The 72,089-nt window shown below is 39.9% G+C and overlaps 1 protein-coding gene and 1 long non-coding RNA gene across 2 annotated transcripts; both read right to left on the minus strand.

Moving 5' to 3' along the window:
- Positions 1–26,596: 26,596 nt before the first annotated feature.
- Positions 26,597–54,639, minus strand: SDHAF3 (succinate dehydrogenase complex assembly factor 3). Its single transcript, XM_040085999.1, has 2 exons — positions 54,464–54,639; positions 26,597–26,978 (listed from the first exon to the last, which is right to left on the minus strand). The coding sequence occupies exons 1-2, from the start codon at positions 54,623–54,625 to the stop codon at positions 26,775–26,777; spliced, it is 366 nt and encodes a 121-aa protein (XP_039941933.1). The 5' UTR covers positions 54,626–54,639; the 3' UTR covers positions 26,597–26,774.
- On the minus strand, positions 33,476–45,713 carry LOC120763027 (uncharacterized). The gene is made up of 4 exons (XR_005704008.1): positions 45,662–45,713; positions 39,313–39,407; positions 34,648–34,751; positions 33,476–33,983 (listed from the first exon to the last, which is right to left on the minus strand). It is a non-coding gene; the product is annotated as an uncharacterized LOC120763027 (long non-coding RNA).
- Positions 54,640–72,089: the final 17,450 nt, after the last annotated feature.

Consider the following 72,089-nt stretch of genomic DNA (forward strand, 5'->3'; position numbering starts at 1 on the left):
TTCTGGAAGCCCGGGGTTCATCCCACCACCCCGTCCAGGACTGGGACAGCCCCATCCCTGGGCATCACTGTGGGTGCTGCAGCCAAGGGGGAAGGCACCACATCAGCTGTGGGGGCCTCTCAGCCTGTGGGTCCAAGGAATTCTCTGAGGATGCAATCCTGGCCTTAGCTGGCATCTCTTCCAGACCTCGCTTTGGCTTGTCTGTGCTCTCAGGGTGATATTTCTACTGCATTTAACTTTAGGGAGATCAAATTTTTAACTGCTGTAGCAACACCTACTCTAAACCTGGTGTGAATTAAACACGAGCCAGTCAATCAGTAGGACTAATTGACTTTCCCAGCATGTCATAGAAGAAATGTACCAAAAATATTCCTTTGATAATATACCAGGTATTTTCAAACTCTAAAGGCAGAGTCCTCAAGTCCCCCAGAGAGCTACCTTTGTTGCAAAGGTGTGAGGTGGGCTGTTGGCTCACATTTACTCTTGTTTTTTCCAGGCAGATTAGCCCCTTTACAGTGTACATTTTTTGTGATCATAGATGTGGTGAATTATTTGATCATCTTGTAGGGAGAAAAATATCAGACTTTTCTTTAAGTGGGAAGGGACATTTTCCTTTTAACACACTGTAAAATATGTAAAAACAATATGTGCTTGGTTGAGGTCTATTTTTCAAAGGACTGTAAGAGTCAATTTCATGTTAAGAATTACAGGGGGGTTTATAGCTTTCATGTTGAAAATAATGCCAACTGTCTCCACCTGAAGAGCAGTCAAATTTAAAGAAAGAAAACTGGTGCAATAGGTAACTGTAGTACAAACTGAGTCTTATCAAAGCACGCACAGGAACTTTGGTTCTACTGCACATTTCGTGGGAGAATATAAATGTCCTCTGTGACCTTAAATTTGGTGATTTGAGGTCTGTCTTTTCCCCTTGGAAGTTATGCAGCTGTGAAAGCTCTAGAAAATATAGCAAGGATAGATATGTAAATATTATTCTGCACAAAACATCTTTCCCTTTGTTCTAGTGTTTGATAGCCAAAATCAGGTCCAAATGTGCCTAGGAATACTTTTTCTATAATTCAAAGTGAAATGTATCTTGTTAAATCACTTTAAAATGCAAAGTACTAGAAAATTGAATGTGCATATGTGAGAAGGGCAGTAGATGAAGTACCTTGATTGGGAAGCTTGAAAATATGAAGAATTGTAGTTTTAACTCTGATGAAACTCTGATAGTCACTGATAGTGACTGCCTCCCCAGAATCAGATGAAATCCAGAACACAAATTTATATTTGTAAAGACTGTGGACCTCATTAACAACATCCTCCCCAAGACACTACCTCAAAGTAACACTAAATATACTAAAATACTGTTTTCTTTCACCACTGACTGTGGTTTGCTTTGTAGGATGTCTGGATAGAACTGCTACCATATTTACACTGGATGACAAGGATGTGTCACTGAAATAAAATCTCCTAGCAGTAAAAGCTCACTGTAATAATAAAAACCTCAACACGCAATATCCTTATTAATAATAATAATAATAATTTTAAAAAGTACACAGATAACTTTGAGGATAATTTGGAAGATATTAAAAAATCAGTGCACTGGCATATCCAAGTGATTACATACCCATCCAGATATTTTTTATTGCATATTCCTTGATATGATAGAAGAATATAAATCAGAGTGTCCACAACTGGTATCCCACCAGGGAGAGGCTGAACCACCCTGAGTGAAGACTGAAAGAAATATGTCATGGCCAAAATCCAGTATCCTTTCTCTGGGCCCCACTTTCCCAGCCACAGGAGATGAGTACGGAAACCAAAATCACCTCACGGCTCCTTCTGCCCTTGTTTCTCTAGGCTGGGATTTTAACACCTCCTGCTTCAGTATGCTTGCATGGAGGTATATCCTGGTGACCAAAGTTTGCACTGAAGTAAAAATTTTGGTCAGAAAATGAGGGAGCAGAAATAAATTACCTGAATGGTTCTGTGTTTTTATTTCTTTAAAAAAGGAAGCATTCTACCACAATTACAGCATTCCTTCCAAAATCCATGTGTATCTGGATTATAAGGGAAGACCCAAACTTGCCCTATACCTCAGGGAGTTGTTCCCACTAGCCAAGCCTCATACAATTCCATAAATCTATGTTACAGTAACTTCACTAATTTCAAGCCACAAACAATGACAGAACAGTGATTTCTAGAGGCACTTATAGTCACAGATCTCAGTCTCTCATCTTTGGGGAGGGGCCATCAGAAGGTGCCTGTCCCATTTCAAAGACCATGCTCAGAGCAGACATAAGTGCTTTATACTGGATGCCCTATTTGGATGACAGTCAGGCAACAAGAATCCCACTCTGACATTTCCTCAACCACGTTGTACCCCCATCTTCCCTTCTTCACTCTCTAGATAGTCATAATGCAGAATGTTGTGAATGAGATCCAATTGTTTAAGTTATAAATTATGCTGTATTACTTCCTGGAAAAAAGCTTTTTTTTCCCCCATTCCTTAAAATTGCTATCAAAAGATAAGGCAAAAAATCCTTTCTTCCTCTAGGAATGAAATAACAATCCATTGAAAAGTCTCGCAAAAACTTTTCTTAAACAATTTTCTTTACAGTCCACACTCTGAGGATCTTACATTGTGTCTATATATCTATGGGGAAATCTACATGCCTGGAAAAAAAGAACATTCTGGAATAGACATTATCATTTGTAATGAATACTGTGATCACACTGGCATTATATTGGACCCTCTTTTCTGTCTCTATTTTCTCACTCTATGTCAGCTTTTAATTTTATATCACGTCCTACAAATAATTATTTAGTATCTCTTTGTTGGGGCTGTTACTTGAAAATACAAAACTAGTCATGAATTTTGCTGAAAGCTGATCTGCTTAAGCAAAGAATTTATCCCACACCATTTTCTTAACCTTTTGTGAATAAAAATAGATTAATTGCAAATCTATGCATTCTGAAGGTTTCCTAGAACTAGTTTATAGGGAGCACAGAACAGGAGCATAACAAGTTCTTCTCCCCATTCTTGAAGTTTTAGTTGTCATCAAACGTTTCATTAAAGGTCAAGCCCATGAGCAGTTTCAGCTCTGCATTTTGTTATGTGAATGATGTTCCCAGTGTGCTGAAGATGCAGCTTTCTTGCATCTGGCAGAGTACTCCTGTTTAGTCCTGTCTTGGATTATGTAACCTAAAAATGTGTATCCTATTTCATAAGTTAAAAGCTGGTTTTTGGGAGATGCTTTATCCTTCTCTTGTAACTCGAGGGGGGCGGATGTCTTCTGATAATGGCCCAGCCACTAAATCCACGTGGGGCAGTGTTTCTTATCTCTTTCACCACCCCTCCATCCTCCAGGGGGACATCTTCTGATAATGGGCCATTAGGGCCCACCAATGACATGACACATTCCATCATCCCATTGTGAGGTGCTCCACACAGTGGGGGAGGAGCCAGCTGTTCCTAGCTAGATAAAATCTGGGACTGAAGGACACAAGGGATCCAGTTTTTCCATTGGATTCCCGGAGGAAGACTGGACCCATCTCGTCACCACTGGACTTTCTACAGGACCATCTCTACTCCACAGAACTGCATCTGTAACTCCAGGAGGACTTATTTGGACTGTTTCCAACATCCTGACCAACAGGGTGCCAGGTCATGTTCCTGACTCTGTCAGGGTTTTTTCCAGGATCTTTGTTTGCTTCCTTGCTTGTTTTTTTCTACTACCACATTTGTATTTTCCTTTTTTTAAAAAAATGTTCCTAGTAAAGAACTGTTACTACTATTCCCATATTTTTGCCTGAAAGCCCCTAATTGCAAAATTATAATAATTTGGAAGGAAGAGGGTTTACATTCTCCATTCCAAGGGAGGCTCTAGCTTTTCTTGGCAGACAACTGTCTTTCAAAACCAAGACAAGTGCCTTCCTCTGCCTGCAGGGATGTAGATGTACATCTTCCCTCAAGGTGCTCCTGGCAACTGCAGGAGAAATGAGGGGTTATCAGGTCCTTCTCTTAGTGTTTGACTTTGTGTAAATATCTCAGTGGGGAATAAAGCAATACATGGAATCTAATTCCATACATGATGCCATGCCTGGAGAACCCTTCTCCTGTCCTGACTCAAAATGATGCTGTCTCTGGCCATTCTCTGGCCTCTCAGTGAGGGCACTCACTGTAGCAGTAGGTGATCAGATGTCCTTTGCTTAACCCAGGCAAGGATCTTAACCAGGAGTCACTTCTTTTCAGTCAAAGACTTTCCCAGTCTGTCTTTCTCCTGAGATTGGTCTATATAATGAAGTATAACTTATTTTATCATGTACCATGGGATGCCAGTTCTATCAGTGCTATATATTTCACCCTGAACTTTTGGATTTTTTCTCTCACTGAGCTAATTCATATAAAGGTTGAACTCATCACCTGCTGTTGTGCCATTAGTATTACAGTTTTACTTTTTTCTCTCTGTTTCTCTATTACCTTGCAAGGTAATAATTATAAAAACTCCTTTAAGTCACAATCTAGAAGGGCTTTCTTACTGAAGAGAGTTCTGTTTTCAAGGAGAGTCTTGTGCCTCACCAGAATAAAAGTTTCACTGTCCCAGACTGAGGAGAAAATGAAGTGCATGAAGATTTGCTTCAGACCTCTAAGTTTGCAATGCAAGTCCCACAGATGGTAAATCAGACCTTTCAATATAATTGTTTCTCTATTTATTTTAAATGCAGTTGAATTTGCTGCTTTGAAAAATCTTTTTAAAATAGATCTTCTGAAAAACTCAACCTGGAGCTTCGTCAGTGTCTAATGATCTGGAAAATTCCTGATTCAGAACCAATTGCTCTGTGCACACTGGTGAAGCAGATGCTTGGCAAGGCTGCTGAAAGAGAGGCAAGGTGCCAGTTCATAGCAGAGAGAAAGGCTCTCCAAGTACATGTTTGACTTCTTTGGAATAAAATACATTTTATTGTCACACTTCCCAAGATGTATACAAATGGCTCACAGACCTCCCATGTTACTCCATTATGCTGATATTCAACCTATATAAACAAATTGCATCAAAAGGTTTGCTTTTTATTTCCTATTCTTAAAAATCCTTTAAATGGATCCTGAGACATCTTGATATCAGGGACCCTATTCACAAACCATCTGAAATATTCATTTTTCCAGAGGTGCTAACTGTAGAACCTGGGGAAGAGATTTTTGTTTCAGTTATGTGTACTGATCCACCCTATTTCTTACCAGCTGGAACTCCCATTGCCCAGGCATTTTTAATTCCAACAGACCATCCTAAAAAAGTTTCCTTGGACCACATAGTCATGTGGTGCACCCAAGTGATGGGATCCAATAAACCCATCATGAGATGCAGCTTATTCTCCAAAGGAGAAAAGATCAACTGGTTAGGGATGCTGAACACCAGGGCAGACATCACTGCCATTGCCCGTTCCAAGCAGCCAGCAGACTGGGAACTGGAGCCAGTTGCTGGACTAATTTCTGGGATTGATGGGGTGGCAACGTCAATGTGATCCAAGAGAAATATAGTTATTGGAGGACCTGAAGGGAAAATGGCCACAATTTAGCCATTTGTTGTGAGGTCACCTATCACCCTGTGGGGCAGGGACATTATGGCTCAGTGGGGAGTCTCCCTCCAAATCAGCTGCAGGGATTTATAGTTGAGGCCACTGAAGAGCATGCACCTAACATCCCCCGACTCAACTGGAAGCAAGATCATCCAGTTTGGGTCAATCAGTGGCCCCTTCCAGAAGAAAAACTATGTGCACATTAGAGTCCATGGTAGCTGAAGAGTTGTCCAAGGGACACATTGTTCTATCGAATAGCCCTTGGAGCACCCCAGTTTTTGTTATAAAGAAACCAGGAAAGAACAAATAGAGGCTTCTACAAGACCTACGTAAAATCAATGAAGTCATTGAAGAGTTGGTCCCCTACAACCTGGAATGCCCTCACCAATAATGCTGCCTTGTGAGTGGAAACTAGGCATAATTGACATTAAAGATTGCTTTTTTATTATACCCTTTCATCCCCTTGATGCCCCCTGCTTTGCTTTCTCGGTTCCCTCCCTAAACCACCAAGTACCTCTGCGATGCTACCATTGGCTAGTCTTGCCTCAGGGCATGGAGAACAGTCCCACTATTTGCCAATGGTTTGTTGTCCAAATTTTGTTGCCCCTCAGGAAACAGTTTCCAAATGCAATAATTTTACACTATATGCACGGCCTACTGTCATGTAGGTCATGACAGTGTCATGATCTGTGCCGAAGACCCTACCTATTAAGACTCTGTTTTAAAAAACAGCATTGAAGCCATTGAAAATACTGGATTCGCAATCTGGGAAGACAAGATCCAGCTCACCTGTCCCTGGGACTTTGGCTCCATGCGTGAACCATTGTGTCCCAGCAGCTCACCATCAAAGAAACCTCAAGATGCTGCAAGACTTCCATCAGCTCTGCAGCTCCATTAACTGGGTGCATTCTTTGCTCAGGATTACAATGGAGGACCTCGCCCCCCTGTTCAACCTTCTCTGTGGGAGCAAGGATTTGGATTTGCCAAGAGTCATCATGCTGGAGGCTCTGGAGTCCATCATTAAAGTCCAGGAGGCCCTGTCTTCCTGGCAAGCCCACCGTTATGAACCCAGCTTTCCTGTTCACCATCCCAGGTAAGGCACCTCATTTATATGCTTTGATTTTCCAGCGGGACTCACAATTAAAGGATCCTTTGTTGATCTTTGAGTGGTTTTTCTATCGAACCAGCCCGCCAAAACAATTACCACTCCACAAGATGTCATGGCCACGCTCATCAGTAAAGGTCAAGCGCACCTCCATTCTCTTGCTGGATGTGACTTTTCATGCATTTACATGCTATTGGTAACAGGAGAAGAGCTGGAGCATTTACTCCAGGACAATGAGAACCTCCAGTTCGCTCTTGATAGTTACCCAGGTCGAATTTCAATTCCCCTACCTGCCATAAGGCAGAATGTTAAATCAACATTCAATTTGGTTCCCAAATTCACCCAAAGTTGAATGCATCTCAAAGCTCCAACAGTTTTTACTGATGGCTCAGGGTCTTCTCACAAGACAGTGATGACTTGGAAAGACCCGAGGACACAGAAGTGAGAGTCTGATGTCCAAGTGGTGGAGGGATCCCCACAAATCGCCGAATTAGCAGCCATCATCAGAGCTTTTGAAAGGTTCCAACAGCCATTTAACTTGGTATCTGTTTGGGCCTATGTTGCAAGGGTAGCTATGAGAGCTGAGCATTCATTTTTAAAAGTCTCCAATCCAAATTTATGTAAGTTGTTTTCTAAGTTAGAAAGCAACCTTTCTGTATCATGCATGTCAAGTCACACACTGGCCTTCCTGGTGCCATCACAGAGGGTAACAAGAGAGCAGACGCACTGACCATTAGCAAAGGCTACCATCTTACCTAACATCTTCGACCAAGCTAAGCTCTTGCACAACTTCTATCCTCCGTGCTCTCATGAGGATGTTCCATCTCTCACAAGAGCAAGCGAGGGCCATCGTAGCCTCAAGTCCGAATTGTCAGTCCTACCAAGTTCCTTTTGTGAATTCAGGGGTCAATCCCTGCAGTCTGCACAGCTGTCAGCTATGGCAGACCAATGTCACTCCTGTACCTTCATTCGGCAGACAAAAGTATGTACGTGTCAGTAGATGCATTTTCAGGAGCAGTGTTTGCGTCAGCCCACACAGGAGAAAATGTCAAGTTCACCAAGAGGCATTTTCTCCTTGTGTTTGCCACACTAGGGGTGCCACAGCAAATAAAGACAGATAATGTGCCAGCATATGTTTCCAAAGAACTTAAAACATTTTTCCAACAATGGGGTGTTAAGCACTCCACAGGCATACCACGCTTGCCTACGAGTCAGTCAATTGTTGAAAGGACCCATCAGAACATCAAGCAGGTCCTTCATCAGCAGCGGGGAGGACAGAGACATTACATCCTGTTGAGAGGCTCTGTAAGGCACTCTGTCATTAATTTCCTAAATTGTTCTAACTCGGAGTCTAACCCCCCTGTAATCAGGCATTTCTCAAATTCGGCCCAAGCCAAGCTCAAAGAGAAACTGCCTGTGCTGATAAGGGATCCTGAAACACATCAAATTTCTGTTCCTTTCTGATTGATTACCTGAGGAAGAGGGTATGACTGCATGTCGGCACCATCAGGCCCCAAGTGGCTCCCAGACAAAAGCATCAAACCATACTTAGGCCCAGCAAACAAACACTGCCCCAACTGACAACAACCAGATTGTTTCCAAGCAAGATGCAGGCTCACCAAAAAATCAGTGCAGTTCTGTATGGTGATGATGGCGACATCGGCCACATCCACAGCAAGCAGTACACCATCCTATCACAAGATAACAAGCAAAGAAGACCAACAAACGTGACTCCACTTCTAAATGAGGACTCTGTTTCTGTTTTCCCCTGTTCAACACCCTCCCTTTCCAACCTATTCTTACCCCAGTTTCCCCAGATTCCTCTCACACAACCCCTTCCACTCTTCTTTTTAAATAAGGAAGGGGGAAGAAGGGGGTTGGCCAGGAAGGAAGGGAGAAGAAGGTTTTTTCACAAATTTATTTACAAAATTCTTCTTTATTAGAAGCGCCTCTGTAAACCACTCATACCTTCTAGATGTATGGCATGTATCACCACTCAGTGACCCTAGTCTTCTGGATGCTCCTGAAACACCTGGCAGTGGATGCATGGATAGTAACACACCCCCATGAGAACGTTTGTGTAACTCTTACGAAGACCCTACAACAGCCAAACGTGTGCTTGTCCATGGGCAGTGCAAGCAAACCCTTAGCCACATGCCTGGTAGGGATTCCACTAAAGCCCAGTGAGTACCTTTTCACAGGCAAGAAGCCCAATCTGGTGGACATCTGAGATGAGTGGAAAAGGATCCTTCCTGATGCACCAGAGGAGCCCCAAGAATTGGAGGTATTTGGATCCTCCAAAGCAAATTATTGTATCAGAGCTTGGACATTGTCCAAGTATTGAAAATCCACTTACTTGAAAGATGTTTCTCCTACTAGGAGAATTTATCAGGCTGCAAATCGGTTCAATTATACTGCTTCCACACCATCCGTGTCCTCTCAACACCCCAGTGCTCCCCTCCCATCTTCAGGGAGGACCTTGTACACTTGGTTGGGTTGCCATCCTCACTCCAAACATCACACTAATTCAGGACTGGTGAAGAAATAAAAATTAATTGTCCCACCAAAAAAGAGATCTTGCAGAACTAGACAAAAATTGAAACAGCCAAATTGTTGATTGGCCACATAGAAAGAGGTCCTGATGTCAATCTTTCTGCCCTGGGTGGCAGCTGCTAAGGCCTTTGGTGAAATTTCGCTCATGGAATGTTGGCTTGGCAAGCAGGCCAACTTAACATCAGCAGTACTAAGGGACCTCCTGAACAACAAGGAGACTACCAAGCGTGCCACGCTGCAGAACAGGGTAGCCATTGACTTTCTGCTTCTGATCCGTGGACACGGCTGAGAAGAATTTGAAGGGCTGTGCTGCTTCAGCTTATCATTGCACAGTGAGAGCATCCACACCTGCATCCAGAAGATCCAAGAAATCGTACATGAACTCAAATCAAAAAAGAACCCTGAGTGGTTTGAAGATCTTGTTTGGACACTGGGGTGTGAAAAGGTGGGTGGCATCCTTGAATAGTATGGCTTGGATTTTTATAATAATTTTTATTGGTCTACTCACCATTGCACTTTTCAGGTGCTTTGAGCATGTCTTTAGGCAAGTGCTCTTTTTAAATAAAGAAGGGAAAGTTGTGGTGGCCTGAGCCATCAACTGATGGTGTTGCCCTCCCTTGGAGGATTTGCAGTCTTTAGGCTGTTTAATCTGGGATAGCTCACCCGGGGAAGTCTCTGAGAGACTGCTCTCCTGTTTGAGGCGACTAAAGTGGTTCACACCCATGGGGCTTTGCAGCTCTTTGTTAATTTGTTATCCCCTATTGGTTGTTGCCCCTGTTCCTGGTTTTTAACCCCAGTTGATTGGTCCCTTTTTGATCCTCTCCCCAACTGGCTCCTTTCTCAATCCTTCACCCCATTGGCCAAGTTGTGAAATCCCACCCCCTGACTTCCCTATATAATCCCTGCTCTCCTGAGCTCCCCGAGTTCTTCTGTCCCTGGATCCCAGAGAATAAAGAAGGATTCTGGAAGATGGAAGGACTCCATCTCACCTTATTTCTCCTGTGTTGCCCAAAGTGTCAACCGTCAAGGCTGTGCTGCTCAGCAGCACTCACAAAAGAGCACTGAAGTCACTGTAGGCAGGGAGCGTGCCTGTGCCCACAGGATGCCTTTCTAAAGGCGCTTCTAGCGAGAAGGTCGCAGCACCTCACCGTCATGCCAGTCTGCAACAGTTCTGCTCTGTTTAACCACAAATGGAAGTACTCTGACTTGAACTACTTTTCATCATCTTTATCCCCATTTATGCATGGTATTAATTCTATTAACTGTTCCATATGAAAAGAAGCAAAAAAACGATTGTTTTGTTGGAGCAATGCATACCAATGAATCATCTGCTGTTAGAATAAATGTCAGGGCATCAGAGTTGGGACAATTGCTTCCAGCAAGAACCAAATCTACACATTAGTACCACAGTCCCACTCAAGGACTGCAGCCAAAGATGGGTTGCAAATCATTCCTATTCAGAAGTATATACATGTTTTACATGAAGCAGGTATTTTAATCACACTTAATTAGGTGAGTTTTTATCTGAATGAGATCTTGCAGTTAGAAAATGGCATTAGCAAGTGATTAATATCCATTATTGATGGATATCTTATTGGATAGAAGCTTATGATATCAGATCCTGATATACAGCCGTGCTATGTCCATGTCTGCAAATCTGGGCTGAAGTCACTTAAAAGTTACCTTTCTATTTAAGACTAAGATAAAGCTGTTTCTCATGATGGCATAACCAACCATTTCCCATGGAAAACTTGAGTGGAACATGTTGAGTGCAAAAACACCAACAAAATGTTTTGTAACTAATACCACAATGTTTCAAATATTTCTTTATTAAAGTCTTTTTTCATGTTGTCTTTAAGTTGTTTCTGCTATCTGACCGTAGAAAACAAAATACACTTGTGAAGTTTCAAAATGCATTAGATTAAAAGGGTGTGTTCCATTTTTGGTAGTGACATTTGTTTAGAAAATGGATAAAGAAATTTTTTTAATATCACTTCATTTGGAGGATATAGCTGTTGTCATTGTGCTGGAAAACAGAATTAATCTCAGGTTCCTCAAAGCAGAACTGCCCAGCAATAATTGCCTTATAAACTGACTTGACTTTGAGCAAGTAGACAAACGTAGCTAGAACGTTCCCCCTGGAGGATGGAGGGGTGGTGAAAGAGATAAGAAACACTGCCCCACCTGGATTTAGTGGCTGGGCCATTATCAGAAGGCATCCGCCCCCCTCCCCCCTGGAGTTAGAGGAGAGAAGGATAAAACATCTCCTAAAAAACAGCTTTCAACAGATGGAATAGAATACACATTTTTAGGTTACATAATCTAAGACAAAACCCAAAAAGGAATGAAAAATATTAGCAAAATTTGAGTTAGGTTGTCTAGATATTGCTAAAGTAGTTGATATTTAAGACTGTAGGCAAGTGATGCATCTCTCTACATCACAGCAAGGCAGTTCTCAACCTCTGCATTCTGGTGTTGAATGCCTGGTTTGCACACCAGTTTTCCCAGGTTCCTTACATGCCTGCAACTGCTACAAGTAATTTTCTAACTGGCATAAGTTTTTAATTCTTACACCAGTTACAGATCTCCTGAAATAGCTGTTCTGTAAAACTCTTTTGTGAAGTCATTTATCAATGGCAGATGAGGTCCCTCAATCAGACTTTGCTATGAGCAAGTTCCACTGTGTACGTTTATCTTTCAGCTTTATTTCATGCTACTGATTTTAGAGTAACCGTACCCCTTTTCTCCAGACCCTGGTGCACCACAGTATCTCTTCACCTCGCTGCCTGTGCATCGGCCGGAATGCTCAGTAGACTTCCCCCTTTCACCCACCTACATCCACAGCTGTAAAACACAGTGTGGCAAGCCTGCAGCCTTGGTGTGTCAGGTCAAGAAGAGGAGAAACACACCAGCAGTGTCACAAGCACTCTGACGACACCATGTGTGAGTCACTCTGGTCCTGCTTTCTGCCAGACCACCAGGAGAGAGACACATGCCTGGAACCTGAGTTGCACACCGCTCTCAGGACCTCTATGGTCACTAGCCATGACAATAAAGACAATGTAAAATACTCCCCTTGCAGAGGAAGTGCTTGGGCATTCCCACATATACCCAAGCTATATTAGTCCATGGAACTCTGTGTTTTGTGGGACCGCCACCATGAGCTGGCTGAGCCACAGAAGCGGTGATGTGGTGACCTTGGAGATGGAGCTTTTTCTGTCTGTCCAAGGCTCCCTCTAAGATCTGGGTGCTCACGCTGGCACTCCCAGCAGCTTCTCTGGCACACTTTCAGTCCCAGAACACGGCTGTCCAACAGCACTTCTCTGTGCAAGCTAATCTTCAAGGCTGAGTTTACACAGGGTAATTTAATGATGAAAGAATAGAGGGAGAATGACAGAACAGGTGTTTCAGGGGTTTTTTTCCAAATTTTTTGTGGGATTTACAACTGGTTTAGAGAGGACATATGCTGATGGATACTGAAGAGCTATAGTAACCACAAATGTGACACCTACTTAACTAATAGGTTTCCAGAATTTGAGACATAGGTTGAAATTGATGGTGTTATGACAGCCAGTATCCTTCAGAGCTGCTCTTGAATTTATCATGAGTCAACACAGTGGCTTCAGTGGTGAAAAACTGGACTATTTATAAGAAACTGATTAACAAAACATGTACACTCATCTGTCTGAGCAATTCATGTGAAATTTGGAAAGTAATCAATAATTCCACATTTTTATACATCCCAGTATCCTACTGACACCAGGTTCCCCATGGAGCAAGTCAGTCCACCCAAGCTGACAGATATGGCTAGACAGTGGCCTAGAGCAGCAGCGAGGACACTTCCCAAAAGAGATGAAATTGCAATGAATCACTGTGATGAATAGCCTGGGGAAACAGCTCATCCTGTGTAGGACCATTTAAAAAATGTTTTTCTTTTCTGTCAATGAAATATTGTCCCATCAGAAAGCACTGATGAATGAGTTATGCTGGACCCAAATCCATAGCAAGATGAATCTGCCTGTTCCCAGGGAATGCAATGTGAGGTTTAGAGAGCCCATCCATGAAACAGAGCACTTTGGCAGCACCTTGGTGCAGACAAGGGTGCAAACCAGCAGTTTCTGGCTGGCATGGCTTTAGAAGAGCTGAGCCAGCAGCTGCCTGTGCAGTGTGCTCCAAGAGCCATCAGGTGCTCGTATATGAAAAAAACAAGGGGAGCTTGGGGCTGTAAAGTAAAGCAAAGGGCTGTAAACATGTTTCTAAGTGAGCCAATCATTACAAAATCAGGATCATGTTTTTCATGATCATAACAAGGTTTCACAAGGGAAATTAGGTCAGGTCTGTGTTCCTCATCTTAAAGAGATTTTACCAGGGTCCTATTCAGAACACATGTGCCATTGTCATACATTTCATGAGTAAAGCAGACTTGAAAAATGAGATTGAAATAGGGCAAACACCAAGCTTTTAAAGACTAGGGAATGTTTCATAAAGATCATGTGCCATTAAACTTACAGTGAGAAAACCAGGATGAAATATAACCCACTCATTCCTGCACCTATGGAGAATCTCCTCTAGCTAATTTGAGCCAGACTGGATACTGTAAATCAATAATAGTTTGAGGCAGTCATTCTCTTGTCTCTGAGAAACTCAGGTTTCAAAACAAATCAGAAGAAATTGCTAAGAAATGGGAAAGGATGGGCTCTGTATCTGTCCCAGGACAAAAATACAAGTTCTTGCCACTAACACCTGCTCCCCATCTAACTCCATGATTAACAGTCAGACACTACTGACTTTGGGTACAATTTCACAGCACAAAGTCCTCTTCTGTTTCTTTTGTAGCTTAACAAAATGTTAGCAGATCAGTAATGTTAACTGCATTTCCCAGCAGATTTCTAATATTCATCCACTTCTCAGGACAGCCCACAGTTGGGTTTTTATGGGTGTCCTGGCCAGGATCCCTCAGCTAAGACATAAATAGTGTTTTCCATGTCTGGAAAGACTGACATTTGGAGATCTTAGCATCTTTCTCACTGGAGCTTTGGCAGAGGAGAAGGAGGTGAGACACATGCCCACTCATCAAGGACCTATCCCAGCACCTTCTGTCCTTCCCATCCTAACAGCACAGTATTATCCACAGCAGCATCCCTAAAATTCACTGGTTGGGGCAGAAAATATCCAGCCCGTCTTTTCTAGTGAAGAAACAGAATTTTTAGATTAATTTTAAAATTACAATTTTCTTTCTTTTCAGAGACCAGAAAGACTCAGGTTTACAGTGATAGTTCATTGTGCCTCCATAATGACCTCATAAGAAATTCATTTTTTAGTTCAGCTGCTAGCAAAGGCATTTGGATGTCAATTTGAACTCTGAAAGGGTTAGGATTACTAGGGATATATAAAATGTATATGCAGGTGAGCTGCTTCTGCAGCGGTACCTACAAGAAGCTGGTATCAAACATTACAAATATTTTCCAATTTTGGTGCTAAAAAGAGCCTTCCTCATATGTTTTACCAAAAGGGGACAGCGAAGTATCTTCCCTAACAAGACAGGCTTAGGACCCCAAGCATCCTGTACCAAAGGAGTTCACCTGGACCAGTGAGCAAGGCTCAGTGCTCCAGCCCAGCTTCTGGGGAAGCTGTGACAGCAACAAGGAGCTGTGAAAATGAGTGTTGGCAAGGGCAGAGGCATTTGCAACATCCGTGTGATTAATGCAAGCCGTACTTGAAAAAACACGTAGCAAACCTTGACCTGCATTAATCACATTAAGAAGGGGAATTATTTTGCCTGTCACTGTGATTAGGCTGTGTCAGAAGGAAACTTTTTCCATATTGGCAGTTACTAATATTTACTGAAATGCTTTAAGGCATTATTTAACTAAACTTCATTTCACTGTGACTAAGGCCTTCCCTCCTGCTCCTTTCACCCAATTGCCTTCATCATGCTGATAAGGGGGCTTTTGTCCCCATTTGTTGCAGGGCTTGGGTTTTTTTTACTAATTATGGAATTTTTAGTGACTTTTTTGATTAAATTGAATATTGAGCCTTTCTAGTTTCTGAATTGTTTACTTTGCTGTAGGAACAGGAAGTAACAATAGTGTGCAAGGAGTTTTTCACAGTGTCTGTGTTTCTCCTGCCTACTTGGGAGGACCACAGAGCTCTCCAGGATATAAGAATTCTCTTTCACTCAGACAGACCAAAACAAAAAACAAAACAAAACAAAACAAACAAACAAACAAAAAACCCACAACACAAACCCCAAAACACAGATAAGATCTGGTTCCACTCAGAAATGAGAAAGATTTTTCTGGAAAAAGAAAAGTGGTTTTGTTTTTTTGGTTTGTTTTGGTTTGTTTTGGGGGTTTTTTTGTGGTTTTTTTTTGTTTGGTTGGTTAGTTTGGGGGTTTTTTGGTTTGTTTTTGTTGTTGTTGTTGTTATTTTAAAAACAAACAAACAAACAAAAACCACAAAACACATTAGATAGTCTTTAGACAAGCCAGTAAAGATTAACATTTGCAGCATCAGCAGGAGTTTGCATCTGGGTCTGCTGCATTTCCATGTTCAGCCCACTCCCCCCCTCTCTCTGAGTCACCACAATTAAAGCAAAAGATTCTGTCTCAAGGGATTCTATCTCAAGGGATGTCCTTCCATAGGGATCTTCATCTTCAGCCAATTTACATTTTGTGATGGAAAAATGTTTCATGCATCATATCCTTCAGTTAATTGTAGTATTTCCAGGAAATTTTTTTTTTTAAAAAAAATCTAAAACTACTCTGGGTAGTGGAGACTTTGCATCCAAAGATTCTCTTAAATGTCTTTTTTTAAATTTCAGCACTGATCCATTAACTTATCAGGGATAATGGAGAGCATGTTGCTTCTTGTGTAACAATGCTAATGTATTGCATTTATCAGATTTGGTAATTTTCTGTTTACAGGAAGCCAACATTTACCAGTCATTAGTCTTTATCCTTTTCATCCTTTGCAGCAAGGAGTGATCTGTATTTTCTCCGGTGGAGCCACTGAGATTTGTAAGCCATACAGCCTTGAATCTGGTATTATTCACAATGGGAGCACTCTCTGAAATTAACTTATTGCAGAGAAATGTAAATCAATTATGTTTACAGCTCTCAACAAACAGAATTAAAATGTTCCACCAGTCTGCTTCAAATTCCTAATCATTTTTGTGATTAACCCCGTGTCTGGGATTTGCAAGAGAGTAGGAGATGAATTGTTTTCTCTTCATTATCTGACACAGTTCCGTTATTCCTGAGGTGTCCTAAAAAAACAAGCAGCCAAGCAAATTCCCCTTAAATAATTATACACCTAGAAACAGATAACACCCACTGACATTCCTCAGGACCACTGTGTAGCATCTGTGCAAGTCAGAAGGTCATGCTCTTGAGATGGAAAATGAAGCAAATTTATTCCCAGGCCAAGAACAAGCACACAACCAGCCTGGCAAGCCCAGCCTGCTCATGAACTGTGAGGAAGGCAGGAGAATTGGGTGCATGATATACAGAAATGCACTTTTTGAAAATGATGAGCAACATCCAAAAATGTAAAACTCAAAGTGCCACTCACCTCCCCACTACAACATTTTAATACTGTTCTCTGCAGTAGCCATGTCCCATTGATTCCATTTCATTTGGACCAGTACAATAACAAGGTTTTGATGATCCCTGGGATCTGTCTGCTTTTGCAATCACATTAAAAGCTAATCCCTAAGTGCGTGTTTGATTTTCTCCTGGCTCTGAAGGGTTTTGGGGCAGGAGAGTTCTGCCTTGCAACACCCTAAAGATCCTGCTCCCTGCTGGATCCATCGGGGCTGGCTCCCCATCCAGGCTCCCCACCCCGCTCCTGGGGAGAGCAGGGATGTCCTTGGGGATGCATTGTTGCTCTCTACAACTACTTGAAAAGAAGCTGTAATGAGGTGGAAGTCAATCTGTTTTCTCAAGTAATAAGCAACAGGATGAGAGAAAATGGCATCAGGTTCCATCAAGAAAGGTTTAGATGGGATATTATGAAAAATTTCTTCATGGAAAGTGCTAAGCACTGGAACAGCCTGACCAGTGAAGTGGTGGAGTCACCATCCCTGCGGATATTTAAAAGATGTATTACTCACAGACATGGTCTTTAAGGTCTTTTCCAATCTAAACTATTCTATGATTCTATGATTCCATTTCTGAAGGACATGTGTCTTTCAGATATGCCCAAAAAAATATCAGGGCTGGAGCATTTTACTTTTTTTTTGCAGTAAGACATCACCATTTTTAACATTATAATCACTTTGTTTTCCCAGCACACATGTGAAGCAGAGGCTGCTCCATCAGACAGAGGGGAGACTCTGGCGGTCTGAGCACAAGACAGCTCCCTAGGTAACCTTAGAACTGCATCAATTCGGGAGAATCCAGTGTGCTCATACTGCCCAGGAGCCCAGACAACCTTTCTGAGATGCAATGGCTGGGTCAGCTCTGCACGAGACATCAGCTTGAGCTGCCAGGCAGACTGTGCTCACTCCTCTTCATGAGGAATTTGGGCAGCTGGGAGGGAAAGGAGCAGCCTCCACCCAGAGAAGAGAGGAGCCTCCACAGCTGCAGGATCCCAGCTCCTTCTGTGCTCCAGATGTGCAGGGTCCCATGGGACAGGCACTGCAAGCCCCTGCACCAAAGCACCAAAGCATGCAGCAGGAGCACTCCTCTTACAAAGAGCTTGCTGTGCTCAGCAGGCTTCATCCATCTCTGAATTTCAACAGCCCAGATCCTTCACATCCTTATGTAAATCTCTGCTCAGTCTAGACTGACAAAATACATACCTTATGCAAAAGCCTGCACTGATTTCTACAAATCCAGCATTTAGTGGCTTGACACACTGATGAAATATCACATTTTTTATTCCAACCTTATAATCAGAAAGTCAGAATTACAGTAAATGGGAACTTTTCTGTCCTCTGTTTTAAAAGGTCTAATTATTTTATTATTCAGTGTATGTACACGCAGATAAGTAATAATTATTCTGAGTATTATCCTGCATAATAGAGACAGTTAATGCTCAGAGATAATAGCACAGAGACAGCTCATTATACCAATTTGTACAAAAATAAAGTAATTATTTTCTTCTTCTGAACAAACTTGTTCTGATGTGATAAGAGCAAGTTTCAATCACTTCTTTATTTGCTAAAAGATTAAACACTATGCAGCCAGTAAGGTGATTATTATTTTAATGATGGATCATCATGTGCAATGAGGAATTAGCCATCCAAAGGATTTGAAGACAAATTCTTATAAGGCTATATTAAAATAAGGACGCTCCAGAAATTATTGCATGTCTGTTTCTAAATAGCCTTCTTAATGGAAATATCACTTAGGACTTCGTCCTGCTAACAGCTGAGAAAACTCAGATGAGCATGGAGAGGTGCAAATGGTGATGTTTCCCAGTCTGCAAGTTTGAGATGCAGAAAACCAGTTCAGCCATTCAGTGTTTGTTTTCACCACGGCTAAACTTACACTCTGAAGCAGGACAACAGCAACAGAAAGTGGCTTTCATGCAAAAAGACAGCTTTGCTCCCTGATGACCTGGTGGCCTGGAATACTGTGCTCTCTGGTGGATCTAGCAGCCTGCTGTCCTCAAAGTCGGTGTGCCAGTCCTGTGACCATGTATGTGTTTTATTTTTCCAGCCCTTTTTCCTTCATTACCACTGGCCTGTAAACCTGCTGAAAATTGGTTTCAAAATAACTATACACATCTTAGGATGAGTTTTAGCTTTCATATTATCCAGACTCTGTACTGCATTGGTACATGACTCTGAACTTCATATAAAGTGTTAGCAAGTTCTCCTCACAGTTTAGTCAGACAAAACCAATCCTTTTCCAGCCTGAGAACCAAGGACACCCATTGCAGCTTGTTCCTTCCTATGCTGCCAAACAGTCTCTACAGAAGATTTTCCTTCAGGTGATGGACTAGCAAGGGAAGACCATATCCACAGTCATTTAGGAGGAGGTAAAGTCCCAGATTCCATATCCCTGCTGTTGAAAGATGCATATTACAGATAAAATGGGTGTAGGTCTTACTGTTAAAAGTGTTATTCTCTTAGCATCTGACCATGAACTGTGGAGCTGGAGCAGTGAGTCTGGATAGGGAGCACTGAATCCTCCAAAGAATCTGCAACCAGTGGTTGCTCTTAAGTTCACTGTGGTCCTAATTCCTTTTCTAACTTCTTCCTAGTTTCTTTTCTGCAGGAAGAGTTTGTCTTGACACACAAAGACTTTTTTCTCCTTATCCCTGTCATCTTTGTTTTTCTTTGCGATACTGCTGAGAGGTCATTCCAATTGTAATCTCATGTCACAGAGGTTTTGTCCGTGATATTGTCATGTTCCTTTTCTCTGTGGTTTTGTTTTTTTTTGTTTGGGTTTTTTTTGTTTTGTTGGGTTTTTTTTGTTTGTTTGTTTTTTTTTTTTGTTGTTGTGTTGTTTTTGGGGTTTTTTTTTTTTTTTTTGTTTTTTTTTGTTTTGGTTTTGGTTTTGGTTTTGGTTTTTTTGCCTAAGATCAAGGAGAGAGGAAAAACAGAACAAGACATTGCTGAATAAACTCTAGTCTCCATAGCAACAATCAAAAATGTTTCCCTTCCTCAGTTTTACAATTCCAGTGCTATAGTCTCACCCGAGTCTTGGGAGCGTGGCAAGAGGTAAAATATTTTCTAACTTACCTGTTCATTGCAGTTTTGAAAACAGACTACTGGGGTGGGTAGCATGGGCCAAATTAGACCCAAAAGCTTTCCTGAGATCTGGGGTGTGAGGCTTGGAAAGGGCAGGTAGGAAGTACTGGATTTACCTCTGTAGGCCTTGTATGCAGTAAAGCACACTGCTGTAACACAAACTGCCTATGACAAAGAAAGCAATGGAGAAGGGAAAATGTTAACGCTAAGCAGTGCTGGTCTTCCTCTGATTATTCCACCACTGTGGGACCAGGATGGCAACCCTGTACTAAATCCCTAGAAAATAGGGGGCTGAATTGCTGTATTTGCCCCAAATCAAAGTAATTGTCCCAGGTTACGGCCATGAACCTGCCACAGCTATGCAGAGTGCACGAGGCACGCAGGCAATGCTGCACTCCAGAGCGCAGGGGAGCTGACAGACATCCATGACCACTCTCTTCTGCAGTGGACAAACTGAATTTTCTGGGAAAAATGGGAAATTTGAGCCTGAGGAACACTGGACTCCACAGTCTGAGTCAGTGTCTGGCACCAAGACCTTGGTGGTGGCTGTGGAGTTCTGTGTGACGGACCAGCACTCGGCAGTGGCTCTCCAGAGAAAAGTACCTTAAAGTAACAAGAGATGCTTGGAAGATTTATGTGTTAGTAAAGCCAGTTCTTCCTAAATCCTTTCTTCCCTGGCTGCCAGTCTCCTGGGCAGGGGCTGCCAGTGAGCAGCAGGCAGGGGCTGCAGATGTGCAGCTGTGTGTGTCCGCCACGCTCCTGTCCATACCACAGCAACGTGTCTGTCACACATCATTAGGCATCCGAGTCGTTTGTGGGGAAGGTGTTGATTCGCCCTCTCTGAGTCTGAGCTAAGTTCCCCCACATGAAATCAGCAACCAACAGCATGACTGGTGCTCTGCTGACCAGCCTCTCTGGTGACCTGTGAGAGGTCCTAAGGGATTGGCATGAAACCATGCCAGGGGAGATTTAGGTTGGATATCAGGAAAAGGTTCATCACCCAGAGGGTGGTTGGGCACTTGAACAGGCTGCCCAGGGAAGTGTCACAGCACCAAGCCTGGCAGAGTTCAAGAAGCATTTGGACAACGCTCTTGGGCACATGGTGTGATTTTTGGGGCTGTCCTGTATGGGGCCAGGAGCTGGACTTTGACGATCCTAAGGGAGTCACTTGCAAGTGAGGTTATTCTGTGATTCTGTGATTAGACGGACAAAAGCAGGCTGAAATACAGATGCATCTAACCAAACCTTACTGCACATAAAAATGCCCTTAATTTCTTTTCCAAGCTGATCTTTCAATTGACAATGTTGATTGGGAATAGCCGAACTGGACAGGAATGGTGTCATTTAACTCAGAAGAAAAAAACAAAGCAGAATAGTTCCATTTCATCTTTTGTGAAGAAAAGCCACAAATGAGTTTTCCTTTTTACTGTACCTGAGAGTACATTCTGGGAGCATTGTACAATACCATCTTAAGCTGATAGTTAGGACAGGTTCATTTTCCCACTACCCAGTACTATGTACTCACATTATAAATTGAATAGATGGAGTTCTCAAAACAGTTTTAACTGAGTATTGGATTAACTAGAGATTTTTTTTCAGCTTTGAAAAGTTCTTTTAATTTACTGGATTATAATAAAAAATTACTTTCACTTATAACAGCATGATATTTTTAATATATACTCAAGTAGTCTGCTCTGGCAGACTTTCTGTGCTACAGATTCTGTCCATTATACCACCACAGTAAAGCTAAGTGAAATCCCGCCTTTGATACAACCCCAACAGGGAATTTCCATCTTCGATTCCTCTGCACGTTTTATTGGTTTTGCAATTCATTTCACAGGATAAACACATATCAGTGTTTCAGATTCTGTACTTGTGTTTTCTCCAGAAATAGGAACCTTTGGGGGAAAAATTGGTGAACATGTTCACTTGCTTAACACAAATTTAAATTCAACCCTCAAGGAACGTAACTAGTGTGAACCAGAAGGCTCAAGTGTTAGAAGTTTTGTTCCAAGTGGTGGTGTTTCATCAAACTACTTATTAAGGGTTTTACAGTGGTAATAAGCACTGATGTTCCTAAGCATTTATAACAAGTTGACAAAAATTCAGTAACTAAAGATCATTTTATTAAATAAAGGATTCTTTCTTGTTTATACTTCAAGTATTAGCTTTGAAGTGATTACAGAGCAGATTAAACACTGAACTCCCCAGACACACATATCAGTTGTGCAGGATCGTGTATCCTATAAATGAGCTTGTTGAAACACCTGATATTTCCTCATAACACACTGCTACAAGCAGCAGAACCATTCAGTTTTTATGCACAGAATTTATGCACTGACTTACAGCTCTCAACTTCCATGAACAAAGAATACTTTGTATATACATATGTAAAGGCTGCATCTAAATAAAATTTGGTTCTGTGATCTACATGTACCCTACCTGGTAGACAGAGCACTGGAAAAGCTGGAAGGACTCAGGATTGTCAAGGCTGTTACCAGAGCAGAGCTGTGGCCACTGAAACTGCTGAAAATGTTCCTACCAAAGCCAGTGGTTTTGCAGCAGATGCATAACCTCCATGAACAGATCATTTACAAGTGCAAATGTTATCACTTCTAACACCGTTTAATTTGCATCCATCTTTGCAGCCAGCTTCCCGATGTGGCTCAATGGGGAATACCCCTCCCTATGCCATTGTCTTAGATTGTAAAACGTAACCAAAAGCATGTATTCTATTACCATCTTCATAAACTGTTAAAATAGGTAGGGCAGTGTTGTTTATCTTTTCCATGACTCATCCCTGATAGCTCCCTCTGGGGGGCTAGTTCTGCTGAGGGGACATCAAGGTCTCCCAGCATGACTCATAAAATTACATCATCCCATTGTGAGATGCCCCTCCCAAGGGGAGGAACCAGGCATTCCTACCTGGATATAATCTGAGGCTTGGAACACCATGGGAGCACTACCCCTAGATTCCCAGAGAACAAGAGCTCGATACCCACTACTGGACCTTGAGAAAGACCAGATTGTTCTAAAGGATCACCGTTTGACAAGACCACATCCATCACTCCAACAGGACTGTAGCCACCATTTAATTGGACTGTTACCATCACACTTACTGACAGGTCATATTCAGTAAGTTTAAGCCAGTGTTTCTGTACTATTGCCTTTATTTTAATTTTTCTATTAAATTGTGTTCATTGTCCTTCAAACCTTGGAATGTCGTGCTGGTTTGTTTCCAAACTAGTACAACAATTGCTCACTGTGAGGTGGGCACGCCAAGCCTGGTCCAGCACCAGGACACGGAGCAGTAGGAGGTGGTTCAGGCAGTCCTGTTTATCAAACGAGCCCAGCAACTCCTGTGCCGCTGCATCTATACCCTCCTGCATCTACACCATCCAACAGGAAGGATTTACCTTGAAACTCTTTCCAAGAGGTCAGAAAATCAACAGTTAAGCAGGATAGCACATAGAGACTTACTTTGCCCTAGCACGTAAGCTGTTTTTCACAGTGATTCAGCTTTCACGCTACACCAAGGGTAATAGATTCTCCGTGGTCCCACTTGGGTAAATCAATCTGCTGGAAGATTCAGCCTTCCCTCTGCTATTACTTTAGCCATAGAACACAGAAAATAAAATAGATTATGACAGGCAGGGAAAGCCACATTTCATTAATTGTCCAATATTTTTTATCTAGAAGCCAATGAAAACTTGGCCACTGAATCATCCGTGCATTGTTAGTACACCACAAGTATGTATTCAAGAAGAAGAAATAGCATGTCCACTAATAATTCAAAAATATTAAAGTCCAGATAGCTAGAGAATAAAACTTCTTCATAAATCTTACCTTCAAGATGTTACATTATTAATTTATCTTTAAGGAATAAATATGTTCTAATAGGTCTTGCCAGGCAGCCAGTTAAAAAAAACCCCCAAACATAAACCCACATCATAGGCAAAATAAAACACTAAAAGGATGTTTTATTTGTTCTTTTTAAGATGTATAACTTCGCGTATGAAAACTGGTAGTTTTTAATGAGAGAGATTTCTGAAAATTCTTTACTTGTTGATAAGATTTCAGCTTGCGCCTCTTCCAGCTACTTCAAACTTCAGCTCCCTCCCAACTCCTACCGGCTGCCAGGCAATCACCGAAAGTGTTACTCCAGATAAGGCTCAGCCAAGTCAACCAGTGAATTGTATCACTCTTTTTTAGCTCTAGAAGAGATCAACAAAATATAACGGATCTTTCTTAACAGTTAAGCTGGGTGGAGAAAAGTCTTTTGAGGACAGTAGCTTTTCAGTGGTGAGTTCTAGAACAGCAATCCACCCAACAGAGAGAATACAATTCAAAACTTTGTACTCTTTTCTAAAGTGATCAGAGCTATTTTTCATTATAAGGTGAGCAGAATCTTTTTTTCAACTCTTGCCATTTGAAATAGCACAGTGCTTGAAGTTTTGAAGTATTTTTGACAGATGCTTTCTTCTGTTCATTGTCCTTCAACCCAAATGTAAAGTTACCCACCAAAGTGTCCTGTACCTTAAAAAACCCCCAAAATTAAAGAAACAGCATGTGCGTCACTCTTGCTGTGGCCAAGATAAGAAGCCCATTGTTTTTGTCAACTGTCATTAACCACACTTGTAAATCAAAGAATTTTATTAATGCGTGGCAGTGTTGGCATCACAAAGCTTCTGTGGGGCCCCACCACTCGCATAAGCTCAGACCAGAGCACGCCTTACTATCAGCACTGCCTGTCTTAAAGCCAGCAAGCTTGAAAGACGCTTCATTCCATGGAATTTTGGCTTTTTTGAGAGTTGTTTTAAACAAGAAACAAATATTGCACCAAATACAAACTACTGTTGCGAATGAAAGAAAAAAATTGTTGGATTTACTAGAAAAGGGGTTCTGGATGTAAAGATGTTTACTCTCACCTCCAACTCTCTTTAGGTTTCATTAAAAATCTAGGCGCATACGTGAGTAGACATATGCAAAGCAAGTATTTTAACTAGTTTCACTGAACTAATAAGTTTCATTAAATGTGTTGATAAAAGTAACGGTGCTTTAAATCGCAGTATTTGAAATAAATTTGAAGCAACTTGGATACTGACTGGAAAGCAGGCACGGGTCTACTAAATCAAAGACTGGGATAAAACTCTGTTGTCAACACCCCAAAATTACTTTTGGTATGAAACCCAAATAGATTTAGTGATGGAATTACTGATTACTCTACATCTGATAGAAGTGCAACAGAATAAATGTTTATACCCTAAACTCTGGAGTTGGATTATATTTTTACAGACTTTAAACTGTAGAAATGACAAGACTTTAGTAATGTGTGAGTGGCAGTATCAGACAGTTTTCAAGCTTCCTGTATGCACATGCCATTTGCTTCCCACTTTGATGCTCGGGCATCCTAGGTATGGAGCAGACCAGGAAGGAGCTGCCATTCTCTCTAACCATGCCCCTGAAGCACCAAGAATCGGGACCTGTGAACAGCCCTGCGGCCTGGATGTCATCTGTGCCCTTCCATCCCATTTGCATTGGATGCTTGAGGCTACAGCATGCTCCTACGGCACACACAACAAAGGGGGTGGGGCCAGAGGAAGGTGCAGTGAAGCAACCACATATTGTTCCTCAACAGCAATCCTGCAAGTGAACTCCTAATAGAAATGAGCAACCTGCAGCCTACAATCCCATCTTAGGATCCAGGAGCACAGCTTTGGCAAACAACATGTTGTTACAAATTGAGACAGATGGAAATGTGCTTCCTTGTCAAAGCTGTTATTCCCAAGAGCAGAGAAATTTTGTTGTCTTGAACATGCTGTGGACAGAGAAAGGTCCAGAAACAGGCCAAAACTAATAACATAAAACTAGGTTTGGAAGATGAAATTAAAGCTATCTTTTGCACAAAAAAGGGCGTGTTTTTCTTAAGAGAACACCCCCCCCTTTTTTTTTTTTTTTGTTCCAACAGTATATGTTGCAACAAGCACACATTGTCTTATTGAAGACTTAACCTATTAGAAATTAATTACTAATGCTCATCATACAGTAGTATCAACAGGATAATTTCTTTGATCGAGTCCTTTACAAATTCTGGTCTGTACAAAATACTGCACAATATGGGATCCCAACTTTTTAAAGAACATTTGAATTCAAACTACAGCACAACCCACTCATGAAAGTTTTTTAAAAATTTTAGATACTAACAATAATCTGAATTTAGCTTTGAAAAAACCACAGAATTTTCTCCAGAAGAGTCAAGGGTTACTTTAATCATGAGCTAGATCTTTTATTTTAAAGTCCATTTCACAAAAAAGCACAAGAAGAAAACCAACTTCCAATTTCACCAGCAGTATGCTTTTCCAATACTGCTCATTTCTTTCCATGAAAACAAACCCACTCTAGTGCCATTCCTTTGCCTACTGAATCCTCACCAGAAAATAAATGCTAATAGCATCTTTTCCATTATGGAAGAGGATGATAGACTAAGAGAATGATGTTTTGCCCTATAGATGCCAAGATTACAAAACAAGAAAACCCAAAACTAACAACTCCATATTTTAAAAATGTCAATTTACTTTTCCCAAATTCTTTCAGTCTTCAACATCCATTAGGAGGAAGGAAAAAAAAGGAGAAAAAATAATGCAATTAACATAAAAATGTTGTGATTATTCCATTCTTCCATTTATTCTTGCACAGAAAGCCAAACACATCCATTTCACACAAGCCATAGATCAGCAGCATCCATTATCTCACAGAAACCACATTCAAGTAAAACTGGAAAAAGCAGTTATAAAATACTTCCATGCGCATTATGGTTTTTGGGTTTTTTTTAATCTTTTAGGGTTTGTATTCTGAGTCTTTAGAAATGGTGATTTTTTTATTAGGTTTGGTAGCCTCATCCATCAGTTCCTTCAGCTGCCCAATCTGTTCATCACGGAAATCATTAAGTTTTTCTTCTGTGAGCTGGATTCCATATACAGCCTTTTCTCTCAAGTTTTGTTTGTCTTCATTAATTTGTTGTTGGATCACTGCTGCATAGCTCTAATGAGAAAGAAATAGAAAAGTCACAAAACTGATAAAAAGCAAGATTCAGGTGAACTTTTTTTAATAGCATTTTATTGTAATAACATACTCTTACACAAGCTCCTACAACAGTCTATTAATTGACATCAAATTTACACTTTTTTTAAGAAAGAAAAGTTATTAAAGTATTTCTAGTATCTACAATTTTATGTGGCTAGTTTAAAATGCATGTACAGATAAATGCCCTATCATATGCTATTACTTAAAACAAAACAAAATTTACAGATATATGTATTAAAATAATCTTTCCTGTATAGCAGGATATCAATAGGATGCACTTTGTAAACTGATACATCCAGAAAAGCATTATTCCCAATTTTCAACTAAAAGAAAACTCGGCATTGCATACTGAATTGTTAATCCAATAACCAGCAAAGTAACTAAAACCACTACTTCAGCTGTATGTCTAATAATTCCAGAGAAGTGGGCAAGAAGAAAGAAAGATATTAATGAGCCTGTGATAAATTTCAAAATGACGCAATTTACTAACATAAATACATTGCATTGTTAATGGACTAAGTCAAGCCTCACTGAAGTCGGCAGGATCTTACCAGCCCTGTTGCAAAGCTTGATTCATGGCTATTTAAAGAAAACAGATAGCTAAAACAAACAAAAGTGAATTTTTTATTTGTACGGGCTCTGAATCAAACTGATTCTTCAAGGTTCTTCCCAACATCACCTCTCCTGCTTTTAAATTAAGCAGGCATCCAGAAACAGTGACACCACAGTTAATTCCCGTGGTAAACCTACACCTGAGTGGTATTACCTCATGGTAGAGCTGGTGTAGGGTTTAAAATAGGTTTTTTCCCAACAATTGAACAACCACATGGTAATGATAAGATAAAAAATTGTAATGGGTTAATGTAATTTCTTCAACTTTACAATTTACAGAATTTCTTATCAAGGCAGATGGAGAAATGTGATCTCTGAAACTACCCAGCAGACCAATAACATACTGACAGTTACACATCAACCATCCCACCTCATTCTATTTTATTCTATCTTCTCATTTCTGCACAGAACAATCTAGTCAGTACTGACTCTGAACTAGGGGAAAAAAAAACAAAACCAAAACAACAAAAACTAACAAACCCACATACAAAAAAAAAAATCACAAAACCAGAACAACCAAAAAACCCACACAAACAAACCCCACACCACTTTCATTATACCAAACAACGCTGACAGCATATAATTCAGAAACAATAATGAAAGTAAGCAATGCAAAACTCTTCACATCTTATCAAGAGCTCTAACTGAACATACAAATCCCAAGAACCCCTCCATGCAGTGTTCTACCAGTGCAGGTTCCACAGCAGGAGAAAAGTCCTCCCTGCTGCTAACAACAACCACCTGGGAGCAGCCTGCAGCTAATGCTGAGGCTGGTACCTAGATACAACTCAAGGCCATTTAAAAGCCGTTACAATTTTACAAACTGTTGACTGTTTTCAAAAAATATCAAATTAGTTACTGACAAATAGTGTGCAATGTTTTTTTAAATCTAACATCACAGCATCTTATCTCCCAGCACATCAGCATTATAGAATCCAAATCTCAGAAGTGGTGGTCCTCAACAAAGCTGCAACGCCCACTCTCACAGTGCCCCCAGACACACGGTCATGGTCATCCCCTATTCCTTACACCAGGCGTCCTGCTTCACAGCACTCCAGTGGGCTCCCATCACTGCTGCCTCTTTTCCCCCACTCGTTTTCTAGCCGAACAAACGTTTTGTACGTGCCAGAAACTCTCAATGGTCACAGTTTCACACTGATCTGCAATGTGAACAGAAAATCAAGAGTGGACAGTGGAAACATGCTGGGCTCTGGTTGGCTCCTGACAGAAAATGGAGCTTTCTCACCTCATTTTACCAAAGTCAGTGATGCATCAAAGAAAATACAATTCAGCCTTTATAGAAGTGCTGAAAATAAGATTAACTATAGGGCATATCTCATTTTTTCTGCCTATGTTACCAGCTGAGGAACAAGCAAACCCTGGGATATTTAACTGATTAACACATTACTGTTCTCTCAGAAATTAACACTATCATTATGTGATCAGTGATTTGTGGAAAGGTACTACATGATTTGAGGGTACATAGTAATTTAAGATTCAGCTTCTATATAGAAAATGCACCATTTTCCTAATAGCACACAAACTTAATGTGCTGAACTCGAAAAAGGTTTAAAACACAAAAAATAAAAGGGGGAGAAGCTAACATTTGTTCTTTCGATAATATAACTTTCATTATAAAACACAATGATCACAGTTCCTCTCAGGTGATAGGCAGCAGTATGTTCATGTATGGTCTAGTTTTCATTAAAACTTACTAAATACAGAATTTAATGATTTTCCAGTGTCATCTTCCTTACCAGCAGAACTGAAATAAATTCTCGCTTAGCTTCCTCAAACAAGGAAAATTACTTCATTTCTGCCATTCATTTTATGTTATATTTCACTGCATCTTCCAAATATAACAAAACTCCCTTGTTGTCAATCATGACACAAATCCTTTGCAGATTTTTCAAAGGCATCCTATTTCAGTTATGGATCACACTGTGCTCACAAGAACAGAGACAGGAGATACAAAATGGAACACAAATAATCCTGCACCCTCACAGAGCCAGACTCAACTTAGATAAGGATGGCAGAGGGACACAGGAGGGACTCTCCTCCTTGGCGGTTTTTCTAGGTTGGTTGGTTGCTTCTTTGGAAGTAGCCCTTAATGTAATGATCCTCTGCCTGCACCAGCTGTAAACTTTCTGGGCTTTTACATGAAAAGAGAAAGCAAAACCCAAACCACCAGCGGAATGGCAAAAGCCTTTCCCCCTAATATATGACTACCACCAGAAACACAGAAGATTGGAATCAAGTTCAAGTTACGACCACCTTTCCTGACCACTTACCTACCATCAGGAGATGGCTGATTGATTCTGTATTAAATCCCAGCCTGCTGTCCCATCCATATCACAGACACCCTCCTCACCTTAAAGGAGGCCCAAGGTAACAGTCCAAGGTGCAGACTGGCCATGTCACTGCATTGCCATCAGTGTGTGCAGCCACAGAGACACCCCGAAACCCTTCGTATCGCCACTGTGGAGGCAGATCCCTCACCTCAAAGGTCTGATGCACTCCTCACAGGTGATGGTTCTGCCTCAGATCACTGGCATCTACAGCACGCATGCTGAACCAAAGCATCAGGCTCTCTTAAAAGTCCTGTATGAGTAAATGTTCAAACCTCTAAATGATTTATACAAAAACCAAAAGGTGAGTGTTTGCTATAATCAATAACCTTAGGAGTTTTTTTGTTTAAATTCACTAAGTGAAGCAAATACAGAGTTCTCCTCTGCTCTCTGACTCATAGGCTTTCACAAAATGCACAAATTCATTAAAAGGGCAAAGGGACTGGTGACATTTGAGGTTTAAAATACCACAAATTACAGAAAGAGCATCAGCCTTCTTGCTTTCCAGGTTGATAAAGGATTAAATAGAAAAATAAAAGCAAAAATCACACAACTAAAAACCCCACACCCTGACTGTCAGATATACAGACTCCTAGCAGGCCTAGTCCACACTGACACACGTTTATCTCATATGCTAATACAAAGTACTGATAGACATTTATGATTTAATCATAAAATTAAATTGCTCATTTTCACTGGAAAGAACAATAATCATAATTTTTATTTTCTCTGGCATCCTCCTAAACATGTACAATGCTGCTCTTTAGACAACAACTCTAAAAATCTCAGTAAGTTATGTCTGTTCACAGTGACTACCTATACAATTCACTTTCTAGTCAGATTTTCTCTTTAAAAAAGGTCTAAAATTTTTATCTCCTTTAAGCAGTTGAAGTGTAAAGCTGAAGTATTCATCCATTCCAAAAAGACTACCTCCACTTGCAACCAAATCAATGACAGCACTGATAAAAAACATTACTGTGGTCAGATCAGAAAATGCTATTCTGAAATGTGTTAAACAGGGCACAGTCTGGCAGTATAAAAATGTCACTGGTTTATTTTAAATTCATTTTTTTCAGGGTGACATAAAAAAAAAAAATTAGCATGACCTGAACAGGCCATTGTCATCGCTCCCTGGAAGTTAATTTCAAATTGCAGCATTTCTGCTGCTACACAGAGGAAAATCAAACACATGCTGCTAAGGGTGACAGCATGAAGACACAGCTGTGAACGAACAGCACAGCAAGGAGCACCCTGCTCTTATTATTGTGTAGAGATACGTTAAATTATTTCATATTCATTCAGACAGAATTCTGCAAATTGTTTATTATATTTTTTTACTGCAAAACTGTTTTGATGTTAAACTGAGAATCAGAAAAAGATGCAGCATTGCAGAAGTGATTTTTAAATGGGTGCTACACCCCATGAAATTCCAGAGTATCTTCATACATTTTACCTGAAGCTGTAAGTATAGTTAGAAATGCAGTAATAAACCCAGGAAAATTATACCACATTTAAGGTCAGCTTAATACACCACTACAGCGAGCATTTTCATGCACTCACATACACATTAACCCATAACAATCTGTATTTCATCAGGTAAGGCCATTAAAAATATCCCAAAATATTTTAAAAATTGCGTAAAATACAATTACTGCCTAATTAATTAACTGATGTGAATAAACACCTATGTAAAGTCCCACATCCTTTAACAGCAGCTATGTATTATCAATTTCAAATTTTAAATTTCAAAACACTTTTGGTTTTGTAAAGGTCACACCATTAACACGTTAAAAAAAAAGAAAAAATCAATATACTACAAGGAGTTCTGAGTAAGCCTTCCCCCTGTTTTTGAAAATATCTATCAAATTATATTTGAATGATACCAAGTAATGACATATGGCAGCATTAGAAGAGTTTCTTATGTGAATAATTAAAATAGTAATTTCTAGGAAAAGGGCAACAGAATGAAGAATCGAGACTTTCACTCTGAGGTACCCAGCACAGCAGAGGACCTCTAGGGAATAAAGATGTCCAGCTCCTACTGAGAGTCTTGACAGAAGGCGAAAAAGCAACTTTCTCTTGTGGCATTTGAATCACCTCAGCATCCACGACGTGTAACAACACACCAGCATATATAAGAAAGAAACAACAACAAGCTATTGTAATTCATGAGAAGCTCTAAAACAAGTTGTGTGAAGTGCAGCGTGGATAAGCTATTTTGTGTTTCAGTCCATTATCAGATGGACAGATTTGCAGAGATCATTTCAAGCCAAGCCATGCACTTGCAATGGGACTGCCCACACCTAAATATCACGTGCCTAAGAGAAGCTAGAGATGTAGCTTGTCTTTGTGCTGGGCATTGGAGAAAGAAACTTCTGTCTTAAACATGATGTGATGACTGGATACATTGTCCTCCAGAGATGTGGGTCTCATCACTGAGAAAGCTACTACATGTCTGTGTCTCTGGCTGTAGATGACTATCTAATCAACTTCCTTGCTTATGGTAAAGGAAAATGTTTCTTAGTTATTTTGTTTTGCGCTTTTGTAATTGCAAAAGGCAACAAAAATACCATTTCTCCTTGAACGACTCTACAATCTCTCCCCTGGAATTTGTTTTATCTTTTCCTTATGCTGCTGACATCAGACTTGGCAACATCCTAAAGTGAAACACATGAGAGAAAAAAAAAAAAAAATCTGTACTTCCTCTTTATCTTTAGAACTAACTTTGAATTATGCACAATTTCATTTCTGGGGATGAAAGACCATGTCACCATTTCCACTTACAATGCACAGAGGTAAAACACATCTCTCCAGGACAGCATCTCTGTATCATAAAAGGAACAAGAAAACATCAAAGTTTACTAAAAGTGAATCTGTAAGAAAAAGCCACGAGAACTTTAACAATACCAGGTTTTCCCAGGATATACAAGAAGGATGCCAGTACCTGACTGTCAACGAATTTCAGGGAACTGATCACATAACACCATGATGCACATACTGTAACTATATAGAATTGTTACCAAAAGAGGTTTGGGGTTTTCTTTTTCGGTTGCTTGCTTGTTTGCAGTTTGGGAGCAAAGAATGAAAAATTGTTCAGCTAAAATGGAGCCAGGGAATATAATTATGCAATACTTAGTAATCAGCATGAAGAATTATTATTTGATCAGGAAGGTATAAAATGGACTGCTTTTTCTGAACACAGTTAACTAATATTGTTAAACTGGAAGAAATGACATTTATTTAAAGGAATGTGAAAAAAGCTCAAGGAGTAACTCAGCTTTGTTTGTAGCTTAAATAAAATGTTATTTTTATGTCCTTTTTAATGTAAGATTTAAGATATAATTTGAGGTGAAAGTGGGAAGTTTATGGCCTGGCCATCAAGGTAAACATATATAAATGCTTTTGCAGCCAAAATGGAACACAGCACCATTAGAGTACATCAGAGTAACTACTATTTGTGGAAAAACAAGCTGTGATTATTTATTTCTTTCTGGGTGCAGAATATTTATGCCACTATTATACACTGGGGCCAAAATACAGGCCACTAAAAGCTTTTTGCATTACCTGGTAACAACCATAGTCTTTAAGATTCTCTCCACTTAGGTCAATAAGCTTCATCTCAGGCCTTGCATAGGAAGCCTGATCTTATTCTAGTGAATAAGGAAGTTAAAAAATTTGGAACATACTTGAACATTTAAGAAAAAATAAAATGGCCAATTAAGTTCTGGAAAGAGAGATCAATCTGAAATGTGGGTGCAGCACAAGAAATAAAGCAGGAGGAAGTGATGGGAGGCAGAACGAAAAGAAACGGTCACACAATTGGGTTCCAATGGCTAAACAAGATTTTGCCATGGTTCTTTATCCTTGGACAAGTTGTATTATTCAAAGTCTGAGTTTCACTGAAAAAAACAGTTGTTTTATGAGAGACTTAAAAAAATACTCTTCTCTGATGTACATATCCATATTTAAAAGCCTTTTAAATTGGTATTGGAGACAAAAATACCTGGAAGAGAAATATATTAAAACCTCCATTAGAAAACTTATTAAACTTAACAATTAAGAACAAAACATGGACAATTATTCAGTCTGGACCTTCATCTGTAAAAATCAGGATAAAAATACACTATTGCTAACACCAAACTATCATACTTCTGACAAATAACAATAAATAAGCTACAGACCAGAAAAAATAATTTTCAGGAACATTATTTCACATTTTCATACAAATCTTAACGTAAACTCAGCAATCTGAAAGATGGTTATTTCTTGACTCAGTTTCTGCTTTACTACTGACATTTTATGTCATACATGGCAGCTCTCTGCCTAATAAAAAACAATGTTTTATCTGGCAAATATTGCGTTAAAATTTCACACAATACCCAAGGATTTATCGCATGCTGTTAATTTAAAACAAGGCAAGGCAGAAGACTGGAAGTCATAGTATCAGTTTGGTTTTAGGAATTTCACTTCTGAAGCATCAGTTACACTGTAATATTTCTATTTAAACATTAAGCTAGGAAATCTTGGCAAAGTGTTTCACTGCAGATAATTCCCAGACAAGTATCAACACAAAGTACAGGCATTTTACCTAAAAAAACCACTAAAGACTGTTTTAGCAACATAAGCACACAACTATAATTAAAGCTCACAATGCAAACATCACTTACAGACTTCTGTATCAGTTCTTTAAACAGAGGACAGGCTTCTTAAATCTGCAGTTATTTCTTTCAGAAGTATTACTTCTAGATTTTCAAGGAAGATGATTTCACATCTAGATATTCACAAAACGAAAATAAAGCCTGTTTCCAAGACAACCACATCAGTTGCCAGACCGCTAGGTAGTAAGAACATGCAAAAGATTATATATCCCAGATGATAACGTGTCAAAGACTTCCATGCATGTTCTTCTACACAATTTATATCTAACAATACATTCAAAGTGTATGTATATATACAAAAGAGATTCGGTATTCTTATTTTTCCCATTGCACGCATTTCTACGTGCTTGTTAGAAACAAAACCTTAAACTAGTAACAGCAAGGAAGAAAACCTCAAGTATAAATGAAAAATTAATCCACTAATAGGCATCTTGTATTGATTTCCATGACACCACAAATAACCTTTCTGCTGAGGGTGCCCTGAATTTCTACTTTAATGGACCTGTAGAAGAAATACGTGCTTGAATGAATTAAGTCAAAAATCATGGGCTATATTCAATAAACATACAAGAAGGTCATTAGTGTAGAAGTCAGATTCAGCCCTTGGGACAAACAGACAGAAACTTCCCCAGTTTTAAATGAACATAGTCAATGTTACCTGTTCCAACACAATACATGGGATACTAATTTAGCAAAGCAAATTTGGCATCAGAAAACACTGAATCAGAGGCTGATTTCTTTGGTCAATATTACCATGGTCCATCCAGTAAGAGGGGACAGAGACAAGCCCTACCTCAGCACTTGTAGTGGCATTTAAAACAGACGAACTTCTTCAACAAAAAACAAACATTTTGAGGTGTGCTCTTCACAGAGCACTGCTTAAGAAACTGGCCATCAATAAAAGAAAGCCTACACACAGGCAGACTCGTGATTTAAAAAAAATAAAAAATACCACCAATGGGAAACACAGGTGAATTCTTAAAAGGGTTTTACTTATCTAAGTATGACATTTAGTCTGGTACTTCTGAAGGTCCTACTCTGTAAAAATAAATCAGTGTATATGGCTACAATCATTTGGTTGCAATTCAGTCCTTCTTACTTTTAAATAGCAGCAACAGGACATCTGTATGAAAAAAAATGCAAATTGATGTAACTGACATTTTCCTTATGACAACAAACGACACACTGGTTTATACTTTTGTACATTCACTCTGTGGAAAGAAAGCTTGTTACTGCAATTAACATCTACTTCACAATACTTAACAAAAGGCAAAAAAGGTTAAAAAGTCTTCCATATCCTCCAAGCAATAGAATACATCATGGCATTTCCTCCATCTTTAGTTTTATTGCTCTCAAAATTACAACATAAAGTTCCTTAACATCTGTAGCCAGAGAGTTCTCTGGTGTAACTGCAGACAAAGATGCTCAGAGAAAACTAAAAGTTCCCATTCTGAACCTGGGCTTATTCTTTCAGCAGCTTCTTAATGTAAAAAACTCTCAAACCTACAAATCTATGTATCTTACCAAGGGTTTTTAACTTGCAGATTTTTATATAATTTCTGGACTACTTCAGAACTAGCCACAGAAGTTAACTGCAAAAAACAAGTGTGTCATTAGTACGGTCAAGAACTGCTAAAAGGGAGCACGAATCTTTATTGACTACATGAGAGCCCTCCAGGCTGAGAAACCAAAAAACTCCTGTAACTATCTGCAAGTCACTATCCATTTATCCAACAGCTCTGACATTTAAAAGGATTTTTATAGTGTCTGCCACAATACAGCAAGTGACAGCCATGCTATCACAGAAGACTAGAGGGATTACACAGAAAATGAAAAGGAAAATTCAGTCATCTGCTAAACAAGTTTCAAAATTCAATAAAGTACTGTAGAGACAATAAATCTGAAAGCACTTCTGAAAAAAATCCATCAAATATGCTGTACTGTTCTTGGGGAGATCAAATACATATCAAACTCAAGCCTCAACATGTTCTCCTGTAATCTATATACCACAAATACCTTAAAAGCAACTAACCCATACCTTGTTCTGTTTTTGGTTTTTTGGGTTTTTTTTCCTTCTTTTTTCCTGCTATTGCCAGAGGTTTTCCAGCTATTAAAGGAGGTCTGCTGTCAATTAGCAAATGACAGGGAAAACAGGACAGGGGAAAAATAAAGGCATGGAAATCAAATATGTCAAAGAGCTTAGAGCTGTATGTACTTCACTTTTAAGTGAACGCTCAGTTAACAAAGCTCAAAGATTTCACCACAAAAATCCAGACTGCCTACATATTCCTAAAAATTCTCACCCACCTAGAACCCTTCCTTTTTCTCTGTGCAAAAACAGGGTGTCTGGTCCCAAACAAACAGGTATGTGTTGAACTGGAACAGAAGTTGATTTACTTCAATACTTTAAAAAGCATGTGAAAATACCAGAGCTATGAAAATATCAGGGCAACCTTTCAGAAATGGGGATGTGCCACATTAAAATTGGTCAGGTGAGCTCAGCTCTATGCTCTGGCACCATTGCCGGTGCTTCCACAGCCAAGTGCCACGGTCTTCACTCAAAGAAAGCAGCAACACTGGATTAATGCCTGTGGCAAAGATAGCATGAATGAAAAGTGTCACATACTAGTTCTACTTGAACATCCTAAACTCCCATGCTAAACTATCTCTGCTCTAAGTGGTACCATTTAATCACTTTGGTATGGTGCACCCATATCTGCTCAGCTGCTCTCTGCACACCAACACTCCTATCATTAGCATCAATGTCAAACCACTGCACTGTTTGCTTACACTGAATTAAGAATCAAGTTCTTTTTCTACTGTATATGATCAGGAAGAGTTTTAAACAGACTATATAGTAAGTTTAGAAAAATCTCTGCCTGCCATCCACTGATGATACAATAAATATGGTTCCTACCAGTCAGAGAATACTAAAGATATTCAAGTTTCATTCCTGTTTCAAGACTTTTCAATGCTAAGGAATTATCTCAGCTTATAGTTGCATGGCTTTAAAATTACTCTGGACTTACTTAAAACAATACAATTCAATTTGAGCAATAAAAACTTGAATTATTTTTGAGTTGTTTATACATCTTAATGGATTTTGCTTACTAGCCAATACAAATATAGAAAAGAAAGTCTTGTGTATATCTGCCCACAAGCAGAGCAGAACCTCATGGATCACAATGAGTGGTAATTCACGGGGTCTTTGTGAGCAGGGGTTTATTTCAGTCTTAAAGGTGGGGATGAATATTAGCATGACTTGCTGTCCTGCAGAATGTTTCATGTGACTTTGAAAAAAAGTAATTTGTGAAGGCACCAGTTGAGAGGGGAGCCTAGACCAGTCCCACTACATCTGTGTAGCAATGTAGGGGAAAGCCCTCCCTCCCACTTCTGTCATGAGATGCAGCAGGTGAGCACAGCACACATTTGCTGCAAGTCACAGCTCTGAGCACTGGCCAGGCACAAAAAGACATCAGACTGCAAGGGTTCCTCTGCCATCCCAGCACGTGCATCACTTCTGTCAGAGAAGACAGGGCTAAACTGGAATAAACACTCCTTCCAAAACCCACTTGTGGGCTGCTTGTTAAATGTCCCTATGGGCTAGACATTGAATGCTCCCCACGGACCTCTGACCCACAGGCACCTGCACTACAGTAAAGTCAGCCTGAAGTCCACCTGCTGCTGCAGTGAAGGACTAGCCTTGACAAGTGACTGCTGCCCTTGAAAACTGGAACAAAACGTAACATTTCTGTGTTAAAGCATAAGATTTTAACAAGAATTTTTAATGTCTCAGTAGTTGAAAACATTGAAAAAAGACTATATAGCATGGGGGAAAAGTGATGGGATTGTTTGTATTCTACTACATTTACGAGAAAAATAAAGCAGATTTCTTCATCTTCACTGAACTCTTTGCTATATTCACTACAGCAGTGAATTTATAAACAACAGCTTTGCAAAACATCTTCCTTTACAGAGCCCAGCTTGGTAATGCTTTATTTCATCAGGTAGGTGGAGAATTTCCCCAGGAAAGTTCTGCTACAGCTGCTGTCAAAATTATCATACCTCTCTGAAATGTCTTTCAGAATCTATCTTCCCTCAACAACGCTCCTACAACCTACCTAACCACAAATGAAAATAAAAAAGTTCCATTACTCAGGAAAAAGGAAACCTTTGGAAGGTAACTTGGTAAGTACTCAGTGATAGGTGCATCACTGTACCAAAAGCTTTAATCAACAAATGGGATATGCTGAATAGTAGAAGGGATCATGAGAATTTCATCTCACACAACAGAATTGAACATCTGAAGGTGAGAAGAAAAAAGACAAAGAAAAATAAAACAAATTCAAATAGCTCATTCACACTGCAATTAAATCCACTGCACACTGCTGCATGCTTTCTGCTAGACTACTAAATAAATTCAAACTGTTAGATATCAATCTAATGGCATGAAGGACTGGAACAAAGTCTTTTAGATACCACGGCATTGATTTTCAAAAGAAAAATATGCACAAACTCATACACTTTATTAATTCTTATACTTGTTACTATGCATTAAAAGTGTGTTATTTGTGCAAATAAGTATGCAAACAATCCATCAAAAACAATATAATAAAATTAATAATGATGTAGGCAGCATTCACATCAGTATAATACAGGTTTCCAAGCTCTTACCACTGAAAGCTGTTCCACCACAGTTACATTCCACACTGTCTAGCACATTAATCCTCATTTCAACAGCATACGGAATTTATATGGCTGACTTGTGTCTGTAGAAAAACAGACAAACTGAACTAAAGCATACTAAACATATTGTTGAAGCATAAACACACTGCCAACATCACACCCACAGAGTTACATTTCTATCTAAACTTAACTAATTATTAGGCAAAACCCAACACAGTATGATTTAAAATTTTTCAGGTTATATTACTCTTGGCATGAAACCCAGTGATTAAAATTGCCACAAAGGACACCAATGTGTGTCAGTGATCACACCTTCAGAGTGCTGAGTCAGCACATGCACTTCAGTACCATTCAGCTGTGACTATGACTTAGGTTACAACCAACTTTTAGAATTGTAGTTTGTTTGGTTTGAACATAAGAAACTTTGGGAACCTTCTCAGCTAACATTTGAAAATTATACCTTAAGTCAAATATTTTCTACACATCCTCTACAAGCAAAACCCAGAAGGGTTTATGTAAAGGACTGCATGAGGCCACAAACACCTGATCTAAAATGGCCCTTCTAGTTAAGGTTTTTCAGACTACCTCTGCTTTATTACTCCATTCATCAAAAACCCAAGATTAGTCCAAGTTATATTTTAATGCTTACCTCCAAGTTAAAAATATTTAAAATACAAATCTCAAGTTATTGTTAAGATCTGATGTTATGTTTTGAGGATTATCAGATTTCAAATGTTTCAGTACTGAAGATATCATACTATATCAAGCAGTTCTCTTCTTCCCTCAAGGCAACTATTTCAAAATAACTAAATCAACTACAAAGTTCACTAAGACAGACAAGTTCACATACTTAAAAGATCAGTAATATAACATTGACATTATTCAATAATCAGCTGATTTATTCAAACTCTTTTAGCATACAAACTTTTACTTTATAGACAAGCTAGTTTTCATCCTATTCTTTCATAAAACTTTATTAGCAGCTTTTTTCAGAAAAGAAACAGACTGCATTTATAATTTTCCTCACTATACCAAAGTCACTGAAGCTTTACTTGTACAATATGCAAGTGAAAAGAAGAACAAAATCTCCTTTCCACTGACAACACAATACACACTATGCAATAGCACTCAAAAAAAAAAAAAAAATCTGATCAAAATTAACCAAGTACATCTTAACAACTGTCAAAATTACAAAGTACATCTAAACAGTTCACCAAATTAGGCTCAGTGACAATAAAGCATTAATTAGAAATGCACAAACTGGCATTACCCAAAGGTTTATTTTCTGCCCACTTGCCCTTGAAGTATTGTGTAAGATGATAGCAGCTCTAGTTTTTCAAGGGAACTCGGGAGTTCCTCTATACCCATCATTACCCAAACAAGTTAACAGGTCTTCTTCATGCAGCTTTTCCTTTACCCATACAACACCCTCTCAGAGGCACCACACAAAACAATATTCCCAAACTCATTCTCATCTCTGGCCCATGAGTGTAAACCTGGCCCATGACATTTCAGAAGGAGGCCAGTAAAAGGGAAAAATGTGTTACTTGTCTTATCAACACAAAGCACAACTATGAACAGCAGATGGACTACATGCTCCAGAAGCCTCTGAATTTGCAGTGAATGCTCTCTTCGAATTGAATCAGAAATGATTTTTTTTTTTTTAATGCTAGTATTCAAATAATATTTTGTAGATCTAGGATGCAGAATAATGAAACACATGTCTGGCAATCCTTCCTGGTTAAAAAGACAGCAAAGGTGGGTTTTTTCACTTTCTTTTCCTTCCAGGAATATACTTTCCACCTTCCCAGAGCTGAACATTCACAAATGCGACTGTGCAGATACAGTGCCCAGCTTTGACAAGCCATTTCATTAAGGCCTAGAGAGTCTCTTCTTGTTTCACCAGACCAGCAGCAGAACAGCACTAGAGAGCTCAGAGCTTTTTTCTTAGACAGCTCAATCTCCACAGGGATTTCAGATATGACAACTCTTGATTTGGAGAAAGGCAGATAAATCCAACAGTTGTTGAGAATCTGCTAATGTGTGACAGAGAGAATTCAGAACAAAAGCAGCACTTGCACTTGACAGCAGAGGAGTCAGAGCCTTGTCTGCAGTAACAACTTATAGCAGCACCGGGGAATGCTTTGAGAAGGTACTAGAACTCTACCATCCACCCTGGGAGCTGGCACAGGTTTTGATCAAGGACAACCATCTTTATGCGAAACAACTCCCAGGTTCAGCCAGTGAACTGGCACAGATCAGCAACTGCTCCCAGCAGGCAGTTTGGATGAGGCCACTCTGCTCTGGAGCGTAAGAGTTTAACAGCAAGGAAATGGGCTGTTCCACTGCCAGCTGCAAAGCAGCCCAAGCACATCAGTTCAGCAGTACAGACCCACCTTTAGCTCGACAGTGCTGTGGCCAAACAGTCCCCAGCACACTCTGCAAAAGGTGTATTCCTGTTCCCAAGCCAAAAGCTTATTTCATACGCTGCTTGCTTTTGTCTTAGTATCTCCTCTGTGGTGTGTAGTTTTTGTATTGGGATAACTTTTTCCAAAATCCCATCACTGTGAAGGCTCCAAAGACTGCATGTCATTTGGAATGTTGTCAAGCAGAATTCATACAAAGGTTTGCTTGCATGCAAACAGGAAATGTTTAAGTTCTCCAACTGCAAAATTCCAACTCTTTTCTCTTAACTAAACACTCTGATACATGAATAGCTTTACCTTCACACTTCAGTAAAAGAGCTGAAAGGAACTTCAAATTCACCCTGAGCTACTGTCCACTGAGGAGACTGTCTAGCACACTTGCAGTTTCAGAAGAACCCACTGGAATCACCCTGTGATTTCAATATACTTTGCTTCAAGTCAAAACCACTAAACAGTCAATGAAGTAGATGGTGCTAAACCCCTGAAATACACCATGCATGTATACTGCACAGCTATGGATACACAAATACAGAAAATAAACAATCCCAAAAGGTTGGAAATAGTTAACATCTAGAAAATTAAGTCTGTGAAACACTTGAGTTAGTTAACACAAGGTAAGTGATACTAATCAATGCTCCAGAAAATATCCTTAGGAGAAGGTGATTTGTTGTAATGTCAGATGAAGCCAGAAACACTTTTTCCTGAAAGTGATGGAAATACAGCGAAATGTAGAATTTACCATTTCCAAGGGAGAGCTGATGAAACACAAACTAGAAGTTAAAGGAGAACTTTCCCAGGAAACATGTGGGAATGCAATAAAAATAGTACTGATGGTCTTTTTCAGTTTTCACAGTTAATTCTCCAGAGCTCAAATGGCATCCCCAGATCTTCACAGTTTTCCCAACAGCCACCTGCATTATTTTTAAAGTGAGGAGGCCTAATACATGTATATATATCTGTATATAAAAAATAACAGATCTTCTCTCACCAGGAAAATAAAACTAAACTGTTTAGACTTAAACAACACACATGTGTGGTCTTGTGTGAAAAATCAAAAACCTGATAGCATAGCAAGAGTAGTTCCATTAGTGGCAGTCAGATGGAAGGGGAGGAGGCTGGAAAGGTGACATCCATCATCTCAATCCAGGGTCTGGTGGTCCAACCATATTTACCAATTATCAAAATAGTCTTCAGCTGCAGATGTCTAGAGAGGCCTTGCCCATATCCAAAACACCAGCTGTTAAAAAGATAGCTGTTGAAGTTTAGATATAGCAGTATATCATTATTCATGCCCCAGGACACATAATCACAGGACAATGTCTTTTCAAAATTTAGAAATGACAGCCAGAATATTCTTACCGGGATTTCCTTGTCTATTTTCACTGCACAGCTTCTTAGCTCCTTCTTACACTTAAAACTGGGCCATCTGTTTTTCCATATGCTGAAAGGTGTTACAAGGACTTGGCCTATTACAAACCATTGAGACTTCAGCTTCCAAGTCTTTTTCATTACATCTTTTCAGCGATTCCAACACAGACCTAAAGGATTTCTGGGTCATCCTCTATTCAACTAAAATACTTTGAAGAACAAAGGCATCTTACCCCACATACTACCATTTTTGCAGCCCTGGGGTTTAATGCATCAGCAGAAAACAAACCTTTAAACAGCTCCATTGTAAAATATAAATATTTAATTGTTTATAGCATAGGTTGTTCTTATTGAGGAAAACAAAGTCAATCCTGGGAAAACTGCCAGCAGTGCTTCCAAAAACAAGGGTCTACCACAACTATCTTCTTCTATTTGGTTAAGTCTGAGAAACTAGTCTGCTGCTGAGGAGTGGCACCTGCTGGCAGACAAGCACTCGACAAAAATCAGATTCACCAGTAAAAAAATAGTAATTTTTTTTTAAAGACAAATCAGAGTTCACATTATTCACAAAGCAACCCTCACTTCCTTCTTGATTGATAGGATGATGATGTTTTTCTCAACAGTGTAACTCCTTTCAGTTACACTGATGGTACTGAATTGCCCATGAAACAGAACAACATTGCTAGTGCTACCAATGAGATTTCTTCTCACTTCTCAATCAGCAGCTGAACTGAAGAACAAAAGATATGTTTGCTATTTAATTAAAACCCTTCACATCATGGATCTCTTAAATAAATTCTTACAATGACTCACTGTAGTGGATGTCAAAGAGCTCACCAGGGTACTTCACTGTGAACAATAAACTGAATTTAAAAGGCCCAGAAAACAACTCAATATCATGACTTGCTGAACACCTTAAAATTAATTCTAAGCATAAAATCAAGTTTAAACTACTGCAAATAAAGTACATAGACAGAACTAGTAACTGAACATGAACCAAAATATCCCTAATTTTAGAGCAGCCTGCTTGTACCACAGCCAAAAGCTGACCTACCCCTTCCACAAGGTTTTATCATTGGAACTGTGGCAAACTGTAACTTCTTGGCTTAAAATATCATAGCGGACAACTGAACACATGCCATATTCATTTTGGAAGGGGAAGAAAAAAGAGAAAGAGATCCAGTTTAAATGCTTCACTGGCATGCAGGAATAAAGCAGGAATAAATAATATTTTATACTATAATTTCATTTTTAAAGAAAACTTCCTAAACAGTACTATGCAATAGCAATGTATTTTGTAACAGCATCTAAAATGTGACACTACTAACAATAAAGCTTTTCATTTGGTGAAAAAAAAATTGCATTTGGGTTATTACTGTACACTTCCAAAAATACAGTTGCTTTAAAACTCAATAGATCCATTATGAAAAAAATAAAATAAATAAAACTTTTTAAAAGGGTTTCGTATGTGGATACATACTGAGGCTCCATCTGCTCTGAGCATACTCTCCTAGGCACTACCACGGCTGATCCGAATTTTATAATCACAGAAAATGCCAAGTTGGCAAGGACCCACAAGGCAAGGATCAGTCCAACTCCTGGCCCTGCCCAGCACCATCCACAAGAGTCACACCCTGTGCCCAAGCGTTTACCAATGCAAATCCAAACCAGAAAGCACATTATGATAATATAATCAGGTGGAAACCTCAGTAAAGTTTTCTAATGGAAAAGCCTTCTCAAGATCTGCATCAGTAAGTTAACAATTCTCAATATTTATTTCAATAAATAATTTAACAATAATTCAGTCTGTCGGAATTCTCATTTGTATCAGAAAATTCAGCAGCCTCTTCTCTAGCATAGGAACAAGGCTTCTCTAGCTAAGTATTTGCTGCCATCATGTGTACACTTTAAAAACTGCCATCTTATGAACAACACTTTTCCTTCACCAGGTCAAAAATCAGCCAGCGGAGTACACATAAGGGCATTACAGACTTCAGTCAGAAGGTGATGAAGTTTCAAGGATTGTTGATGTAATATGAATTCTTACCTCAATACAGATGGCCTATCATAATCCAAATTCTACTACAAAACCCCATGCTTTCACTATGCAATCATAAGAAGCAAGAAACTGATTGTAAGTAAATGGTATTTGATGGCCCACAAAAAATAACTATTTGTATGGTTATTTCATGCAAGTATCAACACTTCCAACACCACCCAACACCTTCAGCCATGACTTCTGCAAAGAAACAATGGTGATGAAGACTTAAATGCTTCCACTACATTTCTTCTAGTTTGGGAAAAAAAAAAAAAAAAAAAAAAAAGTTATAGTGACTTAATGTTCATTTTCTCTAAATTACAGAATAGAATAGTTCAGCAAGAAGGAAAAAAATACTGTAAGGTTACATAAAACAAATTTTTCAAGTTTACACCATTCAGTAATTCCCACAGAGAAAGGGAAGATGCAGCTACATTGTGTCTGTTGTTAACCAGCCTTAAAATATGGGTGCAAGGTCGATTTAGAAGGTATTTTAAAGATTTACCTAGTTACTGCAGTGAGGAAAAAAGTGCAACAGGCTCTCTTTCATCTTAGACTGCTCTGTCTCTTACTAATATCCCTGAAAGAATAAAAAACAACACAATAACAGGACTCAACCCCTCCACATATCAATAAGCCTAAAATCCAACAGTCAGTAACTCTGCTTCTAGCAGGACTTCTAACTTGTTCATTAGAAATACGTCATTACTGTACATTACTTCTGGAAATGACCTTTAAAAGCTAGAAGCTCAAGCATTTTATCAGTTACTATGATTAAATATGTTATCTAAATTATATCCTTCAAAAATACACTTTGAAATTAGCAGCTTTGAGACAAAGAAACAAAATATATTTCAGCAGAAATTTTCTGCTCAATGGATTCCCAGAAGTGAGCTGCACAAAAAGCAGGAGGATATCACTAAGAAGACGTATGATTGTAAGTACAGTCAACTTCAGCCTCAAAACAGCCAAAGCTCTCAGCATTACAAAAGACAGCTAAAGCAACATGAATAGTAAGAAAGACGTCACTAAATACAAGATTATGAGATCAAAAGCTGAGGTTCAACTTCTTGCAAAAAACAATATTCGATTAAATTACTTTAATATCAGTGAACCCCCTTTGTCTTCAATGGGTACACATCAGTATGTCCTAAGTATAGCACTATATATAAAAAATCTGGGGCTTTAAAATCCTCCAATATGCGTAACTCTATTTGTGCAACCTCACATTACACTGAAAGAAGAAAAAAAAAACAGTTTCTAAACAATTATTCTGATATGCTCTGGATACCATTTTAACTTGCAGAAAATATCAATTTTCTGTCTACACAGGACAGAAAGGCACATCTATACAGTACATGCAATTACAGCACTCATTATTGCAGTAATTACAAAATATGGTACTTGACAGCACTTGTAGAAAGTTGGCAGTGTTTAGAGCGTTGATATTGGAAACGCACTGACAAGTCATAAAACCTACCATGTTTACAAAACACTACATGCTGACAATGTGCACACAAGTACCAAACAAATGCTAGAAGGTGTCAATAAAACACAAACAAGCAGAAATCCTTTTAACTTTGTAACTGCAATTCATATTCAGGTTTTTTTGTTTGACCCACTAGATTGTCTTAAAATGTAACAAAGTTCAGACCTCGATACCTCGTGTTGCAGAGCAGAATGAGTTAAATGACATGAACAATTTGCTTGAATTGCCGAAGATTGTACAGCGAGAGCTGTGAGGAAAAGCTGTGAGAAAGAACTGCAGAAACTGAGAAGGACACATAAAGAAGGATCTGCAGAAACTGTGTCCCTCTCCGAAAGAACAGAACAACCTGCTGTGGTAAGTTAATTGAGCAAAAGAAAAAAGATACATTATAGCTTGCTATGTACTAAATCACGAGTAGGCTGGACAACTGGAAATTATTATGCAGAAGCTAAAACGATATCAATATCTGTGCCTTTTGTCAATAAATGTCCTTGCAGCATCACACTGCTTGGTCTGTCTTTTAGTTGTGGTTAACCCTCATCTGAAAACCTAATCTGGTAAGGTTTTCTAAATTCTACTGCAAAATACTTTAAACGCTAAAAATAGGGCTGTAACACTGGGACAAAAGAATCAGAATACCCATCTGTCCTGTTTCCTTTGTTTACATATAAGAGAAAGCACAAAATCTAAAAACACTCATACTCACACAAATACAATTTGAAGAAAACCTTTTCAGACATCCATCTGCTTTCAGTAACCTGTGTGAAGTTGAACTTTTTGAAATGGCTGTCAAGGAATACTGAAAAAGAATCAGCCTAATTCATGGCAAGTAAGATAAACAAATTCAAAGAGTATTTGGATATCTGAATGTACAAAATAACAGACTGCTGGTCATTGCAGCTCTAACTTAAAAAAATCTGGAGGTCCTGAGAATTATGTGCTATTACATATATAATTTAGACATAATAAAGGCTTTTGATTCCTTAAGTTTCACACACTTTAACAAGTATAATGGCATGTTAGGAACATGGCTATGCACATGCTGTCTCATATGGCTTGGAGAGAATTTTATGCCACCACTAGATGGAAACCTGAATTACCTTTTAAACTGACAATTTTGTAAATGCTCATTACTGGTTCTGCTTCTACTGTGTCTGGCTGTTTTCTTATTTAGAGACCGATTCTCACGCTGGCTGTCACTAACCTGTACTCATTAGGAAGGCACAGGTCTCTGCTCAAGGAGCAGACATTCATAGAACTTCTACAACATCTTCAACCCTGAGAGCATTAACCCTGAGAAACATGCCCTGCCAGTGCTAGTCAATGTAAAGGAATAAACTGTTAACGCTCATTAGAGATGCATCCCACTTCTACAGCCATTTAAACTTCTCAATCTAAGTTACAAATAATAAAATTGCTATACTTTGCTGAGAAATTTCAGTTCAGAGATTCAATGCATGCCACATTTTAAATATCCAAGACATACTACAAAACCATCTGAAATTTATAAACCTATCTGCACGTCATGTATTTTATACTTCCAATGTACCTGAGAAGACCGGCACACACAAGTGACTGGATGTCACCCCTATGACTTGAGTAGGATTTCCTACTGGGTCAAAACAGTTGTAAATAAAAACTTCAACTACCAGATAAGCAGTCATCAAAACAGCCATCTGACTAGCTACATGCAATCATAGATATGACAGCATACAGGTAATTGGCATGGTAACATGACAGAAGCATTGAGAATACTGATGACACCATTTATAAAATTAAAAATTTAGACAGTAAGGGCCTAAAACCAGTATGTATACGGGAAAAAATGCCAACAAACAAACAACAACAACCACAAAAAAAAAAAAAAAAAAAAAAAAAAAAAAAAAAAAATCAAGAAATCACTGGCCTCAGCAGTGGCCAGGTGCTGCATAATTCTGCTTCCCAGGTGAGAAGTAATAAAATCCTCTTCCTGCAATGGGTGTGCACCGTGCACAACGGCATGTGGGTATCCATCAGGCCACCCCAAGTCTCACCACTTCAGAAAGCTCCCAGACTGCCTGGATTCTCTATGGAGGAGAAGCAGACACCAGCTCCTGCTTCTACACCCAAATCTGAAAGAGCACTGAAAGGATGGAAGCGATGGCATAATATGAAAATGATGTTATTTGCATGAAACTTCACAACAGGGATTTACACCAAAAGGTCAACCGTTGCAATTGCACACAAATACTAATTCAGGACAGTCACCAAATCATGGGTGCACTCAGGCAAAATTTCAACAGAGGCAGACTTCAAATCCTACAACCAAAGAGGCCACCAGGAATGTCAGACCAGAGCAGCAGCCTGATTTCCTGCAGCCATTCATGTTCAAATCCCACATGCTCTTCCATTTATAAGCCACAATTCACTGGCTCTCAGAAAACTGCAAAATACCTTCCCTACCTTCTGAGAAATATAAAAGAAAATAGAGGAAATTGACTCCAATTTAGTTCTTACAAATTAATAACTAGTGAACACCCTAAGTGGGGGATAAAAACATAGGACTCAGAAGAATTTACTCTTAATAAGAAGGTTTTCACCCAGATAGCCAAAAAATCACTAAAAGCAAATTCCAATGTATCCAGAAATGTTAAAATGAAATACTACTCTAAAATCCTATTTCACAACTTTAATAAAAGTAATAAAATGGCAGAAAAACTTAAAGACATATTTTACTTTTAAAAAAAAAGTATTTCTTTGTCAGGCAAAGAAAACATCTCTTATATAATGTGCTTCACTGAAACTGAAAGCAGAATTCAGAATGCCAGCAGTTGTTTTATACTACCTACATTATTTGCTGAAAGACAGCACAAAGGGCAACCCACACATCCCATTCCCATTTCAGTCTGACTCCAGTACTGGCCACAATTTCCTTTTCCACCCTCTTTGACTATTTGCTCTTCAAATTCTCCATTCAACATTTCAACACATTTTTGAGTGCCAGTAGTTTAAAAATAAATCAAGAAGGGAAGGGAAGATCATACTCACCCAGAAAATTTAGAAGGAAAAAGTTCTGTAAGTGTATCCACTCGTGAGCAGAAAAAGACATATCAGAACAACTATATTCTCTGAGATATGACATCATCCCATAATCATCCCAGCAAAGTAAATACTGCAAGTGACACAGGCCACTGAAAATAAATTTGATGAATGACAATTATTTGTATTGCATCAAATACACTGATTCAAAATTTTAGTCATTCCTGAGAGGCTACAAGACATTTCATTCGAAAGCTTGTAAAAAGGTTTTCAGGGTCTAGAGTGGCCAAAGAATTTCAAAGGCAATTTATTCAATCTATTAGATTGAAAAAATGTTGTGCAATTCTGTGAAATGATTCTGCTTGTCTTAGAGACAGTCTAGGCCCTCTCATCTACAGAGTCAAGCTTTTTAAAGAAGTCAAGTACAAGACGGTAATTTTCAAAATTAATGCTTAAATGTGAAAGAAACTGTTACTGAAATTATTTAGTTGAATATTGTACCTGTTGCAATCTGAAACGAAGTAATCAATACTATCTTAATATTACTTATCTTATGTAAGCATTCTCATCAGCTACCATGATTTAGAAGACTGCTGAACTAATTGACTTATCATACCTGTCAACATTAATTCAATAGCATTCCAAGGTAATAATCAGGATCAATCTAATTATATCAGCAGTCTCCTGTAAACGAGTACCAATTATTTTAATTAAAATATTAAATATTTAGAAAATAGATAGGATCATGTATTAATAATTTATATGCTTAATTTGAATCTACCTGAACAAGTGTAATTCCTGGACAACGAAGCTTCTTTTCTTTGTATCCCCCTTTAATATTTTCCAGCAAGTTTCCAGACACAAACTAGCAATCCAATACCAATGATAGGAAAACCACAATATTTATATTCTTCTACTTTTTATATAAACACATATGGACTTGCAATCTATTATTGCTTGGACCCACTTAAAATCTCTTCCAAGAATATTCAATGGATAGTTTCTCTATTTTATAAATGCATATAGGTCAGCTTAGGTTTTCTACAAAACTTCATTAACCATCTACGTGGTTGGCGCTAACATTAAACCCCTCAATTCCTGTGCATTCTAAACAAGATGAGATCCCTTCTCATCTCCTTCACAGGAAAACAACATGAACCACCCACATACTACAGCAATATCATTTCAGAGTTTTATACCTCTTTTTTTTTTTTTTTTTTTCCCTCTTTATTTTTTAAGCTGATCTTAGAAATCTCCCTACAGGTTTTCCATGTTTCACAAGAAATAAAAGAAAATTGTTCCATTTGTGAGACACAATCACAGAATCATTCAGACTGGAAAAGACCTCTAAATTCACGAAGTCCAACCTTTGATCAAACACAACTTGTCAACTAGAACATGGCACTAAGTGCCACATCCAATCATCTCTTGAACACTTCCAGCCATAGTGATTCCATCACCTCCCTGGGCAGTCTGTTCTTAACAACCATTTTTGTGAAGAAATTCCTTCTGGTGTCCAACCTGAAGTTCCCCACGGCACAACGTGAGGCTATGTTCTCTCACCCTGTCACTCGCTGCCTGAGACAAGAGGCCAACTCCCACCTGACTACAACCTCGAATTACCAGTTACCTTGAATCAACATAATTTAAATAGCAAGGGGGACAGGGAATCATTTGAGGCAACTACAAGGTGATTGAAACGCCAGGCCTGTTTTCTAAACATTTAGCTAATATGAACCCAATTGGAGGACAAGAAAGCACACCACATGCTATGAACTAGTACATTCAAGCACATCCAGAAAGTCTGACTAGCCAAAGAGAGCCTGAAGAGTTTTAGCAACAGTCAAGTTCTTTCTTGTTAAAATAAGACATCCTTGGAAATTTTCATTCAAAAAGCATTTTGCATGACTTATTAAGATTACACTTCATGTTGAAATCCTCATTCAAAGTCAAGAAAGATCACTGCAATCATCATATCCATAATCTTTACTCGCTGATGAATATACATCAAGATATATTACTTTAACATAAAATTAAGAATACTAATTTTCTGCAACATGAGACATCATGCCACTCTGTACCAGATGTCCTGCCCTGCATGCAACAGAACGCATGAGGAAAGAACCTTTCCAGATGAAAGCTGAATACTGACAATACTAAAAGTGCATACAGCAAAGTATATGCCTAGCCACAAGAACAAGCAAATTGGGAAGAAAAATGTTGGAAATGCAACATGCCAAAATACTGTTATCAGAGCTATAAGTGCACCTTTAAAAAAAAAACAAAAAAAAAAAAACAAAAAAAAAACCAAGAAATTTAATGTTGAAGTGATTTCTTTAGGTGGATTTTTTGTTTGGTTTGTTTTTTGTTTTGTTTAATAAAATTAGAGGCAAGAAGTACAGTTATAGTTCATGTACATGAAGCAGCAGCATTATCTCAGCTTCCCTCACAGCTAACTATGTGACTCTTAAGTGAGAACTGGGCACTTCACATCTATGCTGGTGAGTCCTACAAGAACTGTCCTGGAGCTTCCAGCCTATTTCTGGTCAAGAGTGTCCTGCTGCCCAGGAAGGGTGCAAAGAATAAAACACCAGAGAAACAAGCAGTGCACAACACAATTGCTCAACACCTGCTGACTGATGCCCTGCCCACGCTTGAGCAGTGATCAACCCCTCATGGCCAACTTCCCTCAGTTTATATAATGAACATACTACAGGTGGTATGATAGGGAATATCCACTTGGCCAGTTTGGGTCGGCTGTTCTGGCCATTCTCCCTCCCAGCTTCATGTGCATCTCCTCACTGGCAGAGCATGGGCATCTGATAAATACTTGATTTAGAGTAAGCACACTTAGGAGCAGCTAAAACAGTGCATTACCAACATTATTCTCATACCAAATCCAAAACCTGGCACTGAACAAGCTACTACAAAGAAAATTAACTATATCTTAGCCAAAGCCAGGACAGAGGACTGACTCCAACATGAATTAATTAACATGTAATTAGAGCCCAGAGTAACCTAATCCCAGTTTGTCCACTTTCCTCAATTACCTAGTTCAAGTCTTCATGGGGCTGGGAACCACAGCATAACATAAGATGCAAAGCAATACTCACAGGCCAAAATTATGAAAGCCTGATTTAAATTCCACACTTGAAATAGATTATTATTTGGATGAGAAAAAGACCCCAGAACAAACTAAAAATTAAAGATGAGAAGAGACACGTTAACTACATGCTAATATCTCCCCGCATCTTGTTAGAAGACAGACATATTTGCAAAGTTCTTTATACTCACACACTCAAAACAGTTATTACATTAGTTTCCTTTCTTTGAACATATCATAACTAATAGCACTAAATGTCAGGTTTCAAAATTCAACTTCTGTTACTTGTAGTCTAATTTTTGTAACCATTTTCCCTATAATCTACATTTAAAACATTTCAAAACTGAGAAATATTTTCACTATTTGCTTACTTCACTTAAAAATGGCTAAAGATATCTCAATGTAAACATTTCAATGTAAACATTTCCTTCCTTTCCTAAAACTATTTTAAGGAAGATTTTAGCACTGAAAATAGTAACCTGTAACTTGTCTCTTTAGCTCATGTTAAAATTGAAAGCAGTGATGCGGAAACACTTCAGCAGTATCAAGTAAACGGCAATTGAGAATTACAATAGCATCAGGCATTTGAGAGGTAGATACAAATTTCTCTGATTTGAGGATCTAGCAGTTGGCAAGAGGCAATTAAAATACACTTATGCCTTTCCTCTGTACAGAATACCAGGCAGTCCTCTCCCTGCTTATTTCTGATGCCCCAGCCCGAATTACTTTAAGCTACGAGATTTCAGCTACCGCAGGTAGAAGGGATGGGGCAGTTCTCCCCCACTACTCTTCCACTGATAAACTGGGAGGCAGTGGATGCTATTTTTGCTAACCACCTTCCACCGCAAAGCAGAACAGAATTTCCTTCCACAGAAAGGAAAATAGTTTTGAGATGCAAAAGTACTACCAAGCCGGTGGTTCAAGGAGCATGAAAATTAATGGGAAGCTTGTGTACACATCTGTCTCTTGCAGCTGTGTTCATGCTTTAACCGAAGCTTCTCCTCTGTTTAGTGTCTATACATTTGCCTGCCATGTGGACTTCTTGGGGAGCTATTAATACGCTGATATCTGCTGGGGTCGAAGCATGTGGAGAAAGCACCTTATGGCTCTCCCTCCTCTGCTGCTAGGCACAAAGTTCAGCGGAAGGGGTGTTAAGCAGAGAAGCAATGTTCGAGTAAGACTTGTCACTAGAAAAATGTTACTCAAAAATGTTCACAAGAAAGCTATTTACATCTGCGTACTTAGCTACTTACAATTGTAAAATAAGTTATGTATGTAGTTATAAATATTTATATTGACTTATATAATGCATTATTATCGATCATACAGATAATTCTGCGCGTATTTTTATTTATATATTTATACGTATCTAATTATATAACTGATGTCACACTGTTACATATACCTGTGTGTGCATAAGTACGATCACACACATTTGAAGCGAGGCAACGAGAGCCATAAAAGATAACCTGTGTCTAGGGAGTTACAATGCATTTCGCAGCTCTGTAAGGAGCTCGCCCTTCATGGGAGCATGCCCGAGGAGAGAGAATCAGCTGGGCCGGAAAAGACCTCTGAGATCACCGAGTCCAGCCTCTGAACAGCTGCTACCGCTCGGAACCCCTGACCTTGCCGGGGCCTGGCCCCTTGCAGGGACGCTCCCGGCCGCGTCCCTGCCCCGCGGGGCGGCGGGCACTTGCCTCCCATTCCCGCAGGAAGCGCTGGGCCTCGGCGGGCTCGGCCGCTTTGTGCCTCCGGAACTCCTCCTTGACGTAGCGGTCGCCCAGGTCGCGCAGGGCGGGCGGCAGCGAGCGGTGCAGCCGCAGGAGGCGGCGGTAGAGCCGGCGCGCTCCGCCCGCCATGGCGGCCGTGGGGGCGGCCCGAGGGGCCGGGCCGCGCCTGCCCCGCGCTCCCGGTGCGCCGGCGCTGCCCCACAGCGCGCAGCCCGCGCCTGGAGGCGGCGTCTGCGGCCGGGCCGAGCGACGCGGGTGCAGATAGCGCTTGCAAAAGTGCGTGGAGGGTGTTGTTTCGCAAAGACGGGTGCGGGGCAGAGATCACGATAGATAGATAGATAGATAGATACATAAAACCGTTCGTATTTGGCTCCAGGTGCACCACCAAAAGAACGAAATGTGTACTTCATACCAGAGTAGAATGTGGCACAAATTATTATGCCACTAAGCCCAAGCTTCGTACGTTTAAATTTGATTTATATGCAGTTTCACTATGAGACGAGAGGAGTCACAGCGCCAAACTTTACTGCCTCCGTGGGGCTGCTTGGGACTTTGTGCCAGCGCGTTGTCACTACCGAGCTCCTGCTTCCTCCTGCCTCCCACTTACAGCTCAAACTCCAACTCCCGAGCTCTCCATAAAGCTTTTTCAGCAGCTCAACATCGCGTCCAACTCGCCCATGTGGAAAAAAACCTCCAAATGTCAACAGTCTTAGATAGGGAAAAAGCCGAGTCAGGCAGTGGCAGCAGTGGCAAACGTCCTTCCTCAGTAGGGGTGAGTGTTAAGCTCCTTCCAGCCAGTGAAATTACTCATGATTCAGAACAAAAAAGAAACATTTCCATAGGGCCGGGGAGCAGTAAGCTTTACTAAAATACTAGGAATTCCATAAAGATGTACTGGCTCATCAAAAGCTCAAGTCATTATATGAGAGCAACAGAATAAAGAGCAAAATACAGGCTATTTTACTGACTACTATTTCTTTGTGTTTATTTATTGCCCTAAGCACTTCATCGATGGAAAAAGGAAGTGCCCAGTAACACAAAGTTGCTGAAATAAAAGCAAATGCTTATAGGTTCACTGTTCTCAATGACAGTCTTCTGTCCTTTTCATGCCAGTGATGCTGTCGGAGCGAGCAGTCGGGCCCTGGCAGGTGTGGCCTGATCCTCAAATTGATTGGTCTTGCTATATTTTCAAACTATATTTTCTGCAGACATTTCTCTGAGGAAGGATCTCTGCACCTAGTGCATTTTGTCTACTGTATGTCCTTCAAGATGTTCACAGTTTAAAAATCAGAAGGCTGATCTACTATATCACTTATTTGCAGTGATGCAATTCCTCTGAATCATCTCAGGGTGCATTCATTTAGAGAATTTATTTAAATATTTTATTCTATCTTGACTACGGTACTCATGCTGCACATTGAGAGCTTACTCCTGGCTACATCCATCCTGTGTGGTTTTTGGGAGTCCTCTTCCTTCCATGGCCTGCTTAAGCCCTCTGCTGGGCACTCACTTTGCCACTCAGATACTCACCAGGCTCAAATACCAACTCAGGCAGATCTATGACCTTCAACAACATTTCTTACATCTTGTCTTTCTGTCCACAGAGACCAAAATCCATTTTTGCCCATCCTGTGGGTTCCAGGTGGCTCCTGCCCAGGAGGATTCCTGCAGCATCTCTGCACCTCCAGGCTGCTTCAGCTGCAGCTCTTGAGCCTCATCCTTGCGCCTTCCCCAGGTGCTGCTAGTGGAGTGAGGATTTACCAGTGAATTCCCCACGGAGCAGAAGATAGAGCTGTAAGCTCATCAAGCTGCTGCTAACAGTCTAAGTTGTCAGTCTTTGTCTATTAAAAATTTTTATATGCCTAAGCCTTTGAAGCTCTCTGCACTATCAGGCAAAGTAGAGAGGCAGCAGAGGAGTTGAGTGCCATATTCTTTGTGTGTGGGCACAAAAGGACTCACCATCAGAACTCATTAAGATACGATATTAGAGGTATTTTTTCCATATAATAACTTCTCAGTCATCAGTATTCAAAATATCTGTGCCACACTTTGAATCCAGGCACAATTTCAGTTAACACATGAGTGCAACTCCTTTGCTTGCCTCTTGTTGGTGCCTGCCTCTGCTTCCAGGCAGCACTGCTTCTGTGCAGGGCACTGGGGCTTCTGTCCTGCTGCTCCTGGTGTTCCACAGCCTGCGAGCACTTCTTAGCTTGCATCAAAGAGAGGCACCTCAGAAGAGTGGTTCATCCCACTCCTTTTTGGGCAGGTGGGGGCAGTTAATCACTACTTCCTTTCAAGTGTTGATAGGAGGAGTACTGTGGTGCATGTGATTTAGACAACCCATAATGGATTATTCTGTATCTGACTGGGCTTTAGAGCACTGGCTCAGTGTTTGTTTTGCTAGAATTGGTGCGGATCCTACAAAGATAGCAGAGTGTCTTTGTGCCATACTCCATCCTAATGCCTTTGGATCTGGGGAGGCAGTATCAGCTCTACAACAGGTCAGCACAAAGGCAGGCAGAATGGCTTAGCCAATATATTAAATCTCTATTTGGATAGCTAGTAATGGTGTGAGTAGCATCTCAGCTTTTTCCCAAGAATATACAAGAAATCTGTGGTAAAGCATGGGTGAGGAATGGTTTCTTGGCCATTCTTCTGAGCTTTTGACCCTGTGAATCTGCAAGAGTGGCCATGTTGTTTGCTACAGTCCAAATTCCAAATGCAGAAAGACTGGAGGAACATTTCTATGTTTATTTTTTCCTCTTATCAGTAATATGTTGACTAAAGAAGATGAAGCTGAAGTATTTATTGAGCTGGTATAATTGCTGTAATTTTTTAAATTATCAAGAGCATCCTGAGAGAAGTTCTTTTTGTGAATCAAAATAAATGATTAAATATAGAATGCAATGATGTGCTATTTCTTTCCAGAACTGTTGGTAGTCCTGATGAAGCTAAATTGTATTGTCATATTTAAAATATACCCCACAGAATAAACTGCAATATTTTTTCTAAACTGTGGATAAATGTTAAAGTACAGTCTAATTTCCCGCTATTTAAAAAAAAGTTAGCCTTGTCGCATGCTTCCTTTTTTTTTTTTTTTTGCATTGTGCACATCACAATAAAATTGCATCTCTCACTTCAGAATTATGATATTTTTAATAAACTCTCTAAATATTTGAATAGATTCAAGACAGTTTCTTTTTGCATGCTATTCCAGATCAGGCAGATTGAAAAACCAAGCCAAAGATCTGTTATGACAGCACAAGTTGCCCACTAAACATTCTGTGGCATCTTCCAATATGCCTCATAAACTAAAAAGGCATGGAATTATCCCTGCTCTGTAGGAAACAGAAACAGAAAATTAATACTTTCATAAATGACCTGAAAAACCATGGGTACTTTGAGATTTTGAGGATGCTTCTGCCTCTGTCGAAGTGGAGTAGAGTTTTGTCTTTGAATCAACAGAAGCAAAATCAGTCCTAGCATGGGACTGTCTGCTTCAAAACCCACCCAAAAGTTGGACATACAAACTACTATATGTGTATGCTGCTAAAAATGGACCAGCTCTGCCTGTGGTGGGGAAATGCAGCTGATGAAATACCAGTCATGTTTGCTGTTGGCTGCAGAGGCAGCTGCCTGTCCTTGTCTGGTGCAGCATTCTTCACGCAGCCTGTGCTTCGTACGCTCCAGGCTGGTCAGCAGAGCATGGTAGTGAGAGCAGGACAGATGATTTTCCTCCAAAAGCTCTATTTCAGTGAGGAAAAAAGATGCCATAATAAATGTAATTTGGTGCAACTCATCAGGATGGCTTCAAATACTCACACATGCATCTGATAGTAGGATGAAAACAAACAGAACATATTTCTGATGAAATAAATACAGCACATGACAATTTTGGAAGGGAGAGGCAGTCAGCTGGTGTTGGACTACAGTCAATTACATGTTTGGCACACTGGTAGCTTTTGGACATTAAAAGGAAGTTCTGCTTTGGTTCAGCTTATGCTTGAGTTACTCATTCATTGCAGGATTTCTTGTAGTTTCATCTGAAACACATGATCTGTATCATCCAAAACAAATTTTTGCCAGTTCCTGAGGAAGCTCTGCTTACCTCCTGCAGACATGAAGGATGCCAAGTGTGTTAGAATATTCAAAGAATTTAGCTACCAAACTCTATCAAGTTTCTGCTTGAATATGTGTGAGCAGAGCTTTGCAGCAAGCCAAGTGTAGGCAGCCTCGTCCCAGAGGAGTGCCAGGCTTGCACGTGGACCCTCCTGCTCACCATCTCCCCACCTTTGTCTCCTCTACCTAGTCCAGCGCTGGATTTCAAAGCACACATGCAGCAGCATGTCTCAGGGAAGCGTTGTGAAAGAAAAAGAGAAGATTGTGATTAACCTTGTGAGGGTTTTCTTTAATCTCGTTTCAGAAACATCTAGTATTCAGTGGAAATTTTCTAAAAGAGTTCTACTCAGTGAACCGATCCAAAATTAAAATTTTGGGTAGAATGATTAAAGAGCATCAAAACTCCATGTAATGGCAGGCAAGATGGTTTTAGGGGGGGAATCCTACACCTTCTTTTATAGATGGTGCCAACTCAGACTGTGAACTGGAAATCTTTTTCATCCTTAAGCTATTATTGTTTTCAACATTCAAAGAAAGCACCCAAAAGATTCCCTATATTACAAAAGATTTCTTCTATTTTTGAAAATTCAAACAGAATTTGAAAATGTCAGTTATTTGGAATTGCTGTGTTTCTTCTCCTCTTGTGAACAGTCTTTTTAATGAATAAAATACTAGTTCACATGGTTAATCTCCCACATGTGCTGTTCTGTTTAACTGTAAGAGATGCATTATTCTGCTGTAATTCACAGAGTAAGTGAATTAAGAGCAGAATGTTGATGCTGAAATAAATACAATTTGAAAGCACACATTTTGTTATTTGGGGTATAAAATGAGGTATGCACCATTCATAGGTAGGACTTTGTTTTCCTGTTCTACTTAGTAAGTGTAAAACTTAAGGCCGTGCAAAGTAAAACTTAAGGCCATGCAAAGATGCTTCTACAAATCCATTAAAATTGCTTCCAGAATAACACAAAAAGAGCACAGAAATTTTTTATGTTGATGCTTTTAACAGAGGGGGAGAACCTAACAAGTGAGTAGGTGCTCAAATTTAAAAAATAGTATTTTGAAAAGCTGCAGGAAAGACTACATATATGTGACTCCAAAAGCATAGCCCAGCCTCAGAGCATCAGGAGGGGAGCTAAAGCAAGCCCCTTCTGAGCAGTGGCATCCATGAGTCCAGGGAGCTCCAGATGATATGCCCTGAAGCCAAACTCAGGGAATAAAGCTAGCTAGGCCACATCACTTCCAGACTTTTAGCCCAGCTTCACATTAACCCAAGAGGAATTTAAAGTGCAACCTAAACATGTTTAAATGAAGTTAGAAGAAAGCTTGTTGTACCGTCTCCTGTTTACGTTAAATATGTTTTATATGAAAAGCATAGCTTACAAATGCAAGCTATGAGGTTTCTCTGGCAGCATTGCAGCTCTAAGTAAACACACCATAGTATTATTGTGTTTGCTTTCTCCCCTAATTAAGTTTTTAAAGTTTCCTCTGTGTGGCTGCTTCAGTTTTGGCATTAGTACTGAGCCAAATGGGACTGGGAAGAAGACTGTGCTTTCTCTTTCTCCCTCCCTCCACCAAGTAATCACAAATCAATTGGAAATCCCTTCTTGCTTTTTTTACAATATATAGATAGCAGACTACATGCCACAAATAAAGCATGAGCCCTGTGGCTCTTACTGGTCTGGGAGTCCATACCTTCCCACTGGGAGAGAAACAAAGCCATTGCCTGCACTGACCATGGGAGGTGCAGCTGCAAGTGTCCAGGCAATGCTGCACACTTCAGAGCAGAAGGCAGGGCAAACCCACAAAATTTGAAGCCAAGCATAAATTCTGACAGCCTTTGAGAGTATTTGGATTTCTCCTTTTACCGTGCTCAGTGGTTACAGGTTTTCAGGTTCAAGGCTCTGCTATAATATTGTTATTGTTTCACAAATCCAGATCATTGTCTGCTGTTTAAAATGAAGCATGCATAATCCAACATCGTTCATTATTTTGGCATAAACAATATGCTATCAGCAAAGCACATGTTCCATCTCAGCTCTCTAGCAGTTTGAAAGCCCTCTGAATGCATCCAGTCTGTCCAGGACAATTTAACATGCAGGCCAAGTTCTGGAATACTTAACTGGCCTCACGGTAAAACACTTGGCATCACCTTTGATGTGCAGCCTTGGATAGGCATGTCTTGTCTCTATCCAGTTTCTGATGTTGTAATCAATCAGGAAAACAAATCCAACATGAAACTGTGTAGCTCTGAAACTGTTTGTGCTCTTTTGTTGTGTTCCCTGCCCTGAAACTCAGCACCACACTGCGGACTGGGGGTGTATCTGGATGGCTACTCATCCAAGCTTTATTACTGGATCTGGTAATATTTGTAATTACATTTCTTGACAGTCAGGATTTTCCTATGTGGTTTCTTGATATAACATCTTGTGTTAATGGTTGGTATTCAGGACAGAACTATAGGATACCACATGAAAAAAAGCTTTTAAATAAATACTCAAGGTTCCTTAAATCCTTTTTATCCAACATCACTATCACTGTTAATCAGTTCCTCCCTCCACCCCCTCCCCAAGCCACCTGAAGGCAGGATCAGTGGTGATCAAAAGACATGTAGCATTTCTTAGTATTGAAATTATCACATCTGTGAGATACGGTTTTTAATAATGAGTTTATTGCTGTTGCTTTGTGAATTATGGCTTTACTTCTCCTAAACCAAAACAAAAGTTACTTGCAAGGTGCCACAGGAATAATTTTTAGACTGAAAAACTAGTTAGTGATCACAAACTGTTTGCTGCTTTGTGGAAGTGGCATTTGGTTTTTTACTACTTTGAGATTGGTTTTTAAACTGAGATGTTGAAAGATAATTTGTATGCTATGGGGCAGTAACAGCTCCAGATGCTATAGAAAGCACAAACCAAGATGTAGGGAAAAAAATTCAACTGTTTCAGTCTAATGTGTTAGACAGTAGGATGGTCACAACCTCTTGAAAGGAAAAAAGTTGGAGACTTTTCACTGATGGGATATAGCAATTACTAAGTGTCCTGGCACTGTTTATTCTCCAATTTTATTTTCCCACCATATATAAGTTTTAGATTTTTTATATTCATTTATAGAGTATAAAGATAATGTACATTTTAAAAATCCTTGACAATGAGTCTTGAAAGCAAACTGTTTAATGATTCAGTGATATACTCCTGGAGCTTATGGTGGGAACAACATTCTGTAGGACAGATGATTGTTCTGTGAGCTCTAAAATTCTAATTATTGCTGTGTCATCTTGAAAAATTGGAGAAACCCAACCAGGTCTAGGGTACAGTGTCTATGTCAAATATCAGGCTGTGATATCAAAAGATGTACTTGAGGGGATCAGCACTTCAGAAGTTCTTCAAAAGGACAAGAATTGTAACCCCTTCTGCTGTTCAGCTTCATATATCAAAACTGTACTCTTCACAGCTTCCAGAGGGCTTTGCTGGGACTCATTTACTGTCTTCCTGCACTCTGCTTTCAAAGTTATGCCCTGGGAGCAAAACTTCTCATTTTAAGCCTTGGATTTCAAAGTGCTCTGAAACCCACAGGCATCTCCAACATGTTTTGAAAATTGTTACACCTCACCAGAGCCAGAGGCATCATTATCCATGCAGGTCTGAAGTCAGTTGGTCTAACAGGTCTTCAGAAAATACCCCTTCTTTTCAACCTTCCCAGGAAAACTGCATTTTATGTGCTTGGAAATCCACTAGGACATGATGATTGTCTTGAAAACTTAGTCGTGACAATAACTGGAACATTTCAGAGAGTAAATTTGGAGTAATTCCTCTCTCCCTGTGGAACTGCCTAGCAATTTTTGATTCTCGAATTTGAGGGTATGAAACCCATGAACTATGTGTATATTGCAGACTGATCCAAATCTTAATTCTTCAGCTAACCAGACTATTGAAATTTGGTAAACAGCCAGCTGAGAAGTATTTAACACTACTGATGGTTTAGAAAAAGTAAATCAAAATCAAATATTACTTTTCTGATACTAGAACATGAATAATTTCTCTTGCTGTCAGTAAATATTTTCAATTCCTTCTCAAGTATCATCTCTTTGATACATGTGCTGCTGTACAAGCAAAGGTATAGATATGCCCCACAAGTAGTATGTGCTATATGTGCTTATACCTGTTTTTATATGAATGTATATACATTATATATATAGTATGTAGATACACTTACACCCATATGCCCCTCCAAACTCACACACGTATGTCTGTGGACACGAATACACACACATGCACATGCACACACACAGGGGCACACAAAACTGCTTTGTTACTGTAACATTTTGAAATAACATACAAAACCCATTTTTCCTGGCTTACTTTGTAATCAGATTTTTAAGGCTTTTAATATGGTCCCCTTTTTTTTTTTTTTTTTCCTTTCTGGTAACTTTTCCCAGTACTTCCCACAATATAAACTGTGTCCTGTGCCCGTGTACTTGACACTCAGCGATTGCTTTGCACACTCGCCTATCAAAATGTGCCTCCAGGTACACTGAGATTGTCTGACAGTACCATATCACCATTCAACATATGGGAAGCCTGAGAAACTGAGTCATCATGCCAACCTAGCCTTCAGCAGGACAGTGTCAGAGATGGTACAATAACTTAAGGCTTTCCTGTGTCTCAATTCAGCGCCTCGGTCAATAGCTGATATTGTCTCTGAGGTTTAGACAACTCTGTGTTATTCCACACTGTATCAGTGTATCAGGTTTTATTTAAAACTTTTTGGACAATACATCATTGTCATCATCATCAGATATACTGCCCATACAAATCAATTTAAAGTCTATGAGAATTTTAGTAAATGCTTTCTATATATCCTGTAGAGGCTCTCTCAACAACAGGATTTGCAGCTATTGAGATCTGAAGCCTTAACCCTAAAATGAACTGAAAGGTGTTCCCACAGCAAAGGTTGAAATGCCCTAGCAGCAAAAGACTTGAAAGATACTGATTGTCTCTAGCTGACATTCAGTAACAGAAATATATCTTAAGGCAAGATTAAAGCATTCATTAAAGAGTGAAAATAAAACATCATTACAAAAAAATGAGGTTTCCCTCATACTCTTTAGTAGTTGCAAAACATTCTTCTGGTTCTTTAATTGCTGCTTGCAAAGGCTCTGTACTGAGTCATTTCATTTCTGAAAGTAACAACACTGTCCTAGCCTTCCTATTGGCATTTACTCCTATGCCACCCACATTGAGCTCCAAATCTGGATCCAAGGATTGCTGAGCTGTGAAGACTGTATTTGTGTAATTCTGCCAGCAACCACCCATATAACCTCAGAAGAATCAAAGAGAACTAAAGATATGCTGAAACATTCAAAAGTCATATGAACACCAACTACCAGGAGATGCTCACAAGCTTAAGGATATTTTACATACATCCTGTTCCATTTTCTGGTTGGTCTTTTCAGGGTGGAGAAGGATGGGAAGTGGTCAAAGACAACTCTTTGTATTTGGTCATTTGGCAAAGTGGAAGTTTTTTATTCTCTCCATCTCATCTCCACATGGTGGTAAGCCAAATCTCAGCATTGTGCCACACTGCAGGAACAGAGAAAGGCAGTTGAGTGTCGCCACGGGACGGAAAAAACATGTATTTTAAGAGAGACGAAAAATTATTGGCATGGTTATGTTGTTTAGCCATTCCACAGCTGGCTTATTCACTGTCTAGTAATTATCCCTTCCTCACTGGTTGTCTCCTTGCTGAAGAAAATGAAGAGATTTACCCAGGACCAACAAGGGATCAAGGCAAAATGAGAGTAGTTTCAACATCAGCATCCTCACCTGCCTCTCTTTAATTCACCCCTCATCCAGAGTGTTCCTGTGTCCAGTTTTGCATGTCCCAGAGGAGTTTTGTCTTTAGGCTTGACAAATGAGGCTCTAAGGCTGGAAACAATGTTCTTCACATCTAGAGTCTGGATTAAGTGTCCTAAAGATGGCATAGGCTCTGTATTCCCAAAAAGCAGGATCTTCTGGCCTGTCTCAAAGTGAGCACACAAAATGAATAATGCAGTTCACTCCTGAAGCGTATCCAGATGGAGACTGCAGTTCTGTGCATGCAAAGTTCTCTGGTTCATCTCTACAAACATATATGGAGAAGGTACATATTTATGCATCCACAAATGCAAACAGGTCCCCGAATTGAAGACAGGAATGCAGAAAACTATGTAAAAGGCTCCTCCTAACTTTGTTTAACTGGAAATAGCAGTGATCTGCCACACCTGAGGACAAATGTTCTTCCAACTGTGTTTTTAACGAGGGTACTTAGCCCTCCCACCTTTGCTTTCTGAGATTTCATAAATATTTTTTGAGTATTTAGCTGCCCCTCCGTATTTTCTCACTCTTCCAAATTAAGCAAAATTAGTTGATTCATTTCAAGGTTAAATAATTAATTTCTCATCATTTTTACTCCTAACTCTCATGCATGAGCATAAGGCTGCACTGTCTGGGATGGCTCGCCGAGTGGAAGATGATTACTTGTAATAAGGATTCAAGAAAATCCCCTCTATCCACTGGAAATTATAAACATAGAAATGTCTCCATGAGTCTTTGGTTTGTTAAAAGAATCGTGTTTAAAGTTGCTGTCTTTAGGTCCCAGTTTGACATCACAGTTTCTCTTTAAACAAATAACCCAGGCTGGGCAATGCTTTTTGGAGGGGGAGTGAAGGTTATCAGTGAACATCATCTTGGCTGGTCAAAACAGTTAGCAGATTTTGGGGGTTTGGAAGGAAGAAAAAAAAAACAAAGCTCACCCTTTATTATCTAAACAAATATTTTTTAAATATTTCTATGTAAGTACATTCATAGGAAATGTAAATAAAAGTCAAATGAAGAAAGATAGTAACTAGGACTCCACAGAGTGATTGCTACCCAGAATTATTGTGGCGTGCACCCATGGACACATGGTGCACCCACCTGCCAGCAGAGGGTTTACATTAGCGGTGAATAGGGACATGAGTATCACACTGACCATTTTCAGGCTGCATCCCTGCTACTGCAGTGTGAAAACCAATAACATACATGACAATAACACCTGCAAAAGTCATGGGTGGTGTGGTAACACAGGACAGCAGCCCAGAAATCTGTGTCTGATTTATTTTTGACTCATTGGTAGGTGTCACTGTTTAACATGATAAATCACATCCTGTAAGAGCTCTGTTTATAAAAGTTACACATATCAGAAAAATATGGAAGAGGTTTCCTTGTTCTTGTGGTTTTGGTGGGGGGTTTTTGTTGTTTGTTTGTTTGTTTGTTTGTTTGTTTGTTTTGTCTCAATAGAATGTAGCCTTTCATAACCAAAATCCAGGATGACATATGCAAACAAGCAGCTTCTCAGATAGACACATTCCTCTTTTGTCCTGCATCCTGAATGCTGTCAGTCAGGAATCAAATGTCAATTCTGACACTGAAATTATTTGAGGAGGGAAATCCAGGCCACAGTTGTCCCTTTGCTATGCAATATACAGGACTCATCTGCTGCATGTGGTCCGGTAAGAACTTCCTGCAATATTTTGATGATCGGACCACTTTTATCACAGGTTTCTCTTTTATTGCTATGAGGAGGACCATTTTTAGATCTCTATAATCACAGACTGAACAAGTAACACCTTACCATTTTTTGTTTGTTTGTGTTATGCCATCGCCCTTCTCCCCTTCCTTGCAACAGCACTGTGAAAGGCCCATTGTTGAGCAGTAGGGTTGTGACATTAGGGTCAAATCCCTTTGCTCACATTCTCTCATCTTCTCTGTTAGGGATGAAATCTGTGAGGGAGTGACATGCAAAATTGCACAGAGCTTTGGAGCGCTCACTTATGTTATACAAGATGCTGCTCCAGTTCAAGCACACTCTTGACTCCTGCTAAATCCAATGTGAAACGGTACTAAAGTCTCCATGGATTATGGTGATCACAGTTAATGCATTGCTCATATTTGCTCCTCATATTTGCTCCATGCACAATATTAATTAATTTTGGACAGCCTCAATACTCTTGTCACCACCTAGAATCCTGTACAACCATGGACAGGATCTAGTCTATGCTGTATTCCTTAGTTCTGGATTGATTTGCTTCCATGAACAGAAGCCACAGCCTTCTTTCCACACAGTTCCTTTTCTGGATGTTGCACTGAGGCACTGGCTGTATAACATTTCCAACCCAGTGCCTCTCACTGAGTAAATTGTACAGCCTATCCATTTTAGAAAGCAAGCATGATGATTTTTAGAAGTGCTGGTTCTGCTGATCTGCATCATCTTGTTGAGGCAGCACAAGTAAAAATTACAGGAGCAGAGTTGATGGAAGACAAGGGATTTCAAAGTTATACGTGCTTTGAACGTAAGAAGTGTGAGCTGGTAGGAAATTTATTCTTATTGCTATTCTTTGCATTTGCAGTTTCAGAAACAGACTTTTTATTGCCTCCTTTATTTTAAATAACACTATTTGCAAGAGAAATAACATAATGATGGAGCACCATGCCTTTGGGGTTGATTAGGGATAGTCTTCTGCACAAGACTTACAGAGATTGCATCATGTTAAGAGAAAAACTGCACTAATATCAGTGCCGTGCAGAACTGTGTCATTTTAGGGTATCAGAAAGTCCTGCTTACGTGTATCCCTTTTCTTAAGAGGAGAGGAGGCACTTGTACATTCTAGATCTTGCATGTGAATTTTAGCTGGCTACACCCAGTGTAAGTTGCTTTGACTTTTTAAACTCTGACAGTCACTACTGAGGACAACAGACAAGCTTTGCACCTTCAGAGGATTTGTGTTGTTTGTTTTTCAACTAACAATAAACAAGTGGTATATAAATAAAATGCTTTTTATTTTCCGTTTTTCAATCTCTATTGTATTTCTTGAGATACCTATGGGTGTTGTTCCGATTTGCCATCCTGCCTCTCAGAAGAATGTCGTGCCCTTTCCTTGCAGAATTGATTCTGGGCTGTTTTGCTCCAGCAGACACTCTGACAGCCATCTTCATCGGCCAGTAGATGTCATTGTGTTTCCACCGCAGAAGCACATCAAACATATTCATCTGGCTGCAAATGCCTGTCTGGTCCTGCAAACAATACTGTTGAGTATTTAGGATTTTCTCTACCCTGCAGCAAAATATTTGTTAAAAATGCTTAGCCAGAAAAGAGTGGAAATTAAGTTCCAAGCATTTGATAGCTGTGACTAACTTGCCAGAATACCCTTGGCTTCAGCTTAATGTAGTGCCAATGGTGTTATACAAACACAGCTTACTCAACAGGACACAAATCATTGTTAATAAACTATTACAAAAGATGCCAACAGAAGAAGATAGAAATAATGCCTCATGGATTAGCCAACTTCTTTAGGCAACCAGCTTGTTCTGCTGTGAGGTCATCTGTTCTTCAACACTCAGACAGGACTGAGAATTTATACTTCAGAACTTTTTAGACCTTCAGAGTGTAATGAAAAGAGGCTGTAGTCTGTTATTTTTCAGCTATTTTATTCTGGACTATGTTAACAGGTTCCAAATTTGCATGATATAATATTTGTGATGTAATTAGAAAGTTCCATTTGAAGTCAAAACTTAGTAGCAATAGAGAAGGAAACACTCGGCAGTAGTACAAGAGGCAGGATTTTCCAAAAAGTCTGACATATTTTTTATCAGTAAAAACTCAAGAGAAGTCATTTAGCCATCATCTTGCAACATCCATGCTGGAAATGGCGTGTAGGGCCAAATTCTCTGCTGGCAACAACCAGCGAGGCCCTGCTGGCTCTCACAACACAGGAGACCCTTGACAGATTCAGCAGAGAGCTGGCCTTTTGCAGTGTGTTTTGAGTCCCAGGGGCCAGTGTGAAATTGAGTGAAGTCAACGGAAATCTTTTGCTTGTTGGCAATGGACTATGGATGAAGGCATGCATCAGGTTTTCTGGAGGCTGGTGCAGCACATCTGTCTTGGGGTGAGGCAGCTGAAAGGCATAGGCTTGGATTTGAATGAACAAGCTTCATTTCACAAATCTCTGCTCAGGCTTCACCAGGAATAACCTGAGATGGCACAAGAGAAGTACTGTTCCTCTCTTAGAGTGGCTCATCCTCTTGCTTGCTCATGGAAACATCTAAAACTCTTCCTGGACTGGAAGACTTTAGCACAGGTAGGTGATTGTTTTGGGTTGAGAGGGTCCTTTAAAGATCATCACATCCAACCCTCTGCCATAGGCAGGGACATCTTTCAGTAAATAAGGCTGCTCAAAGCCCCATCCAGCTTGACCTTGAACACTTCCAGTGGTGGACAGAGTGTCTGGACAGTCTCCAGGCAGAAAGGGAACTGCCGGTACTGGTGAACATGAGCCAGCAGTGTGCCCAGGTGGCCAAGAGGGCCAATGGCACCTCGCCTGGATCAGGAATGGTGTGGCCAGCAGGAGCAGGGAGGTCATTCTTCCCCTGTACTCGGCACTGGTGAGGCCACACCTTGAGTGCTGTGTCCAGTTCTGGGCCCCTCAGTTTGGGAAGGACGTTGGGATGCTTGAGCGTGTCCAGAGGAGGGCAACGAGGCTGGTGAGGAGCTTGGAACACAGACCCTGTGAGGAACGTTTGAAGGAGCTGGGGTTGTTTAGCCTGGAGAAAAGGAGAATCAGAGATGACCTTATCACTCTTTACAACTTCCTGAAAGGTGGCTGTCGGCAGGTGAGGAGTCAGTCTCTTTTTCTAGGCAGCAACTGACAGAATGAGAAGACACAGTCTTGAGCTGCACCAGGGGAAGTTTAAGTTAAACATCAGGAAAAAATTGTTCATTTGAAGAGTGATTAGGCGCTGGAATAGTCCTGGCCGAGGAGCTGGTGGAGTCAACATCCCTGGATGTGTTTATAAAAAGACTGGATGTGGCACTCAGTGCCATGGTTTAGTTGATGAGATGGTGTTGGTCATAGGTTGGCCTTGATGACCTGAAAGGTCTCTTCCAACCTAGTTCATTCTGTGATTCTGTGAGTCACCCACAAGTATAGATGGGAGCTGTGGCTGTTTCCAAGTTTGGATATGAGGTGTATGCTATACATGCAGAGGTCCTGTAAATGAGGACCTCTTGGACTGTCCAGGCAACCAAACTCTTGCACTTACAGGAAGAGACAGAGGTCCACAGGTACTACAGCAGTGTCCTCTGGGCTGTACAGACAGAACATGTTTAAGGATCACAGCAGCCTCACATTACAGATAAATTCACCTGCAATTAGAGCTATCCATGGTGCAGAACTAGTGTTTATTAATATTCCAAAACAGTCTCTTGAAAAAAAAAAAAAAAAAAAAAAAAAAAAGTTGTGACAAAACATCAGCTTAATAATTAATGGGTCAGGTTACAGGTGGCATACCCATTTCCTACACACCCCTTCACATTCATGTCATATATGCTATGGCTGCTCACTTTCCAAAGCACATGAAGAAAACTTTGTACTACTCAGCCAACAGCAGTCTCAGGCAGCTGAGCTCCCAGTGCTGTGCCTCCAGACTTTCACATTTACCTGAGATTTCTCATTCGAATAAGATAATTTAGAACTGCCCCCTGGTAATTTTTTTGATCTACATCAGCTGATCCATAAATATCAAATAAAAAATATGCAGCACTGTCTTAAATAGTTGTATTCCCAGCTCACTACTTCCTCATCTGATTCCTCTCAGTCCTGTTCCCTATCCCATGCATCCAGAGCTTGCTGGAACATTTGTCTGAGGATTTAACTGACTAAAAACACACTATAAATTTTTCTTCTTTCAGGTGCACATTTTTTCCCATATAACCAACTATGTCATTGCAATGTGAAGGTGTAAGGGAGGAGAAAAATGTACAGGATAAAATGTAAAGGAGAGGAAAATAGATCTCTGTTTTTCTGTCTGCCTGAGGATATCCTCACAGAGGTGGAGACAGTGGTGAGATGGATGTGGGACCTCAAATTGCTGACTTTAATCTGGACTCCAGTAAGTGTCCTCTGTCCCATATTTCCATCTAAAACAGTGGAGGTAGTGCTATTCACTGTCTCATTTCACCTAAAGAAAAACATTATCAAGGTTTTTAAGGCATTTACATACTACAGAAACTAGAAAATCCCACTCCTGCAAAAGACCATGAAAAAATGACTGATTCTACTTGTTGTACCAAATGCACTAGTTAAGATCACTAATTTAAAAATTACAGTAAAAATACTGACCTATCTCACTTCCTAAGCATGCCTTGGGTAGCCTTGCTAACACAAATGTTCCAATTTATTTTTTAAAAAATAGTAGTTGATGATGTCATTAGAGCTTATGTTAGAACACACTTCCAGAAGGGAGATGAATGAAGACTTTCTGAATATTGTGCTTTTTGGTAAATCTAAGTTTTGCTTTATTTGGTTCTGCTGTTATTTAAATATTCTGTAACTTTCAATGTAATTGTGCATGAGTTTGCATGTCTTTTCTTGCTTAGAGCAAATCCAAGTCTGGGAACACTGAGGTGCAGGTTTTGCAGCAGGGTTCATGTGTTAAGGAAACTAGCCCCAGACAGATCTTTCATTCTGAGACTCCCTGCCAGTCACATTCCCAAGACCAGAGACTGGGGCTGCTGGGACTGAAGGTCCTTCAGAGAGGGCAGCTCCAGTGTGCCAATGGGACCCCCATTTGACTTGCTCCACACTCCACTCACACAGTCAGACCAGGTTTCCTTTCTGGTTCGGCTCTAGGTTTTCCCATAGCAGAGTCTCAGATGTCTAGTTCCATTTATTCACAGCACAGTAACACAGAAACTGCCAGAGTTGTCCTGTCAGAAGAGGACTCTCAACAAGACTTTGTCTTCTTTGTTATCCAAAAGGTGGGCAGTTCTGGGCTCCTCGGTGTCTCTCAGTGTCCACCTTGTTGGCCAGCCATCACCCATCTTCTTGGTGGCCTTTGTTATCCCAAAGGCTGGCAGTTCTTTTGTCTCGCGCTCCCACCCAGAGCTCAATCTGCATTTCAATCTGCATCTCAACCTCCATCTTGCAAGCCCAGCTACCTGGATGAGAGGTGTTCTCGACTCAGGGAACCAGGGGCGACGACCGTGGCACCCAGGGACATACCTGATCCTGGGGTGGCTGCACTGCTGGCCAACATGGACGTCACTTCAGGAGCACCTCTGCCACCATGGATTCCCTCTGATCACAGAGGCCTCAGAAAGGCACAGGGCTTCGACTTGTCCCTTGGGATTCCTTTGCACACCCTGGCTTATGCAGCCATGAATCTCTAAGACAACACTGAGAGACATAAGAAGAGATGTGTTGGAGGTTAGGGTGGTTTTTTGGGTGTTTTTTTGTTTTGGTTTGGTTTGGGGTTTTTTGTTCTGTTTTGGGGTTTGGGGGTTTTTTTTGTTTGTTTTTGTTTTTGGTGGGTTTTTTGTTTGTTTGTTTTGGTTTGGTTTGGTTTGGTTTTTTTTTTTTAATTAAAGCAGTGATGCTAATTCACAGAATCATAGA

Source organism: Hirundo rustica, chromosome 1 (genome assembly GCF_015227805.2).
Source record: "Hirundo rustica isolate bHirRus1 chromosome 1, bHirRus1.pri.v3, whole genome shotgun sequence".
Taxonomy (NCBI): Eukaryota; Metazoa; Chordata; class Aves; order Passeriformes; family Hirundinidae; genus Hirundo; species Hirundo rustica.

What these genes read in the sequence shown, in the direction of transcription:
- SDHAF3 (XM_040085999.1), bottom strand. Translation starts at nt 54,625, where the DNA reads ATGGCGGGCGGAGCGCGCCGGCTCTACCGCCGCCTCCTGCGGCTGCAC. An exon ending in GCTTCCTGCGGGAATGGGAG is followed by an intron (nt 26,979 to 54,463) that starts GCAAGTGCCCGC and finishes CTTTCTCATTAG; the next exon opens with AGCTATGCAGCAGTGATCCA.